The sequence below is a fragment of the Vanessa tameamea genome, chromosome 27, assembly GCF_037043105.1.
Source record: "Vanessa tameamea isolate UH-Manoa-2023 chromosome 27, ilVanTame1 primary haplotype, whole genome shotgun sequence".
Classification (NCBI taxonomy): domain Eukaryota; kingdom Metazoa; phylum Arthropoda; class Insecta; order Lepidoptera; family Nymphalidae; genus Vanessa; species Vanessa tameamea.
Genome location: NC_087335.1, coordinates 2589044 through 2661132, shown reverse-complemented (window position 1 = coordinate 2661132; position 72089 = coordinate 2589044). Strand labels below are relative to the sequence as shown.

At 31.1% G+C, this 72089-nt stretch overlaps 3 protein-coding genes across 3 annotated transcripts; 2 read left to right on the top strand and 1 right to left on the bottom strand.

Annotated features, from left to right (window-relative positions):
• Positions 1-18872: 18872 nt before the first annotated feature.
• On the bottom strand, positions 18873-38934 carry LOC113392113 (lysosome-associated membrane glycoprotein 1). The gene is made up of 6 exons (XM_026628394.2): positions 38644-38934; positions 26434-26543; positions 24633-24764; positions 22431-22547; positions 21605-21807; positions 18873-21203 (listed from the first exon to the last, which is right to left on the bottom strand). Exons 1-6 carry the CDS (start codon positions 38723-38725, stop codon positions 20957-20959), a joined length of 891 nt encoding a protein of 296 aa, XP_026484179.1. The 5' UTR covers positions 38726-38934; the 3' UTR covers positions 18873-20956.
• Positions 38935-43218: 4284 nt separating this feature from the next.
• LOC113392111 (uncharacterized) lies at positions 43219-53383 on the top strand. Its single transcript, XM_026628390.2, has 11 exons — positions 43219-43379; positions 43697-43932; positions 44507-45830; positions 45922-46103; positions 46632-46817; positions 46898-48064; positions 48796-49107; positions 49913-50251; positions 51214-51401; positions 52204-52329; positions 53091-53383. Exons 1-11 carry the CDS (start codon positions 43358-43360, stop codon positions 53362-53364), a joined length of 4356 nt encoding a protein of 1451 aa, XP_026484175.2. The 5' UTR covers positions 43219-43357; the 3' UTR covers positions 53365-53383.
• Positions 53384-54404: 1021 nt separating this feature from the next.
• Positions 54405-71575, top strand: LOC135193286 (cofilin/actin-depolymerizing factor homolog). Its single transcript, XM_026628389.2, has 4 exons — positions 54405-54816; positions 68332-68522; positions 70254-70385; positions 70723-71575. The coding sequence occupies exons 1-4, from the start codon at positions 54814-54816 to the stop codon at positions 70841-70843; spliced, it is 447 nt and encodes a 148-aa protein (XP_026484174.1). The 5' UTR covers positions 54405-54813; the 3' UTR covers positions 70844-71575.
• The last annotated feature ends 514 nt before the right edge of the window (positions 71576-72089 follow it).

Genomic DNA, 72089 nt, shown 5'->3' with positions numbered 1-72089 from the left:
TGCCAAATAACATTATTTTCCAGTAAACCTTAAGTTGCACTGAGGATATACTGTCGAAGTAATATATTTGTACCTACGTATAAAATACCACTCACTGATTAAACACGAAATCTCAGAAATTATAACACCTACAAACTTGAAATCTGGCCGATAGGTTACTTATAGGATGTAGACATCCGCTAAGAAAGGATTTTACGAAACTCCACCTCTAAGGAGATAAAACGGAGGTTGGAAGTTTGTGTTTTATAAATTTCGCGCGAGTAAAGCCGCAGGTTCAGCTAGTTCATAATAAAACCAAAACGAAACAACAGTAACAACAATTAACACACCAATTTAAAAATTATTGAGACGATGGTGAACATATTTATTATGAAACTAGAAAAAAACAAAACACAAGTAACATACTCGACAAAATTTATGATTTACAAAACACTGATGAAATCGTGATTTTTGTGAATGAAATCTGCAGATTGCAATACATACAGGGTGAATGAACTGTATTCTTCAAAACAACCCAGATACGATTATTCGGTATACATTGAATGAATATTTAGAAAATTTCAAACTAAACAAAATTAAAAAGTCATCACTCGATCGCGTAAAAAATATTCAATCTTTCATTTAATACTGCAAGCGTTCTACATACATTTAATATGATTTCGAGATTTACGATTTAACTACGCACAACTTGTTTATCCATGATAATCCGTGTTTGTTATTAGAATATAGTATTTAAACTAAATACTTTTTAAGCTGAAATTGACTCGAAATGGTTAGACACGTGAATCTTAAATGATTGCGGGTTCAAGTCCAAACAACACTGCATTTTGCATAATTTGTGTTTATCATCATCATCACTGTGGAAATCATTGTGAGAAAACCTGCATTTGTCGGATGTAAATCTACCACATATGAATCCACTGACCTGCATTGGAGCATTGTGGTGGATAAATCAAAGCTTTTCCTCAAATGAGCGCTTAAAAATAAATGCAATAATGTTAAGGTTAAAGCAATGAGTTTAGCCGATATCAAAATAAAAACATTGTAAAAATACGTACCGCTTATAATCTCGAGTTTTGTAACGGGATACCGTTGGACGAAAAATGCATACCTTTGACACCCGACGCATGTGAACTCTTTTGTTGTTTTACTAGAATTCGTAAAAAATACGTATTGACGTATTTCATAACAAATAATTAGATTTTTTTTTTAATGTTATTTTTCATTGTAATTATTTTATTTACAAGCGCAAAAATGTATTATAACATATGCATAGTTTGTATTATTTAACTCGAAGCTATGTTTTTTTTAATTTTTTTATGATGGCAACTGGGCAACCACCCATCCACATTGACGCCATAAGAAATATTAACCATTCCTTACACCAATGCGCGAACAACCTTGGGAACTACGATGTTATGTATCTTGTGTTTGCTGACTTGTCACACTGACTCCCTCACCTTTCAATATCTATTGCTGTTTGGCGGCAGAATATCTAATAAGGCGCCTAGCCAGACGGGTTTACACAAAGTCCTAACACCAACTATAATAAGTATGTTTTTTATGTCACCTATTGGAAAAAGTATCTTCACTAGCTATCACCAAGAAGTTTCATACTTATTGCCTTTCAGAATCGTTATCCTATCTTTAAAATAACAGAAGAAAAACCAGGCGCTTATGAGATTTAAGCAAAAGTGTTTGATTGGCACGCCTGTTATTTTATTAATTAGTTATAGATGAAATCAAATATTTATATCAGGCGATATAATGTAATCAATATTCCATTACAATAACAAATCGTGGCGCCAATTTGACCTCCCATAGCGACATTCAACCGACAAAGGGACCGATGTTTTATGTTACAAAACAAAATATATATGGAAAAATGCAAAGTATACTTTTTAATGAAACCCGCTGTGGCAGCGGCTTCTAACGAATGTGGAAATGGAGAATTATATAAGATTGATTTTTGATCTTTTCAAATTTACTTGTTGGGTTTTGTGCAATCCCACGCATAGGTACTACCCACTCATCAAATATGTATACTAAAAATACAATATTTTTTATCGGCACGACCTGTTGTTTGAACCCAGTACCACGGGATCTGTGCCTCAATACCAAGCCACTAGACCAACGAGGCAGTCAATAACTTACATTTACCATCCACTTGTCAGATATTCCACCGACAAAGGGACCGTTTAAGCGTGAGTGTACTAATGTAACTACAGGCACAAGGGACACACAAACTCAAACTCAAAGTAAGTTAAGTTAAGTCGTCCATTTCCGTCCTCCTATCAATTGACCAAAAAAATCAGAACGCTGTTAAGAGGCCTCTTTTCCTATTACAGAAAATATTGAGTTTGGAGGGTATGGAATATACACGCAAAATTTAATCCCACAGACGTAGGTTTTCTCACGATAAGCATAGCGGTGAGAAAAAATGAAGTACGTAAAAACTCAGTTGTGCTCAGTTAGTTCAACCTGCAACCTTCGTTCCTTGGGATACATTGGATCCCACGCAACTAAGTAAAGTTCAAGATCTTTAAAGGCACTAGAAGATCTTATTTTTTTTATATCAAATGTTAAATATTATAAATTCAAAATAAAAAATCATACGTTATTCAGTTACATGCCAACACCGAAGTTTATCTCAAACGATAATACACCTAAATCACTCAACTTAATAAGCTCGTAACTTGATACTAGATAAACGAGCGATGCAAATATATCTCTATACAGCTATGTCTAGAAAGAGATGGATTATATCCATAATATTGTACAAATTTGCCATCCCTTTCGCACTTTCCATGGATATATTTTCAAAATAGTGTTGACTGTACTATGTTTTCCACGGCACTATGGATACACCCCTTACTTTATTCTCCAATCAGAGCGTTTCAAACTCACCCTCGTATACATCCAACCAATCACAGGACAGAAATTGTCAGGTGTGATCAATAGGTGTATTGTTACACAGAATGCTTAAAAAACGGCTCCGATGTTAGGGAATTTCGGATGAAAGGGATGTTTTAACGGATGTGAAAAATGAGAGTGTTGTATTTATTTTTTAATTACATTCATAACTAAAGTTCCAATATTTGAGGTACCAACTCGATGGTAGCAAAATATTATGTTGTCATCTGAGTTTTTTATACTTGCGAAGTTTCCAAGTACTCATACATGTGTTTTACTGTATACTAGTGGCCGCTCATTGGTCGAAATTCGACCTTTAGTCATTGTTAAAAATAAAAGATACATTCATTCGAAAGATAGGAAAAACTAGACTCAGCTGGCTTCATCTTGTCATTGCTAAAATAAAAAAAAATAATTAAGAAATGCCAATAATCCCGTTATTAATTCGCAATATGTAAACAATTTATGTTTTATTAAATTTAATAGAATGTATTTGTAAAACATATTCAATTTACAATTTTTTCTACAAAATATATTTATTAATACTAACACGGCTGATCTAGGACAATATACCTAGGTCTAAGTGTATGATAAACTAGTCATCAGAAGAAATATAGATCAGTTTACTTAGGAACGGATCTTAGATAACCAATGAGTCGGGTGAGTAGCATCTAACCAGACTGACTCGCAAATAGCTCTACTACCCAATAAACTACAACTATACAAATTTCTTAAGGAAGACAATGTCATGATATTAATATAATTTATACCCTATAACACGAAATATTTATAAATTTGGACCTCTTCTTAATATTGATAAAGATTTAGCTCCGTAACAATGAGTATCAAATCACTACACTCCACATTTTAGCTTAACACCACGCGGATTAAACCGAGCCGACTACCTTTCCAATAACTGACAACACATCGAAGTAATCCATTATGATATCGTGAGAATATTAAAAGATTTCGAAGATACGTTTACTAAGATCAGGTGGTGCTACCTGATTTTGCATAAATGTATTGTTTTGTTGTAATCCTCGGTAATGGTAGGTACGTATGTTGGCAACTTCCACCAAAAAGTACTGTGATTGGTTAGATATTTTAATATATATGGTATATTTGGAACCTTAAATGTTTTCCTTCAATCGTATTTATGATATAAACAAGAGCAATTACATCTTAGACACTGGACAGAAGACATGCCATTGAATGCCTATTCATTTATTTAAAAAACAAAAACAAATTAATAAAAGTTTTCATGAATAATTTACTATAATGTTTACATACATATAGTAGGATTATAATGTATTTTTGTAATCTTTAATTATTTTTCGCCAGTAAATTTTGTTATAAGTAATATTGTTGTTTTCTCTGTAAATGGATTTAACGATTCTTTGAGAAAATAAATAGTTTATTGTGACCACTTACCATCAGGTGGCCCATATGCTCGTCCGCCACACTAAAATAAAAAAAATTGTTCGATCCCCGTTCTATACTATTATTAAAAATGCGAAAGTAACTCTGTCTGTCTATCTATAAGTCTTTCACGGCTAAGTCATTGAACCTAATTTGATGAGATTTGGTTTGAAACCAGCTTGAATCCAATGGAAAGACCGGACCCTCATACGCCGGCAAAGCCGCGAGCGAAAATTAATTACAATTATTTATATAGATCATACATTGACTTATATGTTTACTATACATATAAGTCAATGAGGTCATACGCCTATTTGCCTATTTGTAATTCGGATTGTTACGTTTGTGTCGTATTTCTAAACGCAAGACAGGATTTCCTAAGACCTGTCGAGTGTTTAAATTTAAATTAACTTTCATTAAATATAAAAATATATTTTCTAATTAATCACTAGCACAGATTATAAATATTAATTTGTGTGTTACTTAATTTAAAATAAAAAAAAAATTAATAAAAATTAATAAACGAGACGATTATGTCAAGAAATAGAAGCTTAAATGTATTTTTTTTATTCTATGATACAAAATATCTCTAGTTATTAATGATAATATGAAATCTTCGAAATAATAATATCATATAAGGGGCAACTAATACACTAATACAAATCCGAGATCAATGAGATATTATTGAAAAAAAAGTAGTATTTTTTTAATATTTGTCGCTCTATTAACGTCAAGCACCGGTAAGGGTGTATATTGTTACTGTTGAAAGCCACAGGGAATTGAAATGCGCAATTCATATAAAGATCTGACGACAAAATGGTGGCCATTGTTAGATGAGTGGAACAGTGTTGTAACTTTAATCGTTAATGTGAATTAAAAAAAATGATTTCATTATATAAGACGAAATAATAAAAAATAAGGTTAAAGATTTTCTTCTATGCTCATAATATAAGCTGGTTTTCTTGTAATTATTTACACATTACATCTGTATTGATCAAGATTCTTAATACTCTTAGACTCGTAATTAGTGCAGTTAACAAAACGAAACGAAAAAATTAAGAACAATAATATATAAATTAAACCAAAACTAAAGAACATATACTTGCATAACACAACATGAAAAATAAAATCAATGATTATTTTTAATAATGACATATTTATTTTTATATTTCCTACGAGCTGCAATGCTGTTGTTGGCAGTCAGCCAAGTGTGCGTCAAAATTCGATTGCGCATAAGTAGTGTCAAGCAACAATAGTGCTGTTCATTTCGCTCCCAATCTATTGTGTCCTTTGTTGGAATACTCGTAACTGCGGATTAACGCTGTCACGCCTTTAAGAGAAACATTCGAAATTCAAACCTACGTTAAATTACGAAAAGCTTGTTTTTAATTATTTTTCGAATTTCGAACTTCGCTATGCTCCGAGCACGTCGAAATATTGCTTTTGCTGCAACCAATGGAAATTAAACTTTGTATATATTCAGCCATGGTTGATTTAAGAATGGTTTCATGAGTTTTACGATAAATCTATATTTTAAAGATTAGCAGACATTTGGGAACATTTTTTTTTTTGGGATTAGTGTAATCCAGCGTGGAATTTGTTTATTTTGCTTGAGATGTTTAAGTATAGATAAAATAATTTCTTGATCCATTAAACAAACGCACAAATACACTTCACTAATGACATTAGTAAGAAAATAGTAACAGCCTTACTTATAATCGTTGTTTCGCGGGTTACTTTAAGAAGATTTAATAAAAAAAAAACTTTAAGAAGAAGAAAGACAGAAGATTTCTACATCTGTCAACATTAATTCGATAGTTGAAAGAATTGATTCTTATAAAAGACCAATTAGGTCAATGATTGATAATTTAAGTGACATTAAATTTGACATAATTATAAAAAGACGTGTCGTTTCGCAGTACGAAGAAGCATTAATTGTCCTAAACTTCTTCATCCCATTTACGACATTCTCCCTCCTCCAAGTCCCTCGTCCTATAAATGTTGAATGTGTGTTGACATGTGTTTAGTGATTTTTGTTCTTTTTTGTGTAAATATATTAAATGTAATAAAATTAAGTTGTGAATAGTCCAATTGAGTGTTATATATTATTATATATAGTTTAGAGTACAATTATTTTTAATTTACCTTATTATTAACCCTTAATTTTCGTGTTGTTCTAGGTTAAGGATTAACAAGGAAATTGTTACTAGTATGCTAGTCTTCAAAATTTAATTGAGTTTTTTACCTCAACCGTACCGATCAATCTCTTTCGTGTCTTCCCCATCCTACGTGACATTGGCGAAATAATCTGTGCCCTGTCAGCACAACTAAAAGCCATTAAACTAAGAATTTAATTGAATTAGTATTCATTGATTTGTATTCGATTTTGATACTTCACGTCAGTGTCCCGCTCCTTTTGCCTTTTCTTTTAATAATCTGTGGATAATGCTGTCTTTGGGATTATTTTAATGCAGAATTTATTTGTATAAACGGGTTTATACCCGGCACACATTTCGTCAGAATATAAGGCGATATTGTTTGTCATACATAATTAAAAATAAACGATAAAAACTATTTAGAAGAAAGAAAATCATTTATACCAACATATTCACAATTAAAATAATCCCAAAGATAGTTTTATCCATCAAATAAAATCATCATCATCCATCAACAAAAACTTTTAGTTAAAGATAGTAAAAGATATACATGGATTTTAGTAGAGTGTTTGTATGTGTGTAAATAACATACCAATCTCAGTAACCGTATACTGTAAGATAAGACATCGGCATAATTATGACGTAACGAGAACCGCCATTTAAATTTATGGGAAGATACTGGCTTTTAATATACCATATTCGTAGTAGGCTTTTATAACGTCAATTTACAAGTCTATCACGTTGGGGATATGTATACACACATCATGAAACTCAATTAAATTTAGGTGGTAAAACTAAGGCAATACTTATATTTGAATGTTCTATACTATAGTCTAATCCAATAGAAGTAGGAAAAAAATAAACAAACCTTTGACTTAGGTATTTTAATCGATCAATATATCATTATTTATATTACAACACTATTACACTTAACTACTCATTTCCACTTTAATTTGACTTCCAAAATTCCGATAACAGTTTCGTCGACGTTCAAAACGCCATTTTTTCGCAAATCCATAGTGTAATATACATAATATCATAGATTAATCAAGCTCTCGACCAATGATATCGCGTCAATTTGCTGTCAAATGTTGTTTATTTGACTATTTTTCTGTTATGGTTGGAATAGAGTATAAAAGGATTTTCTAATGCGCTGTGTTTAATCTTTATGTAGGTATATAGCAGGGATGGACCTAAATATGGTCCAAATACCGATCATTCGGTGCAATAAAAAATTAAAATAGAATACCTACTGGTACTATTTTTACTTAAATTAATGGATATCATGCTATCTAACATAACTGTAAAATTAAACTAGGCCTTTATATACTCATGCTCAATTATTTTAGTAGGAACAAGTAAACCTTAACCTACTAGTTCTTACTGAAATAAATGACTGAAAAAAAACTCTTCTCCTTCTTTTTTACTAAATTTCACTTCTCCATACAAATTCTAACAGCTGATCTGTTGTTTAGCATGAACAACTATTTTTTTTAATTGAAATTTCGATATTGCACCCATACAAAAAGTTGACCGTTTGTATACTACAATCGGTATTTTGGATGTTATTAATATTTTTCAAATAACCCTGTATATTATATAATATAGCGGAGAAGAAGATGATAATTTAATTTTTATAACATAGTAAGTTAAGGTGTACTTCACGATGTCGGTCTCGAGAAAGCGCGGCGAAATTGAACCGAAGTTCGACTGTTTTTTTTTTATATTTACCGAATGTTCCGAATTTCGTATTCGATTCAATCCAAATTCGAATTTAAATAGAGATGGCTCTAGTATACAGATAGATTTTTTTTAGGTTGGCATTACAAAATAATAAAACGTCTCAATTATAAGTATAGATTTATACAATTTACTTAACTTAGGTGAAATTAAATGTATAATAAATACCAGTACACGGAATATTTATTTGTTATTTATTTAATTTTATAAATCTTGTAATACTGAGGTTGGAATAAAATCAAAATTGACTTAATCCTCCCGTCGACAACATCAATCGGTGACAGTCATTTTATTACTAAATAGCCGTTGCCCGCGGCTTTGCTCGCGTGGAAATTGATTATATTACAGAATAATTTAAAATATTACGTTAATTTAAGACCTCATTTGTGGTTCGACCTTCGTGGGCTAGATACACCAGACTGCTTACAGAGCTCAATCTCGAACAGGCTATTTAGAGATGTCCATACGAAAAACAGTCTTCTCTTATATCTACTTCGGTCATTTTAGAAATTTGACCTTGTACTTTATTAATTGTCATGGTGAAACATATTTTAAGCGCGAAGTGTACTCTCTTGAAATTAAAGGGGTATTCTGATGGTATCAAAGATATTCGTGGAATATACACTTTTTCTCCTTTAGTAGAGTGATAACTGTAACTTATGACATTACGATAGAGAACCCTTAATATTAGACTGGAGCCGTGGCATAATTTTTGAGGTCTTAAAGTCCTCAGTAACATTATTGGCGCGCCAATCTCCTAACATAAAAAATGACGGGCTTCAAGACTAACCTATATACGAAATTTCAACCCCTATTTCAACCGTTAGGGGTAGAATATCCAGAAACGCTTAAATACATATCTACTGATTTCTAATCAGTATCCCAAAAATAATGTTTCATGTTTCTAACTTCAAAAATGGCGGACTTCCAGACTCACCTATTTACGAAATGGCTTCCCCTATTCCACCCCTTAGGGCTAGAATATCCAGAAACGCTTAAATACGTATCTACTCATTTTTAATCAGCATCTCAAAATTGAAGTTGATGTTTCTAACTTAAAAAAAATTACGGACTTCCATACGAACGTTCAACCCCTATTTCACACCCTTAAGGGTTGAATTTCCAAAATTCCTTTCTTAGTGGGTGTCTACTCAATAAAAAGATCCTACTCACCAAATTTCTAGGCCCTAACTTTAATAGTTTACGCTCGGCGATGATGAATCAGTCAGTCAGGACTTGTTACTTTATATATATAGAAGATTTTACGCGGGAAAAATATCTTGTTCTAATTTCAAAGCTATTCGAATAATGTTGCACTTGTTTTATAAAATCGGATACAAGAACAAAATATTTATTTATTAAATATATAATATAAAAACTTGTATAACATAAATAAGTATTTCTAACGCATAAATTTAGATGTTTAGTATAACAATACTTACAAACTAAACTATAAGGAAAACATTAATTCGAAGTTTCTGTTAGAGAGATAAATTTAGCATAGGCTATAGTATATTCGTCTTTAAAATATTATAAGATCACGATATGTCATAAATGTCTTAATTCAATATGACGTCGACAATTTTGTTTTTTTAAACGATTTATCATTGTTTCAAAGTAACCTTACAAGGTTTCGAATAAAAAATTATCCATAGACTATATTTAATATGAATGTCGAACACGAAAATTTAATTGTTTGTTTAATAATTCATTCGTCAAAGACTAATATTAATTTGTAGAAGTTAATACCGAAACAATATCATGTTAACTAAAAGACTCGTTTGACAGTTAAATTTCACGGTCCGTCTGTCGCTAGACGCGCGTAACCTGTGTGATACGGCGTTAGGTTGCCTAAAATATCATATGACGGGTGTATACGTATAAAGATTAGTTCAAACGTGCCTATGTATCCGTTTGCACACAGATATAATTTTCGATTATCATTTGAAAATTTGAAATTATAGAATAATAAACTCTGACTTATGTATGACGCCCTTCCTGTCATTGATTTGATATTTGAAAACAAAAGAGCTTCTGTTAAATAAATAAATTGATTGAATAATAAAATAAATTTATTGTTGCTACAATTAAAGTAATTAAAAAAAGTGCGATAAAAGTGAAACTGAATAATTTATTTTGTATTCTCTCTTGTTCGTGTTTCATTTTCGTATCATTGAGTTTCAAACCACAATTCTAAAGAAGTTTCGCTTAAAAATACGATAACATTAATGTATATGTTACTGTTGAAGCTCGAACTAAGGTAAATCTTAAGATGTTCCAGTAAAACCTAAGATTTACGTTTTATTGTTTAAAGAGTAAAAGTACAATACAATACACGAAAACAAAATCAATATTATGTAATACTTTCGTGCCTTTGGACTATTCAACAGTTTTAACTTTTTCTACATTATCACAGATTAAAAAAAGCAATGTTTTTAATACTGTTATTATACTTTATAGAATAAATTATTGAGTAAAGATTTTTTTGTACAAATAGAATGTTTTTTTAATATAATTCATTGTTTTCATTTTATAAATTGAAACTTTTAATATACTTAAAAATATTCCTATTAAATGATTTCAACCAATATATTGGAGTCTTTGATCTAGTTTTCGTAATATTAAGTTTAACAATAATGTCTACGTAAACTGAGATGTCCCAGTTAATATTAACCGAAAACTGCTGTTGAACAGAGCAAGTTAAGTTTTCAATGGAAGTAAGGAAAAACCTCCAATCCTTCCTATCAAAACTCATATTTTTTTAAATCAATTAAAATAATTATAATATTTTGTTTTATTATTAAAGTCAAGCGATCCGCCTCGGCTACGCAATGGTGTAATTTATTAACAAAGAATGTGCTATCATATAAATATAATTTATACAATTTATACCACAATAGAATAATGGGTAAAAAATAAAAAAAAAAATAAAAAAAATAACGGAAACTACCTACCCCCAACATACAAGCAAACAATTTTTACCTTTTTATAATATTATATTAGAAAAGATTGTTACATCATCATATATAATATAAGCACGACGCGATGAACTAATAATTAAAAAAAAAAACGTAATAATTTCAGAAATGCTACATCCTTACACAGAAATGACAAATTGCGTTAAAAAAAATCCCTTAAACATCTCCATAGACGTTCTTTCCCACCTTTTTTTGTTTGGTATTTTTTCCTGAATATTTTTACACTGTTTTGGCGTTCAAGTTATTTTTAAGGTCACATGACACCTCATTACTAGTTATACTTTTTTAAGACATAGTGAAGTATATCACGTTAGCTTATTATGGATTAGTTTATAAATATAAGATTTTAAATTAACATGGTAATTTTAATTACTAATGAATATATTATATTCGTAAATAATAATAATAGTAATAAATTATATTCGTAGATAATGTCGAAATATCGAGCTCCATCAAATAAAAATAAAAAACATGGTAAATATCCCGTTATAAATACTGTTAGTAATAGTTTATAAATATTCAGAAATATTAACTTTCCCTTAATGCGAAACCTTGGGAACTAAGATGTTGTGTCTGTGCCTCGTACGGGTAATTATATTTGTTTAACACACCCTTCAAACATAGTAATAAGTATCGCTGTTTGGCGGCAGAAGATATGATGACTGGGTACTTACCTTACTTACTTTTTGAGTGGTTTATCAAATACTCAGCAAACTGCTGTACCTAATACATTCAAATGTTCGATTCGAAATTCAAAATCAATATTCTCCGTGAAACCATTGTTGTAAATAATTAATATATTTATAAGTCGTAGAATATCCAAAAATCGTAGGAAAATTGCATAGAACCGAGTACTTGGAATATGGGGGTAGGTTTTCACAATTGCCTGAGCTATTTTGTGTAGGATCATTAAAAAATGTTGTAAGTTAGGAGTTAGCAGCTTGTAAGATGTCATCATCAGACGGTTAAGAGTAAATAAAAAAAATTATAAGATCATTTGATTAGGATTGAGGAGCAGGGGGAGCAGGAGAGCAGGGGAGGGGATAATAAATTTATAATATAAAGCATAATAAGGTAACGTTTTATTTTTTTTTCAAAGATCCTTACAAATTAATACTGGTATCTTTTTATAGAATAATTTTGGGCGCGACGTTTAAAATTTTAAAGACAAATTTCAATCCGACATTTTCACGTAACGTTCGAGTGAAAATAACCAAAGGACCATTTTTGTTTTGTAATTTAAAGTAACTCCAGAATAATTGACGATAAAATTTATTTGCATTCGTTTTAAATCCACAAGATACTAACGGAGAAGTCACACATCGGGGCAAGAAGTTTTTGTAACAATAAATCTGTCACTATCGAGCGTCACACTCGTGCCTACAGTAGTTAGGTTAATTGGGAATCTCACAAAAAACAGTGCGAGTAGAACTCTTGCTCCTAGGGTTCTGCATGTGCATTGTCGACACAGAATTCGAATGAAATAATTTCTAACCATCGATTTGCGGTTATTATTGTTATATGTATATAAATATATACTGTCTCGTTGCCTCGTAAAAAATATCGAATTTTCTGCCGATTAATTCTCAGTAACATCTCGAAGGTCGCACGATAGCTAGATAGAGGAAAAACTAACTCTTGTATATTAAGAAAGTGACGTCAGTGCTCATGTATGTTGTGTATATACTGGTCCACTATATCTTAGTGTAAAGCTATTTTTATCTTGATTTTTAACCCATCATTAATATATATATAAGCCCTAAATAATATATTATATGAGAACGAATACATTTGATTTTTAGTTGCAGAACCCTAAAAAATAGTATGGTGTCTTGTTTTAAAAATGTTGATATTAGATTTGTTTTATTATACACAATATTTTATGTTTATATTTTCGAGCAAACTGGCGCCTGATAGAATTTTTTACAACAAGTTACTACTACAATCATAACAGAAGAGATACAGGGGTTACGTCATTCATTAAACCTCCTTTTTACCGCTGGCCTTGACTTTGATAAGTTTCTTCAAAAATACAGATAATATTTTTTTTATTGTATAAGTAGACAGACGAGCAAATGCCCACCTGATGTTAAGTGATTACCATCGCCCATAGACAATGGCGTTGTAAGAAATATTAACCATTCTCTACAACGCCAATGCGCCACCAACCTTGGGAACTAAAATGTTATGTCCCTTGTGCCTGTAGTAACACTGGCTCACTCGCCATTCAAACCGAAACACAAACAAAAGTGAGGTCTGCTGATTGATGGTAAAAATTAAAATACAAAATAGATAATATGTAAAAAATTACTTTAACGAAAACCTATTATTTATTTTTTTATAAAAAACATACAAAAATACTTTTTAGCTCCAGGTTCAAAAACAGATTTATTTTTTTGTTTCGACAAAATCTTTTATTATCTGTACCTGTACATAGATTAATTAAGTTCTCAAGTCCACAGAACACGATCGTTCAGCCCTCTCAATTAAAGTAATAAGCTACAAAGTCCTAACAACTTGATGGCGGATGGGGTGCGCCTAATAAAGGGATGCGCATATGCTTTGAAGGGGTGTAATGCCAAATTATGCGGAAAATTTCACTTAATTGCACCAATTTTGTCCAGTGATTTTGTTTGTTTATATTTTGGTGACATGTTTTTCAAAAAAACATCATTTTAATATAGAAATATTGAAGACAATGGGATTATCACTGACGGGTACTTTAGTTATGTTCATAACGCAGCTATGAACCATCGTCTCGTTAAAACGAATACTTTGGATTAATATTAATCTGTAGTTAAGGTGTTCAAAGGTTACACAAACTCCGACAGACGCAAAATTTTGTAGGCAACAATTTATAGATGTTGATTGATAAATCATTGATAAACGAATAGTTACCATACGTTTTCTACTTATAGCATATAATATGTATACGACCACCCGATCAACAAAAAACTGTCAATCTGTCAATCATTACGGTGTCCGGGTCTGGTGAGATATTCCATGATGATAAAAATAAGCCGTGGCAAAACTCCTGGTGATGTCCTTTAGTCGATTCCTATAAGTTTCGGCTTTGCAAACATATTCCCCACGGAGTCCATAATATATGATTTCCCGTAAACTACACGACTATCTAGCCGTAAATAACATATATTTAATATTATACATAATTAATTTAATTAAAGAAGAAAATGGCAGACATGAATTGCGTACAAAAAACAACGTATTACTTAAATGTATTTTTAAATTTAAGGCATTACAATTATTTTTAATAGCCTAGATAATATTTTATGTCTATGCTTATAAAATTGTGAAACAAGCAGCCACTTGTCCCCAGGGAGCCAATTAAAATTAGCGGGAAATACGGGAGGGTACAATAACAAAATAATTCGCACAGATTATCTATACAAATTAAGTGTCAAGTGTCAAGTCGTATGAAATAGGGTGAAAGTCATTTTATTTATTATCTGTTACAACAAAAAAAAAATTAAAACAGCCAATTATTTTTTTTTTTTAATTAAGTGTCATAAATTTTTCCGATATTGTATGTTTATGTTCGGGTTTTAACACCTATTTATTATGTTATCGATAGTTACCTTTTTAGTGTGTAGCATCTTTCCTCTTATTTTCCAGCAATCTGCTGATTTATTTCTAAGAATTTTTAGTCGTTTGGATTTAATATCCTCCGTGCCATTATCCATCTAGCCTTTGAACCTCAATACAACACTGCACTTATAAAAAAAAACCAAGAATTAACTGTCTGTGTTTATATATATCACTTTGACAAATTGTCAGCCAACTTAAAAACACTAAAACTGGACACTGAAACTACTGTGAATTTAATAATCAATCACATTATACGAAAAATACGAAACTGAATCGGTCTGAAAGGTATTTAACCTAATGGTGGGTTTCCATTAAAACTATTTTTTTACAAACCATTGTAAAAATAATAATTTAAGAAACTTTTGTCGCCAACGTGTGCTTAAACATATTATACTAAAAATCAGATTTAAAATTTGATTGAATTTGCGATAAAATAGTTATGACTGTATAGTGTAACACCTTTGCCGAAGAAAATAATGATGAAAATTTTGCATACACGCTGTCCGAACGAAGAAAAAGGTACCGAACACACTGACACACTCCGCCCTCTCACACGAATAATAATAAACATAATAATTTCGACGTCATTTATTCATAAAGACAATTTTAATAAATGAACGCGCTAAATTACAATAATTTGAGATATGTCACTTAAGAATTAATCAGTGGTGCGCGTTACGTCTGCTACTAAAATTGAATAACAATCAATATTGGTGTTTCTGTTAATTATCCTTGATACGTATTTCCCTTGTCATTGGCTGATGCCATGAAATGAAGCTATCGTTTTATACCCTGTTCAAGTTAGCTTGATCTTTTTGGCAGACGGGCTAGTGATGAGAAACAGAAAATATAACATATATAACAGTCGATGGAACGATGGAATGCGTAATTCAAATTAGAATTAAAAAAAAAAAAACTTATTTTTCTAAAAAGAGTTATACCAGCTAAAGAGATCCCAACCACTAGCCAAAGTTACGCCAACCAAAAGGACCCTTGTACGTAATAATAACTTAACAATGATCTTTAATAAGGATTTTTGTAATCGATATTTGTAGCACTTACTGCCTGTTATTCGCGTCCCTACCGTCCGACCGATGTAACATTGCACAAGCGTCTATTATTTTCAGTGTTTCTAAATAAATTTTACTTCGAAGCAATAACATATAATAGAAAAAGTATTAAAATGTTCGGATAACGCTTGAATATTTAGGAACTTTTGTAATATATGTATTCTTTTAAATATTTTTACAATTTTTAAAATCATTAAATTAAGAAAATAATGTGTAAAATTGCAAAGTTATGTCGATCAGAAAAAATTACATCTGTCAAAAAGATCGAGCTATCTTGTACAGGGTATTTTTCAATTACAGGGCACTTTCCAATACCCGTAACGTCACCACTTTTATACAATAATTATGTATATAATAAGCTACAATACTTTACGCTATTATTACAAGACATTACTGGAAGACAAATCGTATGGCATACAATATTTTAATACAACGTTATCGTTCAATTAAATGCACCGACATATAATTTAAACTACGAAAAACTTTACGGAAAAAAAAAAACTACGGGGCGTTCAATACAACGTATTAGGAAAATAGATCGATATATTCAAATAGAAAACTTGTCAGAAATATTTTATTAAGTATTCGAAAATAAATACGAATAATTTTATTAGATTTCGATTAGAGACGATGGTGCGAGAATTTCATTTGAAAAAATTAGCCCTGCGTCCACCAAAGCTGTATGGAAGCAGAGGAGATATGCTTCAGACTTCAGAAATCAGTCATCATAGACTCCCCTTTTCAGTCCTTTTCGCTTTGGTGAATACCGGACTTTAGTGGCACGATCCAACAAGAAATATTTACATTAGACAAATAAAGCATTACAATAATAAATGTATCGAAAACTTCAAGTACACACGTTTAAAAAATTGATTGAAATGACATTTTAATATCACTCGGCAAAAATATAGCCATTATATACAGCGGAAGCAAGGACAGAGATATTAACTTAATCTAAATTCAAATGTTAATTTAAAAATGTGTAGCTATTCTGTGAGAACAAACTCGATACTCGATGTAGAAGACGATCGTGAAACGTCATAAAATGATATGGGAGACTACATTAATTTTATTATAAAAACATTGATATAAACGCATCGAGCTAGCGCATCACTAAGCCGGTTAAAATATTTGGTGATAGTGTTTAGCATCGAGTTAAATTTGTTTTTATGCTACTGCCACATATGTGACCTTAAATTAATATGCAAATTTATTTTATTAAAGTAGGCTCTTATGAGTACTTCTCAATCGTGATATTGTAGAGTTTAATTAAATATAAAACTTCTGCAGGTACAGAACGTTGATTCTACCGAGAAAAACCAGCAAGAAACTCAGTGATCACACTTTTTTTTTCAAATGAAATACATTGTCGAATGCAATGTATGTGTACTATAAGGAACTTTTTTATATAAGTGTTGTGTGATAATTTTACCAAACAAATGTAGCCACATTTATAAGGTGTTGGTTTATACATGATATTACTTATGATACCAAATAGTTCAATCAGTTGGCGGTTTTATCGATACATCAGAGGTTTTTGTGCGTTAAATTATGCGCTAAGTCTTAACCACAATGTTCTAATTTTAAATGCAACATATACCACATACACATACCACTTTTGACACCGTAATACTCCAATGTATGTGATGATTTTGAAGCGATCATTTTTAAGACAGCTTGTAAACAATATAAGCAATTATATTAGCGCAGATGTAGCAGTAGCATTGCAGAATAACATTAAGAATTTACTTATTTTTAAAAAATGACGATCACATCTCGCATGTCACACGCTTAACTTATATTACTTAAACGATATGTAATATTAATTGATGAGTATTATATATATTTAAAACGAATAGAAAGCCATTTGACCCTTGTAAGCATTAACTCACAATTGTTACTTAACTAGCAAAACTTGGACACTAGTGTTTTTATATATTTAATAAAATAAAACTTATTTTGAATAGCTAATAGTTATAAAATATATTTTTAATAAAATCATAACATAATAATCAATTCATAAAATCAAACGTTTTCTTTATCGATAAAAAGACAAGTAAACAATTTTAATATAATAATAAAAAAAAAACGAGCGTGTTTTAATGTAGTCGCATATAACTTTTAAGACGTAAGACTTCCTGTTACACACTTCCGTCCCACACGAAAACACTCCCACCGATTGTAGAACATCCAGTGAAGATGTTACACGTCAAAAATAATAACAGCTTTACTTATAAAACGTATTTTATCTATTGTTTGGTTATCTCTTTCACTCATATGTGATTAGACATTCGCAAAAAGAAGACAAGCATTGTTTGAATAATACGAACCTTCACCACATTTATATTAAAAAATGCGATGCGAAGACAGCGGTTTAATTTTTAATAGGAAAAAATATTTTATAAATGAAATGGAAGCCATAAGAGGTAGATAGATTTTTATAAGAGCAGAAATTTATTTATTTAATATTATCTCGAGTAAATTCATTCAGAAAATACAATAATCAAAAATAAAAGTGTCAGAAGTGTTTATTGTACAATAATTATGTCATTCACAATATAGTAATAACAGATAAAAAAAATCTTTAACTGTCAAACAATTATTCATATATAATCTCTCTCTTTTTAAAGCTTTTAATAAAATGTAAAATGAAGTAACCATAAAAAAACTAAGTAGATATTTTATGTTTATTTAGACTGATATATTGTAATATTTGTAAAATGATTAAAATTGTTTTAGTTAATATAATTTTCATCCTGAAAACGCGTGTGACTGATGCTTATAAAAAAACACTAGTGAGACCAAGTTTGCGCACAATACAACATCGAATTCAGCCATAATTGTCGTAACGACGGCGACGAATAAAAAATTACTTATTGCTTGTACACGTAATATCAATATGTCCGCTATACCGCAAACAATTTTAAAAATAAATTATATTTACCTCTCCCATATAATTACATATAAATATTCATATAATTACATGTAAATAATTGTCAATAAATTATATTTTATTATCATCTGATATGTTATGATTAGTTAACGATTTTAATAATGCGAATACGAATTATAATGAATATTAAAACACATTTCCCATTACCACATTCTTTCTCATTTACTGATTCATATCGGCTTATACCGGTTCATACCGGCTAGTACCGGTTAATACCGAAATCTTACAGAAATGGTTCTAGCCTAGGGATTACTGGGAATATTATGAGGATTAAATACATTTTTTATACATAATTATCAACCTTCAACAACAGTAAACAGTTACATCTCGATACGCTTTACAAACTCGATGAAATCTCTCATCGTAATCGACTTCAACAGATCATCTATAATTTTTAGAATAGAATTACTTCACAAAGATATATTTTCATTTCAGCTTATATACATTTTCAAACACTATTGTAACAACACTAACTAGTCATCGATTCAACACTATCGATATTACAAACACATCACTATCGCTCTTGAATAAGGTAATTCATACAATATACGATAATAATTAAACAATAAGTGACGGCTACTAAAGAACATATTTATTTTAAATGTATTTTTATTCTATTTTTAAAATGCATTTTAAAAATAGAATATTAGTGTATAACATATGTTTTTGTTTTATAAAGCTGACAGTTACTGGGCTTCCTGGTATGCCACCTTTGGCAATAAAGTTATTAGCACGGTAAAAAGTATAAATCATTCGATAGCGATACACCACGAACGAGATCTATGACGTCACAAAGTTGTGCTTGTAATTACACCGGCTTATACATTCAGAGTGTATTTGTGTCTATGTGTGGTATAAATACGTCTTATCATATACTGTATGAAGCTACCGTAACTACTTTTTAAGTAATTATTAATAGTTTCGAATTATTTCCGTTCCTTAACAAGTAAGTTAGTGATAATTTGTTTTCGATCTAAGTGATGTGTACTTTATATTTAACAACGTTTTGGGACTACTGCGTTATCTAGAAATTGGCATTTTTTTTTATTTATCCTCTTATGCGTTACCGGCGCTCTGAACTTTCGTAAGCAATCTTTAATAACATTTTTGTATAATTAATATTCTGTAGCCTCGTGCTAAAAGGGCATAGCCACGTTTTTGAGTATAATGTAAGCAAAGATTGGACATTTGCCAAATTTTTCAAAAAGTATGTCCAAAACAGCATAAACGAAATTTTATTAAAGTTTAAGTAATGTAAATGGGGAAAATTTAACTTCCTATGAGGAGAAGCATGGAGCTAATTCCACCACGCCGCTTCTATGCGTAAGATACACGTGTCAGACTTTCATTGAAACATGTAGATTTTCTCACTCATTTTCCTTTACAGTTGAGCAAAAGATTAATTTCAAACACAAATTAAACAATTGAAAATTTTGTGATGCTTGCTTTGTCAGATTGAACCCGAAATTATCTTTATCCATAGATGTTATATAAAATTACCAACATATTATATTCACTGTTTCTATTCGAATTATCTAAAAGTAAGGACATTGGGCCTTTTGGCACTAGGCACAGTATTCTTTTTTTAAAGTACAATGAAAAAAATTGTGTCGTAAAATACAATTGTGAATTAAAATGTTAAATGACATTATAATTAGTGTCCATGCCTTAATTCTATAATTCTTATTTACTAAAAAAAACTGAATTCTTATTAGACCGTAAAATGCTATTGAAATTTACAAAACAGACAATTATTCGCAGTAAAATTAATTGTTGCTTTTTTCCGTGACTATTAATATGTCTTAACTATTTAAAAAAGATTTATAGCAAAAGAAACTCGTGATATGTTAACGCATGCTTAAATTAACGCACAATAATACATAATATATTTACTGATTATGGTTGTAGATTATATCGAATTGTTTAAATTAAAATTATCGACAACTTTTAAAAATTCATTATACAATACGAACAGCACTTCATGGTTCTGACAAGTTTAATTAAGAACGTTATAAAGTAAAACATTCAATTTAAGATAAAAATAAAAGTATCGACAAATCATTGACAAATACTAACACTAATCATAACGTCATCAATTCAAGTTCAGAACGTCTAACCTCTTCATTCCATCGTGTCGTATTGAACCTTCTTTACTTTCAAATAACGCCAGATGGCGTAACCTACCAATGTGCCTGCGGTAGCGATAGCCAGTGCTGCCCCCACAGCGACGGGGGCTGTTTCAGAACGAGCACGAGCGGAGTCAGAGCAATGCCATGGTGGCCCGAATTCACCGTCGCGTTTAAACATGAACGCTTGCAAGCGCATTTGACGGAGGTATAACTTAGCTCGATGCGCAAGTGTTGGGTTGCTAGAAGGAAAATATACATTGTTATGTACGTATGACAAACAAACAAACCTCATTAATAAATAGCCTTATTTACACAAAAACGTCCTAATTGCTGAACAAAGCGGATTAAGTTAAAACAATAAACTTATTGAACAATACACATATTGAAGTATTTATAACTAAAAATATTACCTATCAAAATCATTTTATTCATTTGATTAAATAATATTGACGTTTACCAAATTAATTAATTATCTTTATATTTTGCAATCTTAATACCTCATTATTAAAATCCCATCTATTTAATTTGGTAAACTTAAAACTTTACTAATCAAATATATATTAATATAATATAATACTAACAAAAGTACCATTTGTTAGTTTTATCTGCCACAACTACTGGGATTTTTTTATTAACTTACCTAGGTTCTTCTTCAGCTAAATCAATTACAGTTTCCTCGGGACACGAGAAGGATTTGCCAACCGGTGTAGGGAACAAAAGAGCCCTAGGTCCAGTAGTGAGAGTAACTCTTCGGCCTTGTTTTGCTGCATGTTCCAGTATTCTTGCACTAGAATTGTATGTTAGTCGAACGCTGTCTGCGTACCAACGCTCACCGCCTGGTGTCTGAAATTATCAACAACATTACCTATTTAATTTATAAATTTTAATTTAAATACCACAATATTTAGTTCTAATTTTAAAAGTCAAAAGAAGCTAAGAACGTATCAAATGAAACTAGTTTCCGAATAAAAAAATACATCGCAATCGGTCTGCGCGTTAAGGTCCTAAGCGAAGACATTATACGATGCCAAGCCCAGACATATAGTAAATAGATCAAGACTTCAAACTTATCCTTATTCAACGCTTTAAACGCTGAGGTGTTAAAAATAAATAACAATTTATGTTTTAATAGTTAATTTTTTTCACTAATACTAATAGTATTTTACTAATACTGAGATCGACAATAATCATTATTGCAAATTTGAGAAAAACATATGACTTTTCATGTTTCGTTCATTTTTTTACAATGCTTACTTAAATTTTACAATACTAAATCTCATAGCTACCAAACAAAAGAAAGAATCTGAAGAAGAAGAAAAGAGAAAAGAATCTGCCCCTTTTTTGTCTTTACCTATTTATAGATATTTATACTTTTAATAGCAATGTTGTTTGTTGTTGAATTTTGGTAATTTGAACCATATAAATTAGTTGAAGGGTAGACAAATGAGATCATTGTTGAATATTACCTTAGCGAAGACCATTTCTAACGAAAACTCCTTGAAAGAAAGGACCAGCGTCTCCAAATCACTTTCCTTGCAAGCGCCGGCCACGTTGGCATTGTTAGGGACAAAAGTGTTTGCATCCTGTAACAAAATTATATATTTACACTAATAAGAAACCCGCATTAGAGCAGCGTGGTGGAATTAGCTCCAAATCATCTCCTCAAAGGCACAGGAGGCCCCAGCAGTGAGACGTTTATGGATAGTTACTTTACTTACTTAGTCGTCACCAATAAGAAATGGGTAACACCTTTACTAACTATATATCCTACTTAATATTGTTGTGTTCTGGTCAATGAGGTAAAAGCCGAGCTGGCCCAGTAATTAGAACGCGTGCATCTTAACCGATGATTTCGGGTTCAAACCCAGGCAGGCACCACTGAATTTTCATGTGCTTAATTTATGTTTATAATTCATCTCGTGCTCGGCGGTGAAGGAAAACATCGCGAGGAAACCTGCATGTGTCTAATTTCAACGAAATTGCGCCACAAGCGTATATTCCACCAACCCGCACTGGAGCAGCGAGGTGGAATATGCTCCAAACCTTCTCCTCAAAGAGAGAGGTCTTAGCCCAGCAGTGGGAAATTTACAGGCTGCTAATGTAATGTAATATAAATGCAGTGAGGTGAGTGAGCTAATGTTATTACAAGCACATGGGACATAACACTCGAATCTCAAGGTTGGGGGCGCGTTGGTTACGTGAGCAATGATAAAAATTTTAATATAATAAAAATAATTCGGCGTCAATATCCCTAGGCAGTGGTGACTAATTACTACGGGGTGGCCCATACGCCCATTCGCCTACCTGTATTCACTTGGTGATAGAGCTCTGCGCATGTCCGTCGGGGTAGGTGACACCGCCTAATGATATCTATCATTCTACCGGCACACAATACCTTGTATTGTCATCTTAGGTTATTTTAGGTTTGAAGGGTAACTCCTAGTTCCTAGGGTTGGTGGTGTATTGATTATATGAGGAGTGATTAATATTTTAACATATTTTTTTTATGATATCGGAAGGCGGACGAGCAAATAGGTCACCCGATGGTAAGTGGTCACTACCGCCCATAGAGTCGGTTTTCAATATTTCACGAGTGAACAAAACGAGTTCAAATAAGAATAAAGCTGCTGTAATGTATACTTTGTATAACGAGCTTTTTTTAAGTTTACTTATAGTTTTTAAAAGAGCTTTATTTTTTTATTAAAAAAAAACTCTGAATAATATACGTTTATCGCAGCCTTGTACTTACATATTTAAATTCCTTATTTGCATATCTCATTAAGGCTATTTTCTGAACAAGGCCATGGAGGGCATACTTAGCATTTTTCTAATATACAAGGGAATAATTATGTGATACCTTCACATAAACCTTTAATAAACATTTAAAACGACCATTAGATGTATTTTTACTGCAGAATTTCTATCCAAAAAGTTTTATTTACGCTGAACTAATGAAAACAATCTTTCCAATAAACTAATTTATAGTTAGTTAATTTATACAGCAAGTTGAGTTTGAAAGTTTTCGGTATCGCTAAAATAAACGGAATATTCTTAGAAGTAATCAAAAAAATTTTAGTTGAAACTGCACTTAAAGAATAACTTATAGTAATGTGCACAGCGTGGTAGAGCAAGTTCCAGTTGGTGCCCAATTTATTATTATTTAATTTTTATAGTGGAGCTTGCGCAATCAAATCGGCATAAGCAGCATTAGGTCGAAGAGTGAGTGGGCCAGTGTAACTACAAGCACAAGGGACATAACATCGTAGTTCCCAAAGTTATTGGCGCATTGGCGATGTAAGAAATGGTTAATCTTTATTACAGTGCCATTGTCTATGGGCGGTGGTGACCACTTACCATCAGGTGGCCTATTTGCTCGTCCGTCTATGTCGTCTTAAATTAAAGGAATTGTTAATATTTTTTATAGTGCCAATTCTGGTATTCTAATTAATGAAAATATAACAACAATAACTTCAATTGTGACATCGAATACAATGAGGGACGACGATGACTACTTATCAGATGGGAAAGTAACATAACATCGAAGCAGTTTTGCATATATGTATAAGAATATTTATTTAATTTATGAAATATATGACGTCGTTTATTGTTTTTGGCTCTACAACGTGTGCTATTAAAAAGGCTATTTATGTATAAAAACAATAACTTACGGCTCGTTCATTTAGTTTCGTTACGTATGATATATCGAGTAGAGCGTCAACGGTGAATAGGATGCAAGTTTCACCACCGCCTCCATACAGGCGATACGTTGCTGTCATCAAACTGCGTTCTGTTGCTGGTTCCTAAAAAAATGTATACATATTAAATGCCTTCTATTTTATATTTTTATTTGTTTATTCTTCATTTAAAAAAACAAATAATAACACATAAATTAATTACGCAATTTTTTTTTAAACGACAGTTCACCGGTGGCAGTCCAGTACCAGTCGTGGCTTAGACAGCAATCACAAAACAATATGTTTTCACTGCGACACAACATGTAACCACATCCCGCTTTGAACTGTTTGATTGGACGAAATTAAATAAAAAGGAGTTCAGAGCTCTCGCAAAAAAAAAAATATGAGTCTCCTGCAAATTCCAAATTTATTTCAATTATTAAAAAAAACATTTGTCATATTTCTCAATTTAAAAACCTACATAAGACAATGAGAACAGCTTAACCACATTATAATTTTGAGCTAATAAACAAATATTGAAATTCTCTTTACAATATTTAATCCAGGTAACAATTAATATACATATCTATAAAACAATATAGCTATGTTCTTAGCTCTATCGGATATACGTAATGTTATTTGAGAGTCCGACAATTGTACATGGCTTACTTGGAATTAGCGCTGCTCACGTCTACCTACAACGTAATGTTACAGAACTTTCTAGAAGTATTGTATTACAAGAACATGAAAAGCACGCTTGTCACGTATATATTAATATTATAAACTAAAACACTCTCCGAAATACATAAGATTTTTTTCAGTTTGACATTACAAAAAAAGGCTCATTTAAACTATATATGACTATATTGATGGCTAATTAGCCATAACTCCGGCCGCTGTGCAACACATCATTATTGTTTTATTCCTAAGATTTCTGTGTATTACGTTTGTGGTGTACAATAAAGTAGATTAATAATAACCTACACTGACATCTCTGGACATCACCGAAACACAATTAACAAAAATTAACTAATAAGACTTTAAAATAAAATAGAAAAGGCCGAAAGCAGAGGTTTTAGTAGCCCCTTAAGGGCTTAAGTTTCACTCCTGGCTTCAGTATATTCTCGATGGATTCACGATTACTGTTTTACAATCGTACTAATTTTAAATCAATTTCCTAGATGTTTACGTAATGGCCTTCTTAGTCACAAGTAAAGTAACATTAATAATACTATTATAAGAGTATACATGTATGTATATGCAGTAAGTATTTAATCATACAATATGTCAACCCTAAAAGATTGACGTTACCTACATGTTACATAACAGGGGACAACGAAATGCCCCTGAATAGAATCTACGAATATGCCCCTGACATGGATGTCAGGGGCATATTCGTAGTACAATGTAATGTAATTTAAAAATGCACATGTATAGAATTTGTAAATGATAAAATATAGTTGTACAGATTTGTATTTAAAAAAATAATAAACAATGTCTTGTTACTAAATTTTTTAAGCTAAACGCCTTAGATTATTACGATTTAGTTATCAAAACAATGGTAATATAATATATAACACAACAAAATAGGGAGGCCAGTGGGAGTAAAGGCTTACATTCGATTTTGGTATATTTCTTATTTGTGTAATAATTATTTCCTTGTCTTTATATAAGTTTGTTTTATAAAACAATTATATCATACAATTTTCTTTCGTTTAAAACCCTTTTAATATTCGAATGAACATAACGTTCATTGTTTTCGATTGTTAGATTAAAAATATACGGTAAAACTCACCGTCGATCCTCCAGGCACAACGGTCGTTTTGCTGTACTTGGTGACTCGCGGTCTTCTCGTCGAAGCCTGGCTCTCTAGTTGAAGACTCTGCACCGAACATACCACCAAGACTGCCAACACAGACCACATATGTTCAAAACCGTTTTATTTCGGAACATATACAATTTATTATTAATTTTAAACATTCCCGTTAACGCTTCGTATTCACTTGACACTTTTTTTCGGTTACAATCATTTTTAATGTACGCCTACGTAAAGTATTTTTTTTATTCACATCACAGTCACAGTTTCCCATAAAGCGTTTAATGAAATAAATATGTATTGGTACTATAATGTAGAAAGTCAATATATGAAAAAAGGCTACAATTTGAAAAATCATTTAGAATTTTAAATGTGCGATTATAAAAAATAAACTATGCGTTTATATTAATTTTTGAACGATGTTTTTAAACACTTCTCGTATAATATTTCTTAAAACATTTGTATAGGCGCAATCTTAACATCGCATTGGCGTGTCTCTTGCACGTAGCGCACAATAAACGACCTAATTTGGTTAGTGATGTGCTTTTATATGATTGGACATATCGATAAACTTTTACAAACAAACCACTACCGGTGATATAATACAAAACCAATGTTGGTAACATTATCATCCTACTAAAGTTATTAAATTATGAGATTATTTATTATAGCTCTATCTTTCACGGCAACTATATTGATTTATTATTGACTAATGTTATTTTATTTATTATTACAGCACCACCCATCTCATATTCTATGAGCTATCCTAACCTACACCGTTGTTTGCCTGGAAGAGATCGCTATGTAGAGATAAGGTTATCAAAATTGTACGCCTCTTTTATTTAGGCTGTATGCATGTTTTATTTTCTCTTTGCGGTGTACAATAAAATATAAAGTAAAGTATATTGTATGTGAATTAGTATGTTATGTTTCAGACTCTTATACATTTTTTCATACTTTCATTAAAATCTTTCATGATTTCGGAGTTGGAAGTTTATTCAAGTGAAATCGTGAATCTTATTTTACCTTTTAATGAAATCTATCACTTAGCTTATTCGAAATCATTACTAACCTGTTTCTTCTCTATTATACTAACTATATTCCTTTTGATTGGGAAATAGAAATAAGAGTTAATTAATTTTTTGAAATCATATTATGGCTTCAAATAAGCTGTGCCGAACAAAAATTCCTTTTTTGTCTAAGACTCAATTTACTATCGAAGAAAATAATCTAAATATTTTAAGTTAACTTTGCATCTAGAAGGAAAGGATAGCTTAATTATATAATGAGTAAAAAGAGATTGCATATCTCAAAACAAAATAAATACTTTTTGAAACGATAGCTTGATAAAAAGGAAAACATTACGAATAATATGATCTTCGTATTTCAGCGACACGGACAACGTTCACCTCCGTTTAAAAAAAACTTATTCATTTTTTAAATTCTCAATATGTTGACATGAATGGGTTTAGGTTATTCAATTATTTATATCTGTAATTAAATCAGAGCCGAAGCCCCACTGGACCATAAAACTCGTTTTAAATCCCTGCAAGCAGGACTGCGTGGGAATCCGTGATTTAATTTTATTTTAATACTTCATCATTCACATTCGTACTCAACGGCGAATAATAAATGTCGTATATAAGCTTACATATATTCGATTAAATTCTGCCACATGTATACCGACGATCAGGCATTCGAGCACTGTGGTGGAATTAGGTCCAAAACTTTGACCTTAAAAGTACAGCGGGTCTTTACCCATCAGTGAGAAATTTACGGGCTCCTACTTATTACATCACCTCGGTTCATTTTCTTATCACATTCATATATGTGTGTCATTATGAATCAACTAGATCCCGCTCGGCTTGGGTGCAGTTTATTAATAAAAAAATATATGTTATTAATATAATTAACGCGCTAGCACCCAGGAATAATGTTACTTTCTACCAATGAAAAATTATAATTTAATCATTAGTTTAGGAGATTACCCCCTAAATACAGATAAATAAATTTACGTGCAGATGAAGAAATAAAAATGATCTAATCTCTTAAAGCTTTCGCTATGTAAGAATATATATCTGATAAAAATATATGGAATGAATGCTTTGCTTCGTGTCGATACCTTTCTGAGCTACAATTCAAGCTTGACGTCAATTCAACGAGTAAAAAAACACTTCAAAAGTGATCGAGAGCTCCAACTTAAATACCGTATAAAAAAAAAACAAATTACAGTTCCTTTAAGTCGAACTTAAAATAAATTATTAAAATAAATCTATTAATATCGATACTGCATAACCCGATGAACATCACTACATTCATTTAGATTCGCGAGTGGAAAAATATAATACATACGAAGCCGAGACAAGATTATATGCATTCACTGTGAAATGATCACGTGCGAAGAATTCAAATCTAGAGCAAATATTTTGAATCTTGAATTTGTGGATTTCAATGACGTTCTGCTTAAAATTTCTTACGCATTATTTTTCTATTTGTTCTTAATAAGCCCCTACGCTTTGTGTAAGTCTGGTTAGGTACCACCGAATCATCACATGTTTAACACCAAGAGTGAGTCATTTGTGCAAATATTGCGTTTCGTCGGCGAAAATGCAATTGGATATAAGTAGAAAAAAAGTATTGTTAGTAGTGCACAATATAGCCGAGTACTAATAAGTAAATTGCATGGGATACGTAAAACTAACGTTTGTGTATCTTCACTCCTTCTTCGATCTGAATAGACTATATTTATAACTCTAACAACACCAGAGGTTTGAAACAAAGTAATATACCGATTGAAAATGGTTTAACTATTAGAATTTAAATAGTAATTGCTTATATTCCAGCGATGCAATTTGTACAATATCTTCTACGCTTAGAGGCTCCGTTAGATAGCAAAATGTGGTCAGATTTTAACCGAAATGAAAATGTTGCAGTAAGTTGTGTTACCGAAGCGTACGTAACACGTACATCCGCAGAGCCTCGATGTATGCCACGGAAAGCTTTTATATATGCCACGAAAGATTACAGAAAGCCGCCTCGGCTTAGCCACATAACGTGGACGCCAAAAGACTTACTACAGTATACGTATTATATACGCCTAACCGACTGGGTTAATATTAAGCTTAGACTATCTCTCTTGAATTACACAATCACCAGATTTCTCAAATATTCAGTGATAGTACCTACATAAGTGATTTGGACTTTTTGGAAAGACCTTTTTTCTGTTTCGTTTTTTTTGTATTTTTTTTTAGTTTTGATATTACTTCGTACACTTTTATCTACAATTTTGATTTATACAACTCGTAATACCTCAAAGATTGATTGGAAAATATCTCTTATTATTAATATTATTATTTTTTGGTGCTGCTTTTATGATCATTTGTATGCATTAAGATCCTACAACAACCAGTGACGGATTCTGTGGAAAGGTTGTAAGGACTCGAAGCCTGAAAGTATTGCAAATCTTCCGTAACAAATCTTAAAGCGAACTTTATTATGATAATTCTAATTAAACTTTAAAATGAGATGTGCTTTTTAGGCCATGCTTTGATAAAACCTAACCTCAGCGGGTTAAAGTCCCTCCCAAATGACAAATCCGATTTTGCCACTGACAGCAACTGTAATAATCCATCGAAAGTAGTTTAAAAGAGTAAAATATCAAAGTAGAGCATAGTTCGTAATTATATAAAAACATATATTTATCGAAATAATCGTGCTACTTAAATATACGTGGGAATACGCAACTACAGGAATTAATGAACCCGTACACCTATAGGTCACTTATTTTCATTATTAAATATCAATTACATTAATTAATATAGAATATGGGCTAATCAATAAAACATTCCGAAGTTTAAAGAGCAGTTGTGTGTTTCTTTTAAAATTTTACGTTATATAAGCTAATGCTTTAGAAGTTAAACAGGAGGTACACTTTATTCGATTGCCCGAAAATATAAGCGTAATATATTTCAGGGTTCATTATCATTAACGTATATGAGTTTCTAAATTCACTGTAACATAACATTTAAATGTCTGAAATTGTTAGACTCCTTACATCGTCCCGACTGACACCGGCTTTTAATCCATTCAGGGCAGTCGTATAATTTTTATTTTTAATATAAAATTCGTTTATTCTTTCATTGTAATTCTGTGAAATATAACTGCGTAGCTTTACTATATAATTATAATTAGGTCAGTAATTTTTTTTTATGATATAGGTAGGTGGACGATCAAATGGGCCACCTGATGGTAAGTCGTTACCATCGCCAACAAAGGCGCTGTATGAAATATAAACCTTACATCGCCAATGCGCCACCAACGTTCGCAACTAAGATGTTATATCCCTTATGCCTGCAGATACACTGGCTCACTCACCCTACAAAAATGTTACTATTTACTGTTATAATTATATGTATATACTAAGTTTAAAGGTTAGTCCACGTAAACGGCAATCTCACGTAGACATTTATAAATGTCAGTTATTAAGTTATCAATTTATGATGTTCCACAGATAAATGAAAAAATAATCACAAATATATTAAACTAGTTATAAATGTTAGGTACTTAAGAAATATAATATTAAATTTGATTTTCTTATTTTAAAACAATTAGAAAAAATAAATTAAACGTAAATGTTAAACGTCACTTCATTTGTTCGCAATTTTAATTATGAAACGAATATACAAACAATTTAGCTCTTATACTAGTTGCCATAGTATAAAAACAAAATCGCTTCCCGCTGTCTGTCTGTCTCTACGTATGCTTAGTATGCTACGTACCTATCTTTAAAACGACGCAACGGATTTTAATGCGATTTTTTTTAAATTGATAGTGATTCAAGAGGAAGGTTTATATGTATAATACATGCAAAATATAGTCGAGAGACACTGATCATTTAAAGGTTTCTAATGTTATGTCGTAAATAAAAACATTTTTTTGCACTTAGACTGCAAACGTTGGCTATCTAATAACAGATCGAATAATGTACTACAGTATATACAGGTTCGGAATGTAGATCCTAGCTCAGAAATTCTTTTCCAACATTAGAAATGCAAAGTAATGCCAATTAAATACAATTGTAAAACAATATATAATATAATACTTTGAAGCGTAAATAGCGAAAGATTTACGGGCCGCCTATCCATGTAAAATTCGCAGGATCGATCCTGACCCCTTGGGCTACTGTCATCCCCACTCTTAACACAAGTGATAAGCTTAGAAGGGGTAAATGAGAATATTAGTAATTCCTTAATTAATTTGGGGCATTGCCTTCATTGCATTCTTTAAAAAAAAAATATCCTGCCTGAAAATCGACAATTATTAGGTCCACGCTTTTCATCATCTATAAAATTTTGTGTTGAATAATATGCTTGTTAGTTGAATAAATGATTTGAATTTATAAATCAGCAAAGTTATAATGAATACCTAGCATAATAATGGTTCATAACGCTTAAATGTACTGCGTTCTAATTTTGTCATGATAAAAACAGAATCATAGTTAATAAAGTCTAGTAAAAACTACTGTATACTATCTACGTGGAGACAAATCGTCATAAAACTGTTCGCATTTTCCAACGAACATGAATTTTTTCTCTAGTTCGCCTTCTGCCCCTTAATGTAAAAACTCTCCAAGAGAATACAATTTTAAAATCATCGCTAGCTCATTTCAAAGTTTTAAGTCGTCGAGGAGTGTTCCGCTCGACTGGCTAATCCCAGTCAGTACCCCTTGTTACGTACAAGGTATCCCCGTAAATAACCCATATCAAATTATTTTAATTCAAATATTATGAATTATGAGAATTTCAAGATCACTAAGTACTCGTTGAAATTTATTTCCTGTCCTCTAAAATGAACCTACCTAGACTACCAATCTATGATGTATAATTACAATGAGCTGATTCAAACAAAATGTTGGAGCAGCTTTAAAGAACCAGTCTCAAATTATCCATCCAGGCAATAGAGACTCGAAAATTCTTATGGAACCCGTAAATAAAAAATAAAAGAAAGAGGGTCCACGATATATCTAATTGCCATCGAATATCCAACATCTGGTAGACTTTCCATCTTCAATACAAAGTTAGTTCTCTTACTAAAGAGGTAGAATAGAGTAGATTTACAATTGAAATTGTGTAAACAGTAGCGAGCACTAATTTTCATGGGCTTAATTTGTGTTTAAAATTCATCTCTAGCTCGGCGGTGAAGGAAAACATCGTGAGGAAACCTGCAGATGTCTAATTTCAACGAAATTCTGAAACATGTGAATCCACCAACCCGCATTGGTAGCAGCGTGGTGTAATATGCTCCTCCTCTCCTCAAAGAGAGAGGAGGCCTTTGCCGAACAGTGGAATATTTACAGGCTATTACTATTATAAACAGTAAACTTATAACTTCTAAGAGTATCAAATCGAAACTTTAAAGTGTGTTCAAGTTAAGTCACATCTGGGTCAAGTTTCTAACATTTAATTTGAATGAAGAGGAGAAGTCAGTCTCCTTAAGGCAACTATACTGGAGTAGTGAGTTCGTAATATAATAGTCTGGACTTCATATTATATGCGTTTTCATATCACAAATGACCCAATTAGTGCTGGTTGGTTGTGTTATATCACAAATAACCCAATTAGTGCTGGTTGGTTGTGTTATAAGGATACAAATGGAACCGTGTTTAAATTACAGAACTGGATGTCAATTAGTAATAAAACGTAATTTACTTTAACTTTTCCACGAAAAATACAGTGCGCTTCGTAACACAACTTTTGGTAAATGTTGGAAGTTAAAAGCAGACTGGCAAATTGGCTAACGGTATGTGGTCACCGGCCGCATAGACATTGGTACTGTAAGAAATATTTATAATAATACAATCCTTTACTTTGTCAATGCACCACTAATCTTGGGGACTGGTGCCTGTAGTTGCACTCGCATACTCATCCTTTAAACTAGAACGCAATTAGAAAGTATTGTTTGTAGAAGATGTCCTTAAAACTTTTGGAAAATATGCAATGAGAAAGCTGAATTTCTAAAGAGAAAACTGAATTTATTTGTTTGTTAACTTTGCTAAAAAACAATCTACTCTCAGCAGGGCCAAGCCCCTTCCAAACGACCTTCCTGGATACGCCAATGTTTTATCGAAATGTCTTTCTCTCAATAGAGAGCTTGGAGCGTTATTAAAGTTAAGACAGAATATCACAAAGCATCAGTTTAATCTAACGGAACTCCACTGTGCTCGATTTAGATATAAAACAAAATGAAAACGGAAAATGTAGGTCAGATCAATTCTGAATAGTTCCAACTTTATTCTAAAATTCTATTAATGTATCAGATATGGCAAAGTTTGAGCGATAATAAATATTTTAAACGGAAACTGAGGCCTAACAATGCACACGTTGTCAGTACTACAGTACACTACTCGTAGCATTTGGAAATGTGTCTAACAAATGAATGTTACACAGATTAGATCCCTTCTTTTGAATTATCGTTCGGAAAAATAAAACGCAGCTCCAATGCAGGCAATGTTAGAGTGCTATTCGAGATATTTTCTTAAGATTTTTTTTCTGGCCATTGAGCGTTCAAATGGAATACTTAACACAAAATATGAGTAGGTGGATCACTAACAGACTTACATACAAATATATATACATATTAATTAGTAAAACACATAACATGAATATTACGATTATACTGTCATACTAAAGTTACTCTCTCTGTCTATCTGTCTGTCTGTTGATCTTTCACGGCCAATCCATTAAACCGAATTTAATTAAATTTGGTGTGAAACAATCTTAAACTCCAAAGAGGGACATGGGTAACTTTTTTAGACATGACGACCAACCAACCCAAACAAAGACTCTGGTGTCAAACTAATGAACGATATATTTTGAAGAGAAAAAAACTTAAATCAAATTTTAGTTTGATATGCCTCGTACCCTGACTAAAAAAGTCAATTTTTAACGACTGCCCCCAATCAGAATAGAGCAGGGATAGGTCATCCTACTATAGTAAAGTAATATAAAAATTATTCTACTAGAGTACCTAAGCTTTTGTTACGATACGTAATGATATAATGAATGATTTTACGACAACGTGGAATAATAAAAAAACTGTTTCTAGGTAGCAATTTTAGATTTAAAAGTTCAGGGTTGAAACATATATGTATGTATGTGGATGTATTTGTAAAATAGAATAGATTATAATGGTGGAATATAATAGTCCATTTATGTAGACTCATCATCATTTGCTTTAATCCCATTTGTAAAAAAATCGTGACGTCAGCCCACTTCGGGATTGCTTCTGCGTGCCTAGTGTGCAGGTTGAGTTCTTATTCCACTTACAGTCCAACATTAATGCCTTTGTACATACTACTTTGATTAAGGAATGATAATTTTGAGAGTTTATATTCCCCTTCTTTTAATGCACATATTATTGAATCCAAATTCCTTGTTAACGTTGTTTTTTTTATATATAAATAGATAATAATGTTATAAACCACCTGTGAATAGCGTGTAAATTTTACGCGAAGTTCGTAACATCTGATTTAAAAACACTGTTTTTCCATACGCCAAATTTACATATATTAAAAAATTATAGCATGCGTGGTCAGGTAAAATTTTATTTGACGGGTAAAATTTCGATTTGATGGAAAATATTTATAAAAAAGAGTTATAATACTTTTTTTTTCGTAAGGATTTTTGCATTTAATCTTATTTTAATACGTATTTACTTTTAGAGTACAAAAAATATTTTGCTAGAAATCTTGCGTATTAGTTGTGACATACGAGCGAAAAGTTGGCGCCGGGCGCGGGGCAAGAACATTAATAATGTTTTAACGATACGGTGAATATTGTACTATATATAATTTATGCAGTGTTAAAACAAGTGAAGTATTTCACGTAAATAACAACCTTACACACAATAGGGTGACTATTGCACAAAAAGACATAAATTTCGATATATTGTGTATAAATTTAAAAGCAAAATACAAGAAGTTCAAACAAGTGGCTACTTAAATTTTCCGCATATTAGTTTCTAATTTAGAATAGGCAGTTGGCGCCCAATGTGGGACCATAAAATTTAAACGTTATTAAGTTTCTACAATTATTACAATAACAACTATATTAGACATGCAATTAATTTTAAATGCTTAATTTTCATTTTTCAATTTTAAAAATAACCAAAAGTTGAGAATTACACTACAATAACTGTAAATTACTTCGGTTGTCTGGATGGTAACTATATTTAAAATAGAAAGCTTGCAATTGGTTTAATACCTATCCCATTTATCCACATATATTTCTTTAGTCGAATTCCCATTTGCAATGCCACCAAAGAAATATTAAGGAAAACCTAACCCACGAAATAATTTATATTCATCACACAGTTAGAGGTGTAATATGTAATTTATCATTGTTTATATACAAGTTATTTTCCATGTCATAAAAACATACCCAATTGTCTTTGAAAATTTCCCTAGAGAATAGATCTATTTAAATACTAATAACTTCATTTTTTGACGGTCATTTTTCATTCTACCTTCACACCACTCCACATCCAAACCAAATGTTAGTATTTAAATACGTGATCGACTACTACACATACATAATAAATAAAACTAAGATTGGATTATTAATCAATAATCAAACACCAAACTGTACTAAAAGGTTTTCTCGGGGTCCGAAAGACCATAAATATTGACAAAAGTGATCGTGAAATTTAATATAAGTCTCAAATTTTCTTAAACAAACGTTGTTCTATCAAGGATCCAAAATGGCTGACAATGACAAGGGTCTAAAGAGAATACCCACGCTTAATGACGCATTTTTAAATTTGGACCGATAATTATTGTTTAAATATTGAAAAATATCCAGTGAGTAATCGTTTTTATAAATCTGAAGAAAAAAAATATTTTAAATGATACTTTTTTTTAATAAATTTTTGAAATTGTATTTTTGACTTATTTTGAAAAAATCTAAAAAACGCGATAACTCAAAAATGGTTCACTTTTGCATTATGCATATGGGGGTTAAAATTATCGCAAATAGTCACCCCTATCACCTCCTAACGGGAATACGTCGAATTACCAATAACCCTGTATATATTTTTCTTTTTTTTTTTAAATATAAGTAGACAGACTGAGTAATGGCCACCTGATGATAAGTTCAACGGCCAAAAAAATTGACACTGTATAAGCAACCCGACATCGCCAATGTGCCACCAATCTTGGGAACAAGATATTGTGCTCGAGTTAAATTGGCTCAATTCACCCTCCAAACCCGAACACAAAAGTACAAAGTATTCCTACTAGTCGGTAGTTTAAGTAATAAATGACCGGAACCTACCCGAACGGACTTGCAAAGGGCTCTACCACCAGGTAACGCAAATAAATAATGGTACTTTTTACGTAGCTTTTACGAAAATTTCCAACACAGTAGATTGGGGAAAAATAGATACATGTTACTGACAACACCGAAGTCGATACAAATAATAATAAGATCTAAACATGACTTATTAATTATCATACACTGTATTAACATTAGTAGAAAAAGATAATTGATATTCGTAATTATTTGTACAATATCCTTTATTAATAATCCTAATCATTTTATTTTGGTCTTGTTGTATTTTCTGATTGAAACTAATTTTTTTTTTTTAACTGAGACACCTGTCACTCTAATGACATTTAATTAGGTACTGCTACCACATAGTAAATTAGCGTAATATGTATAAAATAAATATATTATAACGTAGTTTTACCATAGAACCCTTTTTCCTCATATAATTTATTATACGAGTATATTATAAAGAGGTAAAATTTGTTTGTTTGTATCTAGTAAGTAATGTCTGGAACTCAGAATACGTTTTAAAAAAAACACTGGTAGAAAGCGATATTATTTCTGAGTGTTATAAGATATAGACTATATTTAAATCATTTTATTTTCTTTATTAAAAAATTGCAGCCGTGCAAAGCCGGGGCGGATCGTTTGTATACTATACCATATTATAAAAACCAATAGTTACAATTGACAGTTAATCTCTGCATCTCATACGAACAAAGAGCTTTACTTTGAATTAAATTAATTTGACACAAAAAGAAATTGTATAACATTTTCATTTTCAATTATTCGAAAATAAGAAGAAGAAAATATGTTTATTTCAATTATAATCCCTTTGTTATTTTTCCTGTGTTCTCACGCAAAGGAGACGAATATACGACTAAAATTTAAAATTACTTGTTGAATTGTATAAAAATATTATTAAATGAAATAAAAAAATGTATTGCTAAATTAAAATACATAAAGTATAAAAATATAAATTATTAATAATGAAAGAATAAAACCTTCTTGGAACTTCTTGGAATCTGTAAGAATTGAATGAAACAGAATATCTTCATTGAACTATTATATTATATTACCGGGTTTTAAATAAATTGTTCGTTTATTACTAGAAAATCAAAGGATTCCCTGAGGTCTCCACGCAAACGAACCTGCGTATATAATATATTGCAATATACTATAAAAACTATAAGGACTTTAAAATTTAAACCAATTATTGTTTCTGTAAACTTTACGAACATGACGTCAATGTTCGTAAAATTTACAGGAAACCACGAGTAATCATCAACGACATTATTTAAAGCGATAAACTAATTCGATATCATATTTACTTTTTACAATAAAAACATGTGACGGAATAAATTAATTAACAATATTAAAAAGATGTTTTTTTTTATATCAAAATTCGTTTTTCTATTTGCGATGTCAAAAAACAACTTGAACGCAATTTAGTTAATTTATTTAATAAAATCAGTAGCCTAAATAATAATAATTTTTGTTATAATTTTTAAACTAAAAATTATAATATAAAATATGTAATTAAAATTTTTAGTTACTGGCTTATTCACCTAATCCTCTATAATAAGGTAAATAAAATTAATGAAAAAAAAACCTTATCCTCACACACACATAAATACTGTACATTTATATATGTTAGATACAGTATATACTTGATTGTCATTTATATTCACAAAAATAATGGAAAAGATTTAACTTAAATGACCTTTCTTATATTCACAGTATTTTTGGTAATTTATTATTTTATTCATCAATTATAATTTCTGTTTTGACAATTATAAAATTATTTAATAAAAGCACCTGTAAATTATATTGAAATGTTTTAAATAAAAATATTTATTTTACTTACATAAACACACGAACTTCGCCAAGGAACCCATAGTTGCATCTAGAATAGAGGAAAAATTCTTAAAGACTACACGATATGGCATTTCGACGTAGCCGACGACTACGCAAGAACTGCCTACACGAAATAATTTAAATATCTAAGTGTAACTTTTGTTTCGTCAGCTAAGTATTAGAAAAACTAAGTATATCTGCGATCCATTTGGACGAAACTAGGGGAGCTTCTTGTTTTTTAACTTTTTATACTGAACGTTTCGGTGGTGCGGCGGACATTTTGTGACGTCACGGACAAAATCAATCCTTTCGGACATGCGCAAAATTTCTCCTTAGCCTATTTCATAGCGTCGGTTCGTGACCGTGATGACCGTGGCTGTGTTTAATTTTATCGTCATACCAAAATGGCGATTTTATGAATGAAACTTTATTCATTCAAATGTTATTTTTGGATTTGAGATTAATAATGAAAGCACACTTGACCAAATTTTGAAGATTTTCAGAAGTTCTTCAACTTACTTGAAAAACAATCCTCATCTTATGAATATATTTTGTTATTGCCAATATATGAAATTAATCCTTTTAATTAGCTGGCCAAAATTGTAATTAACTACTTTTAGCAGATTGCTAATAAAAATATTTCTTCAACTATTTATCTTTTCACATTCCAAGTGAATTTGAGAACACACTTTCTGAATCTAAGACCTACGATGAAAAAACCTAGGCTTAAATTTTTTACCTAATTTCAATTAAATCTACATTATAGTAACGACTGCTTAAGATAGATTCACCGCGCTCTTTATTAAAGGTCTTTCTATCTTGTAATGAGTATTTTATTATTTTATTTTCACAACAAGGTAACCAAATCGGCTTTGATTTTATTTGTTTGTCATCGTTTATTGCGCTACCAACCACCCAATTCCATTATTGGGCATAATTCCCTTTATGACCTTTGTGCTTATAAATGGACTAGCTAACTCATCTAAACCACAACAATACAAATTATTAATGATACAAATAGTATATATATATATATATCTAACACGTCAGACTAAGTCATTTATATATATCAGAAAGAGTAAATGAGCAAGAATTAATCCTTGTGAGATCTAGTACATATTATACCTCTAGGTTCCATTATTAATTTAAAAAACATTTAATCTTAAATAAATCCATAGTGGCTTCCAATCTTTATACTAATGTGATGGGTAGTATTTGCGTTAACCCGTAAACAAACGTGATAAATCATATGATAGTTTTTGTATGACAAATAACATATTTGGGTCAAAGGGCATTATTCATCGTCTACTAATATTAAACATTATCTGCATGTATACATATATCTATATAAAACAAAATCAATTACCACAAATGTTTATCCGAGAATCATTTCAAAACAGTTGATAAACGCCACAAAATGAATATTTTGAGTTTAAATCGACGTCATAAAATGTTAACATGAATGACATACAAACCAACGCCCAAATGTTGATGGCCACTAAGTAAATATTTTTTAAAATTAATCTCATTCAAGGGGGTTAAATAGGGAGCGATAGCTTAAAATTTATGGGACCAAAATTATAATATTATATATAATAATTATGGTCTTCTTATCATAATAATAATATTTAAATATTTATTTTTAAAAACCGTTCATAGATTCTCTTTTTAATTGTGACCATTTTCTAATATTTCATTTACTTTTAGTGTAACATTGAAAGAAACACCAATTACTATGTTAATGCGTGTTCCTTCATCACGAAGTCAAGTCTTTTGATTGAGTATTTTAGCTTCGTAGCTGTTTCGGTAAATCAGTAACGGGTTGACCCCCCATCTGTAAATAAAAAAAAGTATTCTGTAAAATTTTTACAGTCGATTTATTGAAGACATTTATTTATATATTTCTCTGTTTGCTGTGAACGAAGTGAAATGACTTGAGAAAAATGACTTGGTTTCATAGTCGAATAATTTAAATGGTTGCATTTTATTGTTATATTTATACCTCCCGCAAACATTTCGTCCGTTTGGTTGTATCTTCAATTTTTTTTTATCGTTTGTGGTCTCCATCCTAGTCCTCGGCACCCTCGGCCGTTCTTATTGGTATTCAGCCAGTTTGTTATGGAATCGTCTCAACTATGTATCAGTGTTTTAGGTTGTAGTCGCCAGTTTTCTCAACGAATCTTTTCGTGTGACGCGAAATGGCAACCCTTTTTGGGATATGCTATCGTCAAATCTTGAATCAAAGAATTCAACAGGTGTCTATTATTGGAATAAAGTCTCCTGGATCTGTACTAAAAATGGGCGTTCCACAAGGATCAATTTTAAGTCCTTTTGTATTTTTGTTATATATGAATGATCTTTCTTTTAATGTAAAGGTATTTGTGATATTGTATTGTTTGCTCATGATACCTCATTACTTTTTATAGTAGACAGGAAATAACCTAATTATGACGATGTAAACAATGCATTATCTCTGATACAAAATTGGTTTCTCTGTTAGGATAGGATATTTTAAGGATAATTTAATTCTAAATGCTAATAAGACAAATTGCATACCGTTTGATTTCTTCTCTAATGTACGAAAGCAAAATTTCAAGTAAACTTTAAACAATAACGGTCTAAATGTAGCTGGCACTACAGTATTTCTAGGAATCACTTTAGATTCAAAACTTCAGTTGAATCCATAGCATACTAGAAAAGTTAGACAGCTAACTGATGTTGAAATTACTCGATTGGTATAATTTGGTTACTTTCCTTCATTCATATTCAAAATATTATTTTGGATATAATGCTATTACAAATATAGCACGAAAACCGGCCAAATAATTAAAATAGATAACTGTCAACTACCATGAAATTTTCATTCACAACATATAAACAAAATTCACTCTTATTTCAAATCAGCTAAATAGTCGTTCAAAATTGTAAAAAAAAAACTGATTTGGAAAAGTATTATGTAATGTATGAATGTCTTGAAATGTATTTGCTTATACCAAAAATTATCCAAGTCTTTGCCTGCTTGTCGCCCATTTTCCCCTTAGCTAACGGATAGTCATTTTTTTGTTACTATCTTTATAACATTCATGCCTATTTTAATATTTCAGAAACATACCTTATGTTTTATTTAATTCGCATTCAAAGAGCTAGAATTTTGTGAAAATATATTAGCTGAGGTTGTTAAGAAAAAAATACGAAAAAAAGAACACACCTCCTAAATTCCAATCTTGAAGGTTAATTTTTCAATAAAATCTACATAGGTGCGTGTAATATTCTTCTATTACCTATACCTTATTACTTTAGAATCGATGAAAAGGCTAAGCTAAGCTAAAAAAAAATTGGATATTATCCCTTTATATCAATTTAAGGCCAATCTAGTTGTAACCACGTAACAATAGTGCAATGGGCTCTTCCTGCCTGGCCAAGGTCAGGCTGGGTACGCCCTCGAGGTTGCCCTCCACACCCGGACAATTCTTCAACAGTAGCCTCAGCAACTGTGTCAATTGTTTTGATCCGTAGGGTCAAGGCCTAACAGACCCAATAATGTTAAAATGGGGATGGGATGATTTCTCAATGGCTTACCTCTTATTCACCAAGCCACACCACTGACTCGGTGGACATTATTTTATGTAACGTACAAGCAATGTATTCATTAGGGCATTGCTCGCAAATAATTATTCATTTTAGTGTGGGTGGAAGGAATTAACACGTGTTTACATAAAGTACTATTTTGTTCATTATTCAATTATAAAATTAGATATTAATAGAAACGTCGAGTTGCATTAGCCGTAATTAATAAGCACGGGATGTGTTATTTTATGGCAGCTCTGACGATTTTATGATAATAGTTATTTTTTTAATTTTACCGGGCATGTGTGAAACGCCTATTGCTTAGACTGTCCGATTGTTTTTTGTTTTTTAATTATTACTTTTTTTGTGCTGCCAACAACAACACAGAAAACGCTGAACAAAACACTTAAGGGCTTATGTGTATTATGAGTATGGAAAATTCATAAATACACGCTATATAATAGCATTTCGTCTCGGCTTTGCATGGGTAGCTATTGGTAAATAAAAATTAATGTTATAATATTTTCATATTTCCATTTTTCACATTGTCTTATTTCATAGGACATTCATTTCATACCACACAGCGCATGGTGTGGTAGGTGTTCATAATTTTCATTCTGAATACCAGCCTCGTGGGCAGGGAATCGTATCATACCTCCATTTTTTTTTAACTGACAATTGTCAATGCTTCTTTACTATAACAGTAGACAGAACTCTTAATACTTATCTATTATACAATTATCATTAGACTACTGCCAAAGGACATATAATCATATAAATATTATGCTCTCCAGTTTATTAACGATATCATTTAATTGCGTGTTTCAAACTGACTGTTCAAGGTCACAGATCAACTTTAAACATACTGTCTGCATTTGGTACCTATTTAATAAATTTCTTTAAATATTTGGTAACTATATTATCAACAAAATAAAATATGGAATGGCTGTATGGTGCAATACCTCCGATTTTTGAGAAAAGGATTAAAAACATCAAATCACAAATGACAAATGTAAATGTCAAAATAACAACAATAATCGACAGCAGATGTCAAAATGTGTTATATTATATTTTTTGTAAAATACTGAGTTTAAATCACTAATTAATACATATTAGCGTATATTAATTTTAATTAAAAATACGTTACGTAATACAATATGTCGCAGTATCCTTTAAATGGTGTGTAAACATTTTGTTATAACCTTAAAACTTTAAACAACACATTTTATAACCTATAGATCCGACTGATTTTAATATAAAATATATAGTAAATCGTAATTTATTTTTAACAATGCATATTCATGTACCCGCATTGGATTAATATAACATTTACTGACTATGACATTATTTTTTACAAATGTTATTAAGTACTTACGTTAAGGAATATAATATATTCCTTTACTAGGCTCTACTATTGAGTATTATTATACTTAATACATAAAACGAGGAATACTTTAAATTTCTGTGTGTTAAGAATTTCGATCTTACAATTTCAGAATTAAAACGTCGCCTCCAAGACGACAGTGCCTCATTGCCTAAACGCCTCAAATTAGCTAAAAATGTGGTTCAATCATATCACTTACCAACGGCACCTAAGGAACGTGTTGTAGCTGAATGGTTAGACGAACTGGTACAAGCTAACAAACTAGCAAGTAAAGAACTGCGTGATGTACTAGGATGGTTGAACAATGTTGATGACTTGACTGGTGAATTAAAACTAAAACTAATCAAGGTAATTATGATTTATGCTGTAATTTGACATTGCGACAAGTGATTGCCTTGAATACTATATTAAGTTTTATAATGTAAAATATTTATTTCAAGTAGATCACTTAAACACTCTTATTGTGAGATTAGTTAGATATTGTAGGCCTTGTGTAAATAAAACCATTGCCGAAGTTATACAAAATTACATTTATTTTATAATGACTATCACAGATTTCAGTCAAAGGATTAGAAATAAACAAACCTAAGATTTACAAATTCCACAAAATTTTAAATTAAATTTAATATATTATGTTCTTTTTATAATATACTTTTATTCATGTATGCAACACTATTTATATACTTTAATTTGAAACCATTTCTAACATTCAAAACACGATTATTTGACAGATTTGTAATGAATACCAAAGATTATTCAAGAAATAGACCATTACTCGTACATCAATTCTTTGTCAAAGTTTTCTATTTGTCTTCGTCTTCCTCCTGTGCTTGGATAGGCAGTACATACAATGAAAATAAAACAATATAATTAAAAACACTCAATGAAAACAGCTGTTACATTGTAAATTTTATTATTCCAGATTATTTCACAGTATCTCCGTGGCAATCCTTTGCAAAATGATGATGTAACATACATTATAACATTTTTAGAAAATGATAAAATATTACCTCAACTGAAATTACAAATAGATGACTATTTGTTTATAACAACAACATTACTTCAAAACTTAAACGGTGAAACTGATGAGCAGGATATTCAGAAAATATTCAATAATATCATCAAATATTATAAAGATTCAAAGAAGAAATTGGAATTTATAGTTAAACTTTTGCATGGAGAAAATTTGGAAACAATATTCAACTTTCTCGATACAAAAAGTTATGATCCAGTGATAAATATGTGCAAAGTCATCCTGTTTCCTGAAAGCAAAAAGCAATTCTTTTTAAGTTTTCTCTTGAATTTAATACGGAAAGATAATATTGACGAGCTTATTGCTGAAAGGGGAGATAACATACAATCAGTTATAAAGATTATGAGTGCATTCTTTACATTCCCAAAAGGCAGAACAGAGAAGAATAGTAAATTCTTATCTGATTTTATTAACATGTTTGTCACATGCTACGGTAATGAGAGCCAAATTATCTTTGCATTCTATATAATGGTAGTTAGTTCATTAAACATGCCCCAAAATTATCTAACACCAGCCATGGTAATGCCGCCGATAATATTCGAAGATAACTCTGAAAAGATCAAGCGTAACTTATTTTTAAACATGCTTCAAGTATTACACAGTAGTGAAGTTGATATAAGTGTACGACTTACTGATACATTGGGAGATAAAGTCTCGAAAGTGGAAATTAAAAAGACATTTATATCTTTCTTGCAAATTGTTATGATGGGACAGTTAAAGTTAGAAGGGAAGCTCGACAGAACAACTCTACAGATAATCAAAATTGCCTTAAAGCTAGACCCTAGTTTGATTGAACAGAAAATTGACAAAATATTACCACATATCATGACAGCGAAAAAAAATAACCCAGATATAATTGAATCATATACACAAACAATGAATTGCTTACTAGAAACATTATTCAAACTCAGCAGAGGTATGAATTTTCTAAACCAAATAATACCACATTTGAAAATAAAATTAGAAGCATCGAATGTGGAACAATTTGAGCTGAAACAAAAATTACAGGAGGCTTTAAATAATGGTGACGATAATTCAAATAAAATCCTGGGAAAAATTATAACAGGAGATGATATGTTTCCGCAAGAGTGTGTCGATGTATATGGTAAATTGACTTCAGAATTATTGTTCAGACAGAACAAAGAACTTTTAATATCTCTCCAGAAAGATTTCGAAGAAAACTGCCTTATGATGCTTGAAGAAGGATTTGTCAGTATGTTATCCATCATTTTATAATTCATTTGACATTTTTAGTATTTTAGACTATTTAGAGAAATAATTAAATTTTTATTTTTTTATTTTAGGTCCATCAATTATAACACTGGCAGAAATGATATCAGCCATTTTATCCAGTTTCTTGCGTCACAACAAAATGGCCGATCACACAGTACCACTTCATATAGCTGACGATTTCTGGATGGCTTTTCAGACTTTTGAAGAACAGTGTCTGAACAAATTTGGAGAATGTATCTTAAAATTGAACTATGTAAGTAACTTTTGCAATACACCTACATCTATCAGTATTTTCTATTTAATTAAATACCTATTTATATAACGCAAGACAAAAAATATTGCTAATAATGCACAATAATTTTAAACTATGGCACTAAATATTAGTAAAATATCAATGCTTTGTATTAAAGTAATAACCATGAGATAATAAATAATAATACACAGGATGCAAAGAGCCTGAGAATAAGCCTGGTAATTTTTTTTATGTGTAAAGTCACTCCCAGGATAAGTTAGAAATATCCCAGAGGAAGTAACCATTGTTTGCAAATTCATGTTTTACTTCATCTTTTACATAAATTTAATTATCTGTGCAATAATCATGCATTAGTCACTTTTAAGTGAATGAATTCATTAATATAAATTAGGATTAAAGTGGATACTAAAATGCACCCTTATGGAACACTGCCCAATTACCTTGATATCATGGTAAATTAACAGGTTTCATTCTCTTTGATAAACATTTTCCATAATAAAATCTAATATATTTATTTTTCATTTTCAGAATTCAACTTTAGTAGTTACATTCCTGAATCTATGTTTGAGTGTTTCTCATTTAAAATTACTAAATATAAAGTATAGCAACACTAAACTAAACATTGAAGGAAATGACTTATTGCCATTTATTTCTAAGAACGAATGGATCGTCTTCACCTCAAAGTTACAAGACGATACTGAAAAGCTACTTTGGGTATGTATCTTTATTTTAAGACTATTGATAACAGTGTATTAAAGAATATTATTATTATACATTTTTATGCATGATTTCAGAGTCAACTTCTCTTGACAAAATCCATGGCAGTTGAACTTTTATCACATACCACGGACGAAAACACATCAGATATTAAAACAAACTTAATCAAACAAATACCAAATCATCCAGAAATATTATCAAATAGTTATATTACAAAAAACGTTTTTACAAATCTTGACAAAAATCAATTGAAACAAGCATCTAAAACACTTATTAAATTGTACCAAAATGATCCCCATACAGAGATATTTAAAAATGAAGTCATAAGCATGAATAAAGACTTATTACAACATCTCGTTTTGAAAGCAACTAAAAATATTACTGAATGTATAGAAAATATGAATACTCTATCTAAAGCTTTGAACAAATCTAGTTTTGAAATAACATCATTCTTAAATGACAATGACTTTAAAATGTTTTTCAACCCACAAGTTGTTAATCAAGATGACATAACAATTTCTCTGGACATTTTAAAACATTTACAGATATATTATCTGGAAGAGAACTATCAATTAACTGCAATTTTTGTTCTATTGATTTTAAAAAATTGCTGCCAAAATAAAAAAATTAAAAAGAGCACAGATTATATATTGCAGAGTATTTATGAATTGAGTCCGAAATACCCTGATATCTTTAAAATATTCCCTGTAGATTTTATATTTGACTTTAAAGATGCTAAAATATTAGAATTATTGAAATTAAAAATCAAAACTTCGAATGATATGCTTATCATAAAATGTGTTTTGGAATCAGCTGTAAAGAAAGTTAAAACTGACTCAGAAATAGTCGTAAATATTGTGGAAATACTTTTGAAGAATCTTAAAAAGAATAAAGCGAATGTAGATTATTTCGGTGATAATGTTTTTCAAATAAGTTGTCTTATATTACCGTTGATTGCTAAGGAAAAGAAAGCCATAACGACCAGTGCTTTTAGATCTATATTAGCAAATCTACAAGAAAAATTGAATAAGAGTATGTTGGAATCGTTCAAAAATATTGATTTCAGCAAAAGTAATATAGATGAATCTAGCAACACTGATGTTGAAGAGAATACAATAGCAATACTTAACGCGATGGGTGCTTATTCTTTAACCTTGCTGAAGTGTTGCGAAACAACAAATGCGGAAGAATTAAAAAATTTAAATTGTCTCTGGTCTGGGCTAACATTTTTCGTTAAAAACGCGGTATGTATGATTATATTTAATAAGATTTTAATAAAACTCTCATTTATGATAGATGAAACTCTTTACCCAATACTAATTTTAAATAAGCAACTTTAAAAAAAAACAACAATTATACTTCTCATTCTTATTAATACTTATTAGTATGTATTGACTATTAATATGTTTAATTGAATATCACTTGACCAGTGAGTGGCTTATCAGTAAACTGACAAAAATTTCTCTTGGGTCCTGACTTTTGCAGTTTTCACAGGCTGAATTTGACAAAAAAAAAGGAAATTTTAACAGTTTATATAGTGCTAAAGTTCATGGTGAATTGTATTAATGTTAAATATATAATATGAGTTTCTTATAACTTCATCTAACTTGAAGGCATCAAATTTTAACGTCATTTATAACCAATTCCTTAGTAATAAATTCCCGTGCCTCAGAAAGTGTGGGATTTATTTAAATAAATAGATATTATAAGCATTTTGACCTGTCTTTAATGCTATTATATTTTATATTTCATACAAATATCTACAAGCATTAAAGACAGGTCGCGAAGATTCGACTTTTTAAAATTCTATACTCATATAATAGATAAAATCCTTATTATAAATGCGAAAATGATTTTAAGTGCACAGAAGAGGACACATCTAACACCTACAGCCTCTGCCGGTTTCGCACGAGTAAAACCTGGAAGATAATAAATAGCTAAGGTGGAAAAATAATCTTATTGTTCAAACTTGCAGATCAAAGCCATTGCAAGTCCAACGTCAAAGTACCAACAAATAGACTCATCAATACAGCTTTTAAACGTGACATTGCGATACATAAAAAAACTAGAAGCACATGAAATATTCCAAAAGAAAGACAAACTATTCCTTCAGACATGGAACAGTATAAAAGCAAGATTATTATTGATATACGATCAAAATAATAAAATTAATAACAATTGCTTAGAAGAGATGTCGGTTACATTGAAATTTATTGCTGAATTGTCCTCGGTTGAATGTTTCAGTAACCATTTTGTTGGTGACTTATCGAATTTGGCGTTATTAAAGGTAAATATGAGTGTAGTTTTGGTGTTATATAATTTAGTGATTTGTTTGAAGAACAAGGGCAAGTAGACTTAATGCCTACCTAACTTTAGTATTATAGCCGTCATGAGTTGTGAGCACAGATGGTCAGTAGTGGGAGGCAAGTTCGCGCATGTTCACTGTCATGGAAATTACCGTAGCCGAATGACAAGTGAAAGTCCAATTGACGATAAGCATCGACTGACGGACCAATCGCGTGCAGCTTCGGGCCCCTGGCTCCCTTCATACCTCCAAAAATACCTAAAATGTACACTTTGCAAGTGAAGGTCGTGCTCACGACTCATACCGCTTACTATGACAGTTAACATGACATAAGCTGTTTCAATGTTTAAATAAACATTACACATCTGTTGTCAAGTATTCTTATTAGAATAGAAGTCCATTTATATTTTTAAACACAGTCAACTAATCTTAGTAAGTTTTTGACAATATCCATTTATTTTTTATAAAAATATTTTTAAAAGATCATATTTAAAATTTATTTTCCATTAGTTCATTTGTTAGAGCCGAGATAAAAAAAAATGAGGACATTGTTGGGTTTCACATGGTTGCCCAAAAACGAGTTTTATGTTTTCAGGGTGTATTTATTTATAGATTTTTCCAACATAACTTAAATTACAGATTTGGATGGAAGGGGTACCGTTATAGAGAATCCTTACATTATTCCGTCTATAAATAATGAATTCATTAATTTAGATCAGTCTTATTTATAACGTATTTTATTACTTCATTTAATTACATGTAGTAATTTATTTTCTTTAATTTTCAGAAACCATCAATAATACTTAAGAATACAGACATAACAAACTCTCAACTAACAGCCAGAAAAGTATCAAAATATCTATGGATAAATTGTTTAAAAGCTAATATTATTGGACCAAAATGCATTGCCGTAACAAAATTAATATTCCGGGCAACGAAGAACATAAGATTTTGGATACAACAAAATTACGATTTAATACAGAATGTTACACAACAAAATGGCGACGATGATATCAATGAGGAGATTACTAATATATCCAATGTGGTTAAAATTGAAGATTGTATTTGTGAATTATTGAAGAATGATTTAGATATTCTGTCTGAAGTTATTTTGGCGGCTAAAAAGGTAATATATTTTTTTAATTAATCTTAAACCATTCTCTACCGCGACTAGGCAACGAAACGTTTCAGGGATTTTAAAAGATTTTTTTTTACGCCTGGTGATTTCGTGAATTAACGCTAGTTGTAATAACAAAAGACGGCTTTATAGAATATTTGAATAAACAAAAAAAAATATTTCACAATTTATTGATTAGATTATGGCTAGCGAGGACTTGAAACAAATAATTTAAAAAAAAGCAACTATATTTTATATTTGAACTATAAATTATAGAATAATAACATAATAGCCGGGGCGGCTTAACACGGGTGCAATTTTATATATTATTATTATCTCACAGTCCCTAATAGAAAACATCGCATGAACGCTCGTAACTTTTCTTAAAATATCCAATTGTCTATGCATATTTCTTTCCGCAATACCATCACAGACCATAAATATAAGAGATCTTTAAAAAAATATGACACCAGTCAAGTTGTTCTCTAGTTTAAGTAAGCAAGACTTGACCAAGGTAAAAAGAGACTCATTTAAAACTTTAAACGTTAAAATATTTTAAATATAACGAATTACACGTTATACCTTCAAATAGCCTATAGTAACATTTGTTCTGTTCCGGTTTGGGGGATAAGTAAGCCAGTGTAACTAAAGGCACAAGGGACGTAACATCTTAGTTTTCGAACTTGACATGATTGATATTTCTTACAATGCCATGCCAATAGATGGTCGAGATCACTTACCATAAGGTGGTCCATTTGCCAGTCTGCCAACAAAGCGACTGATATTCCACTAAATGTCTTGGAGCAAGTAAACGCATCATTAGATGCCAAATGACGTATTATGACAGACTAGGGTCCGCGTTCGCTATAACCGTTTCAGTAACCCCGACGTATATGCGAAATGACTTTCTTAATACTAATTAGGATGACTAAATATTTTTTTTACATATATATTTTTATATTATATTTCAGATATCCCTGGACTTTAAATTCCTGGATGCGATTTTTGAACTTCAACATTTGTTCCATTACATTTTGGGTCGTAAAACAATAGACACAGTGTGTGAAGTCAGTTGGCAAGGTTTCAATATATTGTTTGAAGGATGTGTTGCCATATTGAATTATTTGTTGCTGTCTAGGGAAGAACTTCTGGAAGATAGGTAAATATACTATTTGTACCTTGATACAATTACAATTAAAAGTAAAGATTGAATCGAACAAAACTAAATAATAAATAAAATTATATTCAAATGATTTTATTAAAGTAATATAATATATATTTTTTATTTTTATTGATTGTTTTTTGTTACATGTTGTATTTAAAATAAACGATATATATCTATAGGAAATTTAACGAATAAAATTGAAAAGTTCATATTGAAGTATATGTTATAGAAACCCCTTATATGGCAGCAGGATTCTGTCATAGAGTTAATTTAAATAGGCATTCCACTAACAAATAAACCTTCAGCAAAACATATTGAGTTATATTAGTAAAGCAAGTATTAGTCTGTAACACGCTATTACGAACAAGAGTCTAGTTTCTACTTCTAGAAATATGTACAGGGCTGACAGAGATTTAGGAGAGGGCAAAGAAGGCAACCGGCTCGGAGCCTTTAAGAGAGGGGCCACAATAGACATTCTGTTTTAATGTAATATATATTTATATATACTAAAAAGTATGGCATAGTAATAAGTAAGAATAAAAAAAGGTAAGTAGGGCCATCCGTAAATATATTATTGAAATAACTGACTGACAAATTATAAATAAAATTGTTCAAATGAATTTGTGAAATAATAATTAGGGGCCTTCACCCTCCATATTCTAAATTTAAATCAAGTAAAATTAACTTCTTAAAATTTGATGAAGCTTAATTTATTTTTCCTTTGTATTCCTAAATTTAAATTAAGTAATATTTTAAAGTGTATTGTTTATTAAAATGTTCCAAATTAACTTTCCAGGTGGCCCTGTTACATGCAGAGCTACAAAGCATTAGTGCTGTGTTTATGTGAGCGAGCTACTAAGGAAGATCTCACTGATAAATCTGTTGAACATAAATTAGCTGAAATGGCGCATTCTATTGAAAAGTAAGGATATTAGAGTAAATAATAATATTTGTAGTCAAAAGACGAATGGATTACATTAACAAATTAAAAGGTTGTTTTGGTTACAGTAACTGGAAAATAGCCATATCAACTTAAAAAAAAGGCAATTATTTGAAGTCCATGCACACAATACTGTGCTTGTACAGTGAACAAAACAAACTGATTATATATTATTTTAATATTTCTAAGTTATAAATGACTATGTCGTGTAGGTACTTATATATGACTTGATATGTAATAGCATTCATAACTTTTTGCCCGACGTTTTGTCAAAGTACCATCTGAAGCAATCACGGGCTCACTTTGTTGGGTCAAAGTTCTGTCCAGGATAAATGTCAGTAAAATATAATTATCATCAACAAGCCGTTCAATAATGTTTTTGTGGTCTCAGTGATAATTTAATTTATATTTTTATATATTTTTTCGGTTTTTTAACATTAATTCGTTATTTACTTATTCGTGGCTGTATGAATGATACCACTGTCAGTTTAAACTATTAAGGTATTTTATTTTAACAATATTACATAACAGGATTTAAAAAGCAATAGTTTAGTTTAGTTCGTAGATATATTCGTTAGGATTGTATTCAGTATTGTCATTTCATTTGAAATAATTTGACATTTTTATGTTTTCGTCTTAAATATAATATTATTTAATCTTATGGTGGTTTGTTGTACCTTTTATACCTAGGAACATTATGAACTATAATCAGTAATAAATAAATGAATTAAAATATTCCACAGATTAACCCAATCAATATGCAAGCGCAAGACACACGTCTCTCGCATATCCGCATATGCTGTGGCCGATATATGCACGTGGCTCGAGAGCAGTCCACCACCGAAGATGGTCAGACAACATCTAGAAAATTCGATAGCATTGTTAATACAAGTTTCCGATTCGACATACGCGATGGCCTTCTTGAGAAGAGCTTTAGCTGGTTCCGTAGGACAGATGACATTGACTAATATGTACACCATGTATAAGAGGTATCATAAATATGTTGGCAATGCTTGAAATAAAATATTTTTGAATAGATGATGTTTTATTATATTAAAAGAATAATGTTAAATCCTCGTAACCCATTTTTGTGAAAAATAATTCTTGTTACAAAAAAGTTTTGTAGTTTATTCGGTAACGAATATAGCGTGATAGCTGTTAAATCTTCAGATACATATAGAATTTATTAAAAAAGTTGTGTTTCATTCAAAAAAATCAACACACATTACCACATCATCATCTCTACAATTTTACTTTAATTATCTATACTTACTATCAAGATCTATACTTACTTTGATTTTACTTTAATTACTGTCTTTGTTTATTATATTTGACTCATCGTGTAATCCTATTTGGGTTATATAATATAATATAATTAAATATGTTTATTACTAAATCGCCAATTATTAGTCTTTAAGTTATTTTCCAAAGCCATCTCCAGTTAGTTCCTAAGGATGGTGACGCTGATGTAGGGATAGGTAAATATTTCCTATAACCCTAATATTTATAGACAGTGGTGACCACTTACCAACAGATAACCCATTTGCCCGTCTGACTATATTATAAAAAATACAAATATAAAATCACTTATTATTATTGTAAACAGCACTTAACGACAAACTTTTCACCTTATATAGTATTATTTGTATGTAACGAATGTCGAGTAATTAATACTTCTGAGTAACATGCGATTTTAAAGCAATAAGCATTTCAGAATTTAATAAAACATAATGAAAACAAACCGTTAATATAAGCTAAGCTTAATGTTAATAAAGTGTTATAATCCAAACTTAGGTTATTTTCTACTTTATGATTGCTTCAATAATTATAATATACATTATAGACATATATGTTTTCTTTACCCGCGAAAATTTGTATGTTCGTACCACTTTGCAGCAATATCCGCCAGTCCTTATATGGGCATTTATTGAATACTGAATGTCGATTGGTTAGAATTTTATCGTCATCAGTGACTCACTTTTCAAGTAGTAATCAAACGTGAAGTCTTAAAAATAGTTATATCTCTACGTTGTAAAGACTTATGCATTTTATCTTATCTTGCCGCACCCAAGCATCCTGTAAATAAATTTATCATTATAAATTCTGTAGTGATGTTGCAAATTACAACGGAGCTGCTAGTATTTTGAAAAGTTGTCGTCTTGTGTCAACTTCTTATTAAAAATAACCAATTCCAGTACCAAGTATTAAATTGTTAATATTACTTTAAAACTTTTAAGTTATTTATTTATTTCAATTAATCATTCCAAATTTTAGTTGTGAGTAATATAATTTATTTGAAATATAAAAGATAGTGTATTGATTCATTCGTACAATTTTGACACATGCGCTCATTGGTTGCCACAAAATAAGGTTTAGCCAACTGTCCGAATCAGTGTCGTTCCGGTCGCCGTTGTCGTGGAGTCGGTGAAGTTAGTGGTGGAATTTTTACGTGAATAACATCAAAAAATGGTAAGTTATGAAAATAAATTATAGTGTTTCGTAACCGTGATGTGTTTTATATTATTGGAGAGTGTTGATGTATATCAAATTGACGCATTTACTAATATTTTCTGTGCACGACCGGTGCCGCCATCGGCCATATTTTGCACAACCCTTTGCCGACTTCGCACGCCTTTTCGACGAAATACTTGTCATCGTTCAGTGATTTTATGCCACGTGTTGTGTCCCTTATCCCGTTAATAACCGGGAGAGTCAATTATCAGTGATAATAAGTACTTTTTATTGATATATCGTTGGCATTGGTGTTAAATTTCACGCATTTGAAAGGTTACGATACTTCACCGCCTTTTATGACGAGCTGTGTCGAGGTCCGTACACGGAGGCAGTTAATTTGCGTGATATACTAGTTATCAGTCGCCAGACTGCTAGAGGGCATCGAACCGACGAGGCAATGCTACGTCGCGCAGTCGCTTTGCCACTTGACCATATATGGTATAGCCGTCCGCCTGTCACATCCATTTTGAGTCTATTTTGGGGCGAATTCAGCACTGGGCGTCTCCTTTCCTTCCCTTACCCGCTTTATAAATACAAAAAGTTTATGACAGTGTCAAGGTTACTAGACAAATCTTACATTTGTCAATACTATCGTTATAGTAATCGCATTGAATATTATTTTGATTTCCTTATTAGTCGTTCAATTAGGCGTCGTAACTTAATGATTCATATATTAGGATGAATCACGTATAGTTTTTTTGTATCGTCAGACTTTCACTAAGGTTAGTCATTAATGTCGCTGACTCGCCGATGTGACGTACTGTTGGTCATAATATACATAATATATACGTACTAATTATAATACCGAGAATTCGAAACGAACAAAGTTCTTAATGATATAAAAGCTTTCTCTTTTATGACTGTCTGATGTCTGACTAGTAGAATAGTTTAAATTTAATCCTTTTACCAATAAGAATTTCGATATATAAAAATTATGATAAATAATTTGTTTAATTATAAGCTTTTTAGCTCAGCCACATAATCAGTAGTATAACTAATTAAATTATATAGCGTTTCTCAGATAATAATTAATGTGACAACTTTAAAATTATATATAAATATTTATTATTAACATCATTTTATATATTTACTAAGCAAATAATAGATAATTTCTAATAGGTATAAATGATTGGTTCTTAAACGCGAACAAAATGAATTATCAAGCTGAAGTGCTGGTTGCCGATATCAACATTATTGGTTTAAATGTAAACCTTTAGGTCAATGGTAAAATCTTGGTTGGATATAAAAGTATTACTCATTAATTGTCAAAGAAATCTACTATGTAGGCTAATGTTGTACACACTTATAATAAAAGCTTTCGCTATGCATGTAAATAACTTAGTAAAATAATACAAATATTATTGACACTATAAATAAAAAAAGTAATCTAAATTTTAATTTATTATTATCATAATAAATTTACATACTACGAAGACATGTTTTAATGAATTCTACAAGTATATATATATTACTGAAAACGGACCGACAATAAACATTTTATATAATCGGATCTTATTGGATTTTCATCGACAATATTTTACGTAATCTATATACTTTAAATCATTCTGATGAGTGTTATTAACATAAATAACATGTCAGTTGATATGTTTATTTGTTGATATGACAGTTACAATCTTAAAAATAGTGATTTAAAAAATAAAAATAAAAAAAATAGCTATTATTCAGTACTTTCCCTTATGATGACAAATTAATAATTACAGTAAATTCTTAATCCATCTATACTTATAAATATGGAGATGTTTTTATTGTAATGCCTTAAAAGTAACTAGTTAACCAATATACATTAAACTTATACCAAACCAAGTGTTTTGGAGAAGGTTTTATTGTATAAAATTGTATAAGTAGTCGCGTTTCGTTTCACACACTTTAAAATTAGACTATTTTCATGACAAGTCTCAATATCCTATTTTTTATAATAAATTGAACACAATAAAGGATGTAAAAAACATTCCCGACTAACTAGTGAATATTTCCTTTAAAATAACAAACATTTTCGCGGTCGAATCTCTATCGATACCTGAGTCACTGACCTGACGTCACTGAGGTTAACGACCGCTCGCCACCCTCCCGAAGTTCATCTCGTGGGGTGATTTTAATAAGGGATGTACTTGCGGGCCGTTTTGACGGTCAAGGGTGACTCATTTATACGAAATATTTAATAATCGTATATTGATACATATGTAATTGCTATTAACTTTTCATTGGATATTTATAAATCTTCAAGTAGTTTATTGAAGGTATTTTTTAAATCATATAAATAATAATAGGCAAAGTACATACAATACAATTCAGTAACTACTATTTTGTTTGTTGTTTTTTTTTTTAATAGATTTTGACTGTTAAAAATGTCTAACATACAAATACATGTTCTTTCTGGAACTTTCATTAAAGATTATGGTCGACCACTAGGCTACTAATAGTTACTTCTAAAACATCGACATAAATGATTTTAATAGTATTTATAAAATTAATATTATAATCATATTCGGTTCGGTGGTTTGACTGTGAAAGAGTAACACACGGACGGAGAGAGTTACTTTCGCATTTATAATATTACTTTAGATATATTACGTTTTTTATCTGTGCTATTTATATTAGAATGAATAAATGTTATCTGTATTCATAGACGATAACAATCCATCCCCCATTGGACGTATCTTCCGGCCGTATCCCTAAAGGATTTCCTTGCTATCGACTAATTAATAACTGCATTTTTAATTAATGATAACGGCGTGTCTGTGCATTCTACATTGAAACTGCAGACCCGGCATGTTTTTTATATATAATTTTGAACTTGCAGAACATTTAAGTAATAAAATAATTATATTTTTTTGCTTTGATGATCTAGAGGCTAGTTTATAATGATGCCGGTCCAGTTGTTGAGTTCAATCTCCAAAGCAGGTCTTTAAATAAAATAGTTGAGTTTTCTGTTAAAGTATTCTCACTTGTAGCTCGGAGTCTTGAAATTGACAATAGTTACCATTCCGTTTTTCGGAAAGTATGAAAAGCCGTTTTTACTGATCTGATCAAATAGGTCGTGTCCGATTTTCTATAGTATAGAGGAAAGCAATAGCACATTCGTGTACTATATGTTCTGCACACTCGGCTGGTCTCCCTTGAGAATAGCCGCCGTCAGGTGTGACCTCAATCGGTGAGGTCATTATCATTTTTATATGATTACGTAAACACCATCTAATTCTCTAGCAAATGTCATATATGTCTATACATATAATATAATTGGAGTGTCTGTTTGTAATATTAAAATAACCGCTTTTTACTAAATGCATATGTATGCATACACTGTACGTATACCAAAATATTTTTTTTTACAATTTTTATCTGTCTGTTTGTGTGTTTGTTCTGGCTAATCTATGGAACGACTGTACCGATTTTGACGGGATTGTCACTGGATAGCTGATGTAATAAGGCGTAACTTAGGCTACTTTTATTTTTAAATTATATATAAAATAATAATAAAGTTATTTTTTTAAGTCGCGGGCAAAGTTACTGTCGAATATATATGTGTATTTTTATAATGTGTCTTCTAGGTTATGATATGGCACGTGTGATATTACGATTAATATCAATTTGGTTATTATTTAGTTAATATCTATTTACTAATCACGTACGTCGTGCTCGGTTGTAACGGATCACGATGAGGAAACCTGCATAGTGTCGGTTGTAATTCAGCCACGTGTGTTCCACCCAATCGCTCCACAGCAGCGTGATAGCATAAACTTATTTTCTTTACAGGGAGCGTAGGCCCAGTAAGACGACTAGCTCCGACTTTGTGTCTAGCTTATTTGTTAAAAAAATCGATAGCTATGCGGATAAATTGCGCCACGTTTTGCATGCAAAGTAAACTCGAAACACGTTCAATCGATGTTTTTTATCGGTCTGTATATATTTACACGTCTTTAAATATTTAATACTATAACATGATATTCCCGCTTGTCGCACGTCAATAGCGTAAATTTAAGCCGGGTAATTAACGAAGCACAGCTATTAATATAATACTATATATTAAAATAAAACAATTTCCAAAAGGCGTTGTATCTTCTTGTATATGTTAATTTTATTGGTTCAGTCGTTGTTTCAGTTAAGTATGTTATACGTCTCACTTGTTTGTATATATTTATATGAATTAGTTTATTTTAAAGTAACAATTAAGTGAAATTAAATGTATATTCTTCAAAATTTTTATTGTTATAATGTTGTCGAATTAAACTTAGGAGAAAATTAAATCGATGTTAATTCTGCGGGCCTAGTCAGCGGTGGTTGATGTCGTTTGTAGAAACGACCAAATGTAAACGTATAGAATTGAGATGCATTTTGTTGATCAAGTTATCAAGAATGATTGACGTATTGAATAATTTCAATTGCTTCAAAAATCGTCGAATGAACTTGTCTAGGTTTTACTGAAATATGTTTTAGCTATATGCAACAAGAATATGATCTTCTTGGATTTACTAAAACATTTTATTTCAGCGTGAGTCTACTTATTTCAATTATATTTTTTCAAATAAACTATCGAAACTATTTCGTTGTTCATAGTATAATATATAGTGCATTTCTAAATATGTTATCTATAATAAGTTATTATATTATGACGTTTGTAATAACTCTTGTTGCGACAAGGCGTGCTCTTCTCATAATGGACCGACGAAATTTACTAGACTTTACTTAAACTAGACACAGAACAAAGTTCGTATTGTTAGCATAGAAGCGTACTTCACTTTAAAGATACGTAGAATCAGTCTGCCTCAGACTGCCCTCTTCAAAGTACGCGTCATTTTCAATAGTATATTTATATACTATTATTAAAGTTAGGTAGACGTACTGACTAGTGTTTTTATTATGTAGAAGGGTAAGCTATTTTAAATTGGATCACCTCCTGATGGCAAGCAGTTACAATTCATGGACTTGGGGGCTGCAAGAAATATTAACCCTTACGAGGCCAATAGCCCGCCAACTTAGTGGTATGGCTTTGTGCAAGCCCGTCTGGGTAGGTACCACCCACTCATCAGATATTCTACCGCCAAACAACAGTACTCAGTATTGTTGTGTTCCGGTTTGAAGGTTGAGTGAGCCAGTGTAACTACATGCACAAGGGACATAATTACATCATACTTACATAATGACATCTTAGTTCCCAAGGTTGATGGCGCATAGGTGATGTAAAGAATGGTCAATATTTCTTACAGGGCCATTGTCTATGGATGGTGGTGACCACAGGTGGCCCATATGTTCGTCCGCCAACCTACTACTACTAAAAAAACTTCCAAACTAAGATGTTGTCTTTATATATTTACATTTGTAATAATACTATACTTGTTATTTCTAAAAAATTATCGCCCTCGGCTTCGCTCGCGATTAAGGGTTTTTTTCCGTCAGATGCTAGGCTTAAAAAAGTATGTCCTTCCTTGGGTTTCAAGCTTGCTAAGTACAAAATTTCATCAAATTCTGTTTAGTGGTTTGGCCGTGAAAGAGCAACAGACAGACAGGGTTACTTTAGCATTATATTAGTACTGATATCCCTTAGTTTCATTGTATTCTTTTAAAACATATTTGAACAAACAATCGGGACGGTTGTCCCGCCGTTTCCGTCATTAAATTTAACTTCTCTAGTCGCCGCCGGTCATAAATAACGGATGCTCGTTCTGACGTCTGTTTCAACGATACAGACATTGTTATTTCTTATAGAATAATATTTGTGTAAGCTTGTTTATTGTATTATATGCTCAGATTATAAAAATATATCTGTAAGTTTTAATATATTCAGGTATGAAGACTTGAGAAAAGATCTATCTTTAGATAAATTATCATTATTTATTCCGTGCAATAATACACGAGCTATTGTTTGATCGTACCTATTGGTTGTGTTGGTGAAATCGTTAAATTAAATTTTAAACCATTTCCACCAAGTTGGGTGGTTTAAATGGTATTCAGGTGATAAGCTAAATTTTCTGATCACCATACAAACTAGTATACTATTTACTTTTAAATAGAATTATATTTCATAACTCTCTTTGTTCCAAAATATTTTGTTATATATTGTATTATAGCTTAAATTATTTTGAATTGTTAGTAACATATCGTAGTAAGCTTAACGATTTTTAAAGGAGAATACGCTAGGAGTTCTAAATAAGTGGTCTGTCTAAAAAAAGCGACTTTATCGATGTTTTTCAGTCAATGTCTTAACAGAAAGAAATATCGAAGATACGATGGAACGATGAGTGGGCGCAGTCGGTCTCGTGTCGTCATACATATCTAATATTAACCCGCTTTTTATAAGTATTCGTAGATTCTAAGCCAATTAAATTATTTGCAAGATTTCTCGTTTATAAAACGTCACTGAAGTCATGTGATTTAATGTTCAAGAAATTCGTTCGAATCTTAAGATTTATTTGAAACAATGTATTAAAAAAGGATTTCGTGTCGTGATTTAATTAAAAATAACTATATCTACCACACTGTTGTGTCTGTAAAGGCTCATTGAAAAAGTTATTTACGCCACCCCGTCTTGTCTATCCGAAGGCGAACGAATTTCCATATGGTTTTTACTAATGGGCCCGTGATTCTTAAAGGTTTAAATGTATAATTACTCAATGTTTTATTTTATTTAACAGTGGTCTGTTAATTGTCTGAAAAATTACGATATTCTTTGGATTATCGAAAAAGTGACTGAAGTGGAGCTTTACTTGCGTGTGCATAAAATAAAATATTCTTTGTTATAATGTTCATAAAAACATTTACGAGCCTACTTGAACAAGCCTTTGAATCGTCATGTTACACTGTTGAATTAAATGTAAACCTGCCGCCGGTTCGAAAAGTAGATTCTATCGAGAAGAACCGGACAGTAGCTCGCAAGTTACTCTTTTCCACCATTTTAATTACAGATTATGTCAGTAAAGAACAATTAGTTAAATATCGTGCCTAGATATTCGTATATACTAATCTTGTATTGAGTAATATACCTTATATAGCATATATAAATAAAAAATGTAATAGTTAAATATATGTATTAACAAATTAATGTAAGGAACACGCGTGGAAATAATGGAAAATCAATCTAGGTTTTGTAATCCGAGACTCTATGATCATCGTATAATGTTATAGTATTCAATAGAGCGTAACGACAGTACAGGTTTCATATATACATTTGATAGTTGCCCTTGATAACCTTGGCCAATAGTTTTGCTCAGTAGGAAATTTCTAGCTACAGTTAGCACGACTCACGAATTCTATGTTATAAAACAATTTGTTTATATTACATTCTAAGTGTAGAAATACATCACATTAGTGTTTATCAGGCAGCATCATAAATTAAGTTTTTAGGATATACGAGCGACCAGCCTCGCCTTGACACAGGTGTAATTTATAAATAAACAAAATTACATGATATAAAAATGATTTATACCCTATATCACTCGAAATAGTGTAGTGGTTTTCACTTGTAGAAACAAGTTAAAACAATTTTAGAATGTGATCATGTGGACCCGTACATTCAAACAAATTTTACGTCTGTATAATATTATTTTAGATTCAATGATGCCGCCTGGTAATAAAACCATGCAGACACACTTAAATAAATAGATACAAATTAAAGATACACCAAAAGCAGAGGCAACATGTCTGTGGATACATAAATGTAACAATAATATACAAGAAAGTGTCTGCCGATGTAATATATCAAACTGGCTTCTCGTCCCGACTTCGTACGGATAAAATTCCTATAAAGCTACCCACTTTAAAGGTTAAATTTCCAAAAAATCGTTGCTAAACGTTACAAAAATAACGTAGTACATAGAACTTTCATAGGAATCGGTTATTCGAAGGCATTTAATGTGTTTTTTTGCTTTAGAATAATCGAAATGATGCGTCAAATTGAAAATATCGCGATAAAACATCATGATTAATCTTTATTTTAAAGTTCGCGTTGATAACGATAACACACAATAATTATTAAATATCATTAATATATGATGTTGCTTATTATATAAGTTAATTAGTAAACGAAATGTCTTTAGAATGAACAGGACCCTAAGTTTTAATGCTGTTTAAACCCAATGGGTGCCCCCGAAATCAAGAATCAGACTGATTCTTCGGTTCGAGTCGGATGACTGATAACACCTTGTGGTTCTCGTACCGAGATAAATACAATAAGATTACTTACAAGGAAAAGCCTAAATGATGTTTAAAATCAAGCCGAGATGGCTCAATGGTTATAACACGTGAATTTTAACTGATGACCTCGTACATATTAAATACGTTTTTGACGTAAAACTTTTTTTAAATCGTGATTTGAAACGAAAATGCTTCACGACAGAGAAAAACATAAAAATAATTAAATGCACTTACAATGTAAAATAACAAAAATAAAATCGATTTAGCTTTTGAGTGATATAAATACTTAGAGAAGAATTATATTTAAAAGGCGTAAGTAAACTACCAACTCGTTGACGTTGGCGTACCAGCAGTAAATATTCTAGCAAATATTTCCAGATGTTCCAAGTAATCGTTGCATTCGTGACAGCGTTGCCAGCACGCTGAATTTATGAAATACACGAGGATAATAAATGAGTACAATTATACTGAGATCGTTTGTGAGATACGAAATTAATTATAATACAGCACAAACCTTGCGATTTATTCGCTAGTATCATTGTGGCTTACAGCTATGACGTATATATTTGACGACCTCCGTGGTCGAGTAGTGTGTACACCAATTTTCAGTGTCAGGATTCGATTCCCGGCCGAGTTGATTTAGAAAAAGTTCATTAGTTTTCTATGTTGTTTTGGGTCTCGGTGTATGTGGTACCGTCGTTACTTCTGATTTTCCATAACACAAGTGCTTTAGCTACTTACATTGGGATCAGAGTAATGTATGTGATCTTGTCCAATATTTATATTTATATATTATATAGAAGTTAACTAGCCTATTCGGAATTCAAATGAATCAAAAATATTGATGTCTCAATCGTTGTAATTTGTAACATGATTATTTTTTAACGTAGATAAATATAGAAAATTTCATCTTGGGGATTATCGGTAGATGGAACCTGTATGAATGACTCGTACTAAGTCGGGATTGGCAGTCATACCGTATACCTACTATATATTACAATAAAACTAGTGTAAATAGTAGAATTAAATCCGAATTTATGACGACAATTCTGTACTAATCTGCGCCGAATTTATAGTTAACACGTGTGTGCGCAAATAAAGATGAACTGTGTATGCCATTCATAGTTTGATGAAATATCGATCACAGAGATCAGATACATGCCCCACTGAAAGTTATTAAGGTGAATGTAAAACTGTACACTGATCTTCTTTAACAAGAAAACAAAAGATTAACTATAAGTATCAGAATAACCGAGTCGTCTTCGTTCGATCGATCGGTAAAAATCCCATCACGAAATAGCGTAGTGATAGAAATATCTTTAGTAATCTTTGTTAATTGACTTAGTGGTAGGCCTTTGTGCAACCCCGTGTGGGTAAGGACTACCCACTCATCAGATATTCTACCGCCAAACAACAGTATTCAGTATTGTTGTGTTCCAGTTTGAAGGGTGAGCGAGCCAGTGTAACTACAGGCACAAGAGACATAACATCTTAGTTCCCAAGGTTGGTGGTGCTTTGACGATGTAAGGAATGCTTAACATTACTTCAGCGCCATTGCGCCACTTACCACCAGGCTCATGTGCTCGCTGTGAAAAACTTCACACTTTAACTTTAGTAAACTTAAATATTAATTCTTTGTACGTAATACTTTTCTCGTATAATTTTCATGAAAAATTTATATTATAATGAATGCTTTTAATTCACGCATAATTTAGTTTTTTGGCATACACCCAGAGACATGCAGTATTTTAATTATAAACACGGTTTAATTATAGACCTCGTGCCGTTTCTTGCAATTAAATTTTAGAATCAAGGATGAAGTTTAAACGAGAGGTCAAATTTATTTTTAGCGTTTTAATTCAAAAAATTTCAGAGAACATCATTGTAACACATTACTAACCATTAAACGGGGCGATTTACCGACAGAAATTTTGTTAAGACGAAACGTCATTTTAATAATTAATACACAATTAGAAGCTCAATTTTTTGTACTAGAATGTATATACCTATTTTAATTTATAACAATGTCGCATAATTATTGAGGATAGTCAGTGATATTCTTGTATCAAGAAAACAAAGCTTTAGCTAAGCAGTTTGTTCAACCGCGAAAGGTTTTCTATTAATAATGACAAAAGTTATTTTGATGATAAAAAACGTGCGTCGGGACGACGGGGCAGATACAAAGCATCGAAATCGATGGTTATTGAAAGATTAAAGATTCTTAGTAAGTATTCTAATATTTAGAAACATAATATATAGTACAATAAGCGTTACGTATATAAGGGAGTAGAGGGCGGCGGAGGAGAAAGGGCTCGACTGCATAAGATAGCGTCATGAATACGGTATCTTTCTTACTCTCAACGTGCGCCAATAGGGTGTTTCACATACAAATCTTTGGTCAAAAAAATTGTTCTGAAAATGAATCGAGTATTCGTATCGAGCTATATTAAAATTAACCGATAATATTGAACCTTCCAACACATGCGTCTTAAATACATACATCTCCTAGTTGGACGCACGTGTGTGCACTTTATTTAGACGGGCAATGTCTCGTTGCTATTTATAACTCCCATGCGGGTGGGTACATCACCTAGACAATAAATCATGTATAAATGCACTGTAAATTTGTATGTATGTATATAGTTATATACCATAGATTATTTTATTAGAAAAATATTAAAACGGTAGTTGTTTCCCGCGGCGTATTTTGCGTTTTAGATGTTGGTAGTCGGGCGTTAGGTATAAAAAAGTAGCATAGGTCTTTATTTGGGGTTCAAGGTTCATACTAAATTACACGTAATTCGTTTCAATGGTTTGACCGTGCTAGTTGAACAGATAGTTACTTTCGTATTTAAATGTTACTGTAGATAAACAAGGATTATTATTATTAGAAAAAATATAGACGATATAATCATCACCTCACCTGCAAAAATAACGCTCAGTCAATGTTATTACTAGATAATATTTATAAACAGGATTTCTCTATTGAAAATATTTTAGTCTTTTTTTATACAATTGAATATACTATGGTTCGATCTTCATGTTGCTTATGCTAGTATATACTATTAAACATATACTAGCTTTTAACTTTGTTACCCGAAAACTTAATAAGACTTAGTATTTTTCATTTTTTGATATATTTATACGCCTATGCTTTTCCAAGAGATATCGACCTCAATGCTGTGATAAAAATAACTCGTCCAAACTCACTTGATTTTTATTAAATGAAATTTTGATGGAATCTGTAAATATATTGATTCAAAATACTTTACAACTTCTACTTAGGAAGAAGCTTAATTCCCGTTAATTATTAAGTTTTCAAATAAAAACATAACAATGAGCATTATACCCATCGCAAAAATCGTCAACAGTTGTACGCCACTTGCATAAAAACACGAATTGGGAATCTCCTCAAACCGACCTTGTCAAAATAATACTTAGTTATATATCACACCAGCCCACTCGTCCTTTAAACAGCAATACAGAGTATTAATTTCCAGAGGAAAAACTGAGGAGTACGTAGAACAAAGACAAATCCCTACAATACCAATGAAGCTAAAACTAAACTTCGATTCAAATATCGTGGTTAGTATTGATAATATCAAGCTGCAAAGTTCAACGCCCAAAATGTCGTCTATTTTTAGTTCAACCGCAACGAGATTCTCTTTGACGTTCAAAAATTATTCCGGGCCGTGAAAACCGTCCCTATATCCTAATTACAGATGGAAAATACGATAGTAGGCATTTTTATTCGAAACTAGTTCTCGCCCGCGTGTTTGGAGGTCTTTGGACTTAGACATAATAAAGTACCATGTGTGATTCCTTGGGGTTTCAAGGTTGTTTCATAGTTCCATCAAAATGAATTCAGTGGTTTAGCCGTACGTACCAGGTATATGGACAAAGCTATTCTCACATTAGTAACAGTAATACACTTTTTCAATTCGACATTTTTTATGCAATAGGTTAATGACCTATTTATCTGATGTCTGGCTAGCTATATATAAAAAACTATATACCATATTAAGATGTACTATTTATCATTTGCTGGAACAATAACAGTTGTTTATACGCTCGACATGTGTAAACAAATTACATTAGTTTGGATTCTATGCGCGGGGCTTCGATGTTTACGAAAATAGTTGAAATGTTACGGCAGCTGTTTGTTACATGAACGACAGATTGCGAACGAATTTAGTCTGACTTTGAGGACTTTGTACGCTTCTTTAACAATACAAAATAATATTTTTGACGTGGATTTTTTATCCGTAAATATCGTAATTCATGGCTACCAAATTTATATGAATATATATATATGATTTATATGATATTTAAATTCGTCGCGACTAACATACCTCAGCAAAGCTACCTTGTAAGAATAAACTTTATTATCATTTCAAGTTAAGTCAACTTTCAAATTTGTTCTTTATGTTATTAGTCTTAGTTATTACTCCACTATCACGGACTATTAATTTAGTCATGTATTTGACAAATTTAAAAACATAGTCTAAGTCATCAATCAAGTGATAACAATAAACCAGTAGCTAATTACGATGTAAATAAATTATTAGATATCATTAAACGATAGGTGAAATATATACGCGTTATCGTTTTCACTGTCAGGAATGTATATGTACAAATATGATCGTAATTACGTAATTTATATATTTGTCAGATTTAATAGGAGATTGGTTGTTTTTCTTTCTTTTATTATTATTTGAGTAGCCAGCATTCCCTATACTCTATTCCAACCTTAACAGGAAAGAAGCCAAATAAACAACATTTGACAGCAAATTGACGCCATATAATTGGTCGAGAGCTTGATTAATCTGTGATATTCACTACGGATTTTCGAATAATTAGCATTTTGAGCGTCGACGAAACTTATCGGAATTAAATTAAAATGGAAATAAGCGGTTAAGTTCAATAGTGTTGTATTGTACATAATATATATTAATCATAAACTCTTTGTAGTGCACAACATAGCTGAGTTATTAGCAAATCGCATGAAATACGCAAATATAAGGTTTGTTTATCATTTTTCCTACTTCCATTGGAATAGGTTATAGGTAAATGTTTGTAATAATGCGGACACGTGCGTACAGTTAGGTCTTTACGACATCGTATTGTGACTTCGTGAAGATCGCAAGTTCAAATACGGTCCAAGCTGAAGACAATTTACGGGTTGTGTTTATATATATATATTCTATTTCAAACATATGCCCTTTTCTCCCATAACTGTTATTAATTTTTATTTTACAGCATAAAAAGTAATATTAGTTATTTCGATTAATATTATTACAAATATTTTTTTATTCGTTCCAGGCGTCTGGTGTAACAGTTTCGGACGCTTGCAAAACTACGTACGAGGAAATCAAAAAAGATAAGAAACACCGCTATGTAGTTTTCTACATCAGGGACGAGAAGCAGATCGACGTTGAAACCGTCGGAGAACGTAACGCGGAGTACGACCAATTCCTTGAGGATTTGCAGAAGGGTGGCACCGGGGAGTGCAGGTAAGAAAAACTAAACTACATATATACAGTATTACATTATTGAACATAGTTATAATATTATGGTTAATAAATTCATAAGGATATCAAAGCTTCTCCGAGCGGTATAAATCCGGAAATAATGTTTATATATTAGAACCATTCCCACAAGCATATATATTAACCAGTAAAAGAATCCCAAAAAATGCTTTTATCATTTCTGAAAATATCCCATAGTAACCACAAAGAAAATATTAGTTTTTTTAAAGTTGGAAAAAAATTAAGGTGCAATAATTACTGCACTCTTTAACTTAATGTTCCTTTTTATAATTAAATATTGTAGCTTATTGTGTTTTGGATCATTTTTGTTGAGCTACTTCTAACTACGTCTTTAATGTTAACTAAAACACACCTATAGTATATTCAGCAAGAATCGTATTTGTGTGTTCAGATTTGAATGGTGAATGTTCCAATGTAACTGCAGGTCAGTGACATTTGGCGAAGCGAACAGCGATGACTCTGTTAGAGGCACTAGAAATCATATCTATTAGGTCTCTTGTGGTACATATTAACAAGGGGGGATTGTTCATGTTATGGGTGTTTCGGCCTGCAGTGAACAGTCACTATAATAAAAAGTGAATTATGAATTGACATACTTTATTAATTAATGTTCTAATTGAATATAATTATTAGTATAATTGCTAGTTATTTTGTTTGAGCTTAATGTTCATGCTGAAACGAAAATGTACAATCTCTTTACAATTAAAAGCAGTATGAAATATGTCTTTATTGTTTATTCAGACTGTATTTTTAGAGATATTTATCGTACAAATGACTTAAATACACATTATAAATTAAGCGAATAGATGTTCAATATTGATTACTATAATATTATTCGAGGATGGAGGTTATTTTCCTTATTCATATTGAGTCAGAAGATCCATGTCACAAATCACAGTCATAATATTTGCTTTCAATTCTATGTTTATTTAAAATACAATCAATTATTGTGAACATTACTATGCACAAGTTGATTATTTTTATTTAATTTTTTAAATTATACAATTGGGTATATTATTGCTGATTGAACTTTGGCTTAGATAGTCACTTTTAAATAGACAAAGTCATATTTAAATAATATTTATATACGAATTTATTTTTTTCGTATTGAAACAGCAATATACATAAAAGATACTTTTATGTCTTATACTCTTACATGCTCTGACCTACGTGCAAGCTTAAAACATCCAAATGAAATTAATGTGTATTATCCAGTTTAATAAACATAAGTTATTAATAATTTACTCATTATTTCCTACTATAACCATGTCCGATCGGAACAGACCTATTGAATAGGGATCAAAATTAAGTCAAACTAGTACTGTATACATACTAAATAGATTGATATTTTACTTGCAAGTATGAGGAAAGATATGTTCCTCTATTCTGTTGTTAGGTATTAATATTAGTAGTTTGTATACAACTAAATAAATAAAATTATAATATACAAATTATTATTAATTCCTTTTGTTAGTTTGAATTGCCTAATAGCTGATTAATGTATAAAAGTACAGCGTGCTACAAACAAAAATGTTGACTTTTTTGAACATGTAAAATACAAAAAATATAAACTGATAATTATACTGGTTACTTAGATGTTGTAATGTTTCAACACATACACACACGGTGGTCGGTAGAGATAAGTATATATAATAGATAATAATGTGAATTAATTTTATATATTTAATTTTCCAGATATGGTCTCTTTGACTTTGAATACACGCATCAGTGTCAAGGCACTTCGGAGGCGAGCAAGAAACAGAAGTTGTTCCTCATGTCGTGGTGCCCAGACACCGCCAAGGTCAAGAAGAAGATGTTGTACTCTAGGTGAGAAAAATGTTTTAATGTCAACAAAATTCACAAACAAAATCAATCTTGATAAATCAAATGATATAAAAAACATTTATTCAACATAGAAACATTACACATATTTATTGATTGTGACATTAATAACGTCTACCGGTTCAGAATAGAAAATACCCTGACCTAAGAAGAAAGACACTCGGCTAAATAAAATAAGATAAAGTTAATCTCATAGCATTCAAACAAGTAAACATGTGTCAAATAATCTTGATACTCACAAACTGGCAGATAATTATCTTTCCATTGTATTAAAAACACTTGTTATTGTCAAAGCTAAATATAACGAATGATAATGTTACAGCTCCTTTGACGCCCTGAAGAAGTCACTGGTCGGTGTACAGAAGTACATCCAGGCGACTGACCTCTCCGAGGCCTCCCAAGAGGCCGTCGAGGAGAAGCTTCGCGCCACCGACCGCCAATAAGCATTTAATATCAAACGTCGCATCGCAGGCAACATCACGATGTACAGTCGAGCAAAACGTTGAATGCAAAAAATCGCTCGAAATATACTCCAGAAATAAATTCCAATGGGACATACGACATGATCTCAAATAAATAATTGAGTATTATTGAACTATTATTTGTAAAATATATGACTCGATAGTATTAAAAAATTAGTCATTTTTATAACGATTGTTAATCAATATCCGTTGACGATTTTGCTTGTCTGTGCACATTCAATACAGATAATTTTATACTTTGAAGGTCGCGATGTGGCTCTGGTTCTATTATATAATTTATCCTTAAGCTTTCCGATGAGCGGTCATCAGTCGGCATTTTGTACAGATATAGTGAATTAAACTATATTACGATGGACCGACGCGCGATAAATAGCATAAGGGATGTTTATGTAATAATTTAAATTATACTAATTATTATATATATTTTTCCTATAAAATAACTAAAGAGTAAGTTAAGCTCAAACTAAATTAAATTCAGTGGCGCGTGTGCGTGATTTTTTTATTGAAATAAAGGTTAAATACCAATCAGCTTTTATACTTAGATGTAAAAATAAATGTTCATAAGAACGCCTAGTTTTCATTTGGAAATCAGTGTGCTAATGTGCAGTTAGCTTGTAAATTCAGCTCGGACCCAGCGGGCGGAGTAAGTATTTTGTAACCAACTTATCCAGAAATACACTTGATATAAGTGAACATTGGTGTTTTCATTCTATTTGTATCCTTTTACCCTTTTTGACACTCGAAAGATATAAAAACAGATTTATTCACCGCAGTAATGCAAGTTGCCAAAGTTAAGAACTTGGATTTCTATAATCATGAGTAAATAAAAGTGCTAAGAACTAATTTCTTTGATTGAAATAAATAAGATGTGAAAGTCAGCGGTTTGTAAATAATTTCAACACTTGTTGGCGACACGAGGTATACAACTTCGAGATTGATATATATATACGGGTGTTGCCTCCGGGTTGTGTCGGCGGACTTGGTAGCCGAACTATAAAATATATCTTATAAGTCTTTAATAGTTAACTTATAAAAATACAATAGAATTTTTCCATTATACTCTAATATGCAAAAAAGATACTATTATATGAAAATGAACCTTGTGTGTCATTATTAAAAAAAATTGGTCACATAAATAATAAAATCTAATACTCTTATTCATACTTGATTGCTTAGACTGAAATGGGTTATGTAATAGTGTAAATAT

Excerpts from the sequence above, each read along its gene's own strand:
- LOC113392113 (XM_026628394.2), bottom strand. The coding sequence starts at position 38,725 with ATGCCATATCGTGTAGTCTTTAAGAATTTTTCCTCTATTCTAGATGCA. Across the intron at positions 24,765-26,433 it reads TTGTGCCTGGAGGATCGACG|GAACCAGCAACAGAACGCAG; the intron begins GTGAGTTTTACC and ends ACATTTTTTTAG. Across the intron at positions 21,204-21,604 it reads TTAGCTGAAGAAGAACCTAG|CAACCCAACACTTGCGCATC; the intron begins GTAAGTTAATAA and ends TTTTCCTTCTAG.
- LOC113392111 (XM_026628390.2), top strand. The coding sequence starts at position 43,358 with ATGTCGCAGTATCCTTTAAATG. Across the intron at positions 46,818-46,897 it reads ATACTGAAAAGCTACTTTGG|AGTCAACTTCTCTTGACAAA; the intron begins GTATGTATCTTT and ends GCATGATTTCAG. Across the intron at positions 51,402-52,203 it reads GAAGAACTTCTGGAAGATAG|GTGGCCCTGTTACATGCAGA; the intron begins GTAAATATACTA and ends TTAACTTTCCAG.
- LOC135193286 (XM_026628389.2), top strand. Across the intron at positions 68,523-70,253 it reads GGTGGCACCGGGGAGTGCAG|ATATGGTCTCTTTGACTTTG; the intron begins GTAAGAAAAACT and ends TTAATTTTCCAG. Across the intron at positions 70,386-70,722 it reads AAGAAGATGTTGTACTCTAG|CTCCTTTGACGCCCTGAAGA; the intron begins GTGAGAAAAATG and ends ATAATGTTACAG.